Raw genomic sequence first — 72,089 nt, 5'->3', positions numbered from 1 at the left:
CAGATTCTTCAAAAAGGGTGGTTCCAAACTACTCTATGAAAAGAAAGGTTGAACTCTGTTAGATGAGGACACACATCACAAAGAAGTTTCTGAGAATGCTTCTGTCTATATTTTATATGAAGATGTTCCCGTTTCCAACGAAATCTTCACATTAAACAAAATATCCACTTGCAGTTTCTACAAAAAGAGTGTTTCCAAACTGCTGTATCAATAGAAAGGATCAGCTCTGGTAGTTGAGGACACACATCCTAAATAAGTTTCTGAAAATCCCTCTGTCTCTTTTTTTATGGGAAGATATTTCAGTTTTCACCGTAGGCCTTAATGTGCTCGAAATGTCCACTTCCAGATACTACAGAAAGAGTGTTTCAAACCTGCTCTATGAAAGGGAATGTTCCGCTCTGTGACTTGAATGCAGATATCAGAAAGTAGTTTCTGACAGTGCTTCTGTCTAGAATTTAGATGAAGATATTCCCGTTTCCAACGAAATCGATAGAGCTATCCAAATATCCACTTGCAGATTCTACAAAAAGTGTGTTTCCAAACTACTGTATCAAAAGAATGGTTCAACTCTGTTAGTTGAGGACACACATCACAAAGAAGTTTCTGAGAATGCTTCTGTCTAGATTTTATATGAAGATATTCCCGTTTCCAACGAAATCTTCACAGTTATCCAAATATCCACTTGCAGAATCTACAAAAAGTGTGTTTGCAAACTGCTGTATCAAAAGAAAGGATGAACTGTGTTAGCTGAGGACACTCATCAAGAAGAAGTTTCTGAGAATGCTTCGGTCTAGATTTCATATGAAGATATTCCCGTTTCCAACGAAATCATTAGGTCTATCAAAATATCCACTCACAGATTCTACAAAAAGAGTGTTTCCAAACTCCTCTATCAAAAGAAAGGTTCAACTCCTTTAGTTGAGGACACACATCACAAAGAAGTTTCTGAGAATGCTTCTGTCTAGATTTTATATGAAGATATTCCCTTTTCCAATGAAATCTTCAGAGTCATCCAAATATCCACTTGCAGCTTCTACAAAAAGAGTTTTTCTAAACTGCTGTATCCATAGAAAGTTTCATCTCTGTTAGTTGAGGACACACATCCCAAATAAATTTCTGAGAATGCTTCTGTCTCGTTTTTATGGGAAGATATTTCCCTTTTCACCTTAGGCCTGAAAGCGCTCGAAGTCTCCACTTGCAGATACTACAGAAAGAGTGTTCGAAACCTGCTCTAAGAAAGGGAATGTTCAGCTCTGTGAGTTCAATGCAGATATCACAAAGTAGTTTCTGAGAGAGCTTCTGTCTAGATTTTAGATGAAGATATTCCCGTTTCCAATGAAATCGATAGAGCTATCCAAATATCCACTTGCAGATTCTACAAAAAGTGTGTTTCCAAACTGCTGTAACAAAGGAAAGGTTGAAATCTGTTAGTTGAGAACACACACCACAAAAAAGTTTCTGAGAATGCTTCTGTCTAGATTTTATATGACGATATTCCCGTTTCCAATGAAATCTTCACAGTTATTCAAATATCCACTTGCAGATTCTACAAAAAGTGTGTTTCCAAACGGCTCTATCAAAAGAAAGGTTCAACTCCGTTAGTTGAGGACACACATCACAAAGAAGTTTCTGAGAATGCTTCTGTCTCGTTTTTATGGGAAGATATTTCCCTTTTCACCTAAGGCCCGAATGCGCTCGAAATGTCCACTTGCAGATACTATAGAAAGAGTGTTCCAAACCTTCTCTAAGAAAGGGAATCTTCAGCATTGTGAGTTGAATGCAGATATCACAAAGTAGTTTCTGAGAGTGCTTCTGTCTAGATTTTAGATGAAAATATTCCCGTTTCCAACGATATCGTTAGAGCTATCCAAATATCAACTTGCAGATTCTACAAAAAGAGTGGTTCCAAACTACTCTATGAAAAGAAAGGTTGAACTCTGTTAGATGAGGACACACATCACAAAGAAGTTTCTGAGAATGCTTCTGTCTAGATTTTATATGAAGATGTTCCCGTTTCCAATGAAATCTTCACATTAAACAAAATATCCATTTGTAGGTTCTACAAAAAGAGTGTTTCCAAACTGCTATATCAAAGGAAAGGTTGAACTCTGTTAGTTGAGGACACACATCACAAAAAAGTTTCTGAGAATGCTTCTGTCTAGATTTTATATGAAGATATTCCCGTTTCCAACGAAATGTTCACAGTTTTTCAAATATCCACTTGCAGATTCTACAAAAAGAGTGTTTCCAAACTGCTGTATCAATAGAAAGGATCAGCTCTGGTAGTTGAGGACACACATCCTAAATAAGTTTCTGAAAATCCCTCTGTCTCTTTTTTATGGGAAGATATTTTAGTTTTCACCGTAGGCCTTAATGCGCTCGAAATGTCCACTTCCAGATACTACAGAAAGAGTGTTTCAAACCTGCTCTATGAAATTGAATGTTCCGCTCTGTGACTTGAATGCAGATATCAGAAAGTAGTTTCTGACAGTGCTTCTGTCTAGAATTTAGATGAAGATATTCCCGTTTCCAACGAAATCGATAGAGCTATCCAAATATCCACTTGCAGATTCCACAAAAAGTGTGTTTCCAAACTACTGTATCTAAAGAATGGTTCAACTCTGTTAGTTGAGGACACACATCACAAAGAAGTTTCTGAGAATGCTTCTGTCTAGATGTTATATGAAGATATTCCTGTTTCCAACGAAATCTTCACAGTTATCCAAATATCCACTTGCAGATTCTACAAAAAGAGTGGTTCCAAACTACTCTATGAAAAGAAAGGTTGAACTCTGTTAGATGAGGACACACATCACAAAGAAGTTTCTGAGAATGCTTCTGTCTAGATTTTATATAAAGATGTTCCCGTTTCCAAAGAAATCTTCACATTAAACAAAATATCCACTTGCAGGTTCTACAAAAAGAGTGTTTCCAAACTGCTATATCAAAGGAAAGGTTGAACTCTGTTAGTTGAGGACACACATCACAAAAAAGTTTCTGAGAATGCTTCTGTCTAGATTTTATATGAAGATATTCCCGTTTCCAACGAAATCTTCACAGTTATTCAAATATCCACTTGCAGATTCTACAAAAAGAGTGTTTCCAAACTGCTGTATCAATAGAAAGGATCAGCTCTGGTAGTTGAGGACACACATCCTAAATAAGTTTCTGAAAATCCCTCTGTCTCTTTTTTATGGGAAGATATTTCAGTTTTCACCGTAGGGCTTAATGCGCTCAAAATGTCCACTTCCAGATACTACAGAAAGAGTGTTTCAAACCTGCTCTATGAAATTGAATGTTCCGCTCTGTGACTTGAATGCAGATATCAGAAAGTAGTTTCTGACAGTGCTTCTGTCTAGAATTTAGATGAAGATATTCCCGTTTCCAACGAAATCGATAGAGCTATCCAAATATCCACTTGCAGATTCTACAAAAAGTGTGTTTCCAAACTACTGTATCTAAAGAATGGTTCAACTCTGTTAGTTGAGGACACACATCACAAAGAAGTTTCTGAGAATGCTTCTGTCTAGATGTTATATGAAGATATTCCTGTTTCCAACGAAATCTTCACAGTTATCCAAATATCCACTTGCAGATTCTACAAAAAGAGTGGTTCCAAACTACTCTATGAAAAGAAAGGTTGAACTCTGTTAGATGAGGACACACATCACAAAGAAGTTTCTGAGAATGCTTCTGTCTAGATTTTATATAAAGATGTTCCCGTTTCCAAAGAAATCTTCACATTAAACAAAATATCCACTTGCAGGTTCTACAAAAAGAGTGTTTCCAAACTGCTATATCAAAGGAAAGGTTGAACTCTGTTAGTTGAGGACACACATCACAAAGAAGTTTCTGAGAATGCTTCTGTCTCGTTTTTATGGGAAGATATTTCCCTTTTCACCTAAGGCCCGAATGCGCTCGAAATGTCCACTTGCAGATACTATAGAAAGAGTGTTCCAAACCTTCTATAAGAAAGGGAATCTTCAGCATTGTGAGTTGAATGCAGATATCACAAAGTAGTTTCTGAGAGTGCTTCTGTCTAGATTTTAGATGAAAATATTCCCGTTTCCAACGATATCGTTAGAGCTATCCAAATATCAACTTGCAGATTCTACAAAAAGAGTGGTTCCAAACTACTCTATGAAAAGAAAGGTTGAACTCTGCTAGATGAGGACACACATCACAAAGAAGTTTCTGAGAATGCTTCTGTCTAGATTTTATATAAAGATGTTCCCGTTTCCAAAGAAATCTTCACATTAAACAAAATATCCACTTGCAGGTTCTACAAAAAGAGTGTTTCCAAACTGCTATATCAAAGGAAAGGTTGAACTCTGTTAGTTGAGGACACACATCACAAAAAAGTTTCTGAGAATGCTTCTGTCTAGATTTTATATGAAGATATTCCCGTTTCCAACGAAATGTTCACAGTTATTCTAATATCCACTTGCAGATTCTACAAAAAGAGTGTTTCCAAACTGCTGTATCAATAGAAAGGATCAGCTCTGGTAGTTGAGGACACACATCCTAAATAAGTTTCTGAAAATCCCTCTGTCTCTTTTTTATGGGAAGATATTTCAGTTTTCACCGTAGGCCTTAATGCGCTCGAAATGTCCACTTCCAGATACTACAGAAAGAGTGTTTCAAACCTGCTCTATGAAATTGAATGTTCCGCTCTGTGACTTGAATGCAGATATCAGAAAGTAGTTTCTGACAGTGCTTCTGTCTAGAATTTAGATGAAGATATTCCCGTTTCCAATGAAATCGATAGAGCTATCCAAATATCCACTTGCAGATTCTACAAAAAGTGTGTTTCCAAACTACTGTATCTAAAGAATGGTTCAACTCTGTTAGTTGAGGACACACATCACAAAGAAGTTTCTGAGAATGCTTCTGTCTAGATGTTATATGAAGATATTCCCGTTTCCAACGAAATCTTCACAGTTATCCAAATATCCACTTGCAGATTCTACAAAAAGAGTGTTTGCAAACTACTGTATCAAAAGAAAGGATGAACTGTGTTAGCTGAGGACACTCATCAAGAAGAAGTTTCTGAGAATGCTTCGGTCTAGATTTCATATGAAGATATTCCCGTTTCCAACGAAATCATTAGCTCTATCAAAATATCCACTTACAGATTCTACAAAAAGAGTGTTTCCAAACTCCTCTATCAAAAGAAAGGTTCAACTCCTTTAGTTGAGGACACACATCACAAAGAAGTTTCTGAGAATGCTTCTGTCTAGATTTTATATGAAGATATTCCCTTTTCCAATGAAATCTTCAGAGTCATCCAAATATCCACTTGCAGCTTCTACAAAAAGAGTTTTTCTAAACTGCTGTATCCAAAGAAAGTTTCATCTCTGTTAGTTGAGGACACACATCCCAAATAAGTTTCTGAGAATGCTTCTGTCTCGTTTTTATGGGAAGATATTTCCCTTTTCACCTTAGGCCTGAAAGCGCTCGAAATCTCCACTTGCAGATACTACAGAAAGAGTGTTCCAAACCTGCTCTAAGAAAGGGAATGTTCAGCTCTGTGAGTTCAATGCAGATATCACAAAGTAGTTTCTGAGAGAGCTTCTGTCTAGATTTTAGATGAAGATATTCCCGTTTCCAATGAAATCGTTAGAGCTATCCAAATATCCACTTGCAGATTCTACAAAAAGTGTGATTCCAAACTGCTGTAACAAAGGAAAGGTTGAAATCTGTTAGTTGAGAACACACACCACAAAAAAGTTTCTGAGAATGCTTCTGTCTAGATTTTATATGACGATATTCCCGTTTCCAATGAAATCTTCACAGTTATTCAAATATCCACTTGCAGATTCTACAAAAAGTGTGTTTCCAAACGGCTCTATCAAAAGAAAGGTTCAACTCCGTTAGTTGAGGACACACATCACAAAGAAGTTTCTGAGAATGATTCTGTCTCGTTTTTATGGGAAGATATTTCCCTTCTCACCTAAGGCCCGAATGCGCTCGAAATGTCCACTTGCAGATACTATAGAAAGAGTGTTCCAAACCTTCTCTAAGAAAGGGAATCTTCAGCATTGTGAGTTGAACGCAGATATCACAAAGTAGTTTCTGAGAGAGCTTCTGTCTAGATTTTAGATGAAGATAATCCCGTTTCCAACGAAATCGTTAGAGCTATCCAAATATCAACTTGCAGATTCTTCAAAAAGAGTGGTTCCAAACCTCTCTATGAAAAGAAAGGTTGAACTCTGTTAGATGAGGACACACATCACAAAGAAGTTTCTGAGAATGCTTCTGTCTATATTTTATATGAAGATGTTCCCGTTTCCAACGAAATCTTCACATTAAACAAAATATCCACTTGCAGTTTCTACAAAAAGAGTGTTTCCAAACTGCTGTATCAATAGAAAGGATCAGCTCTGGTAGTTGAGGACACACATCCTAAATAAGTTTCTGAAAATCCCTCTGTCTCTTTTTTTATGGGAAGATATTTCAGTTTTCACCGTAGGCCTTAATGTGCTCGAAATGTCCACTTCCAGATACTACAGAAAGAGTGTTTCAAACCTGCTCTATGAAAGGGAATGTTCCGCTCTGTGACTTGAATGCAGATATCAGAAAGTAGTTTCTGACAGTGCTTCTGTCTAGAATTTAGATGAAGATATTCCCGTTTCCAACGAAATCGATAGAGCTATCCAAATATCCACTTGCAGATTCTACAAAAAGTGTGTTTCCAAACTACTGTATCAAAAGAATGGTTCAACTCTGTTAGTTGAGGACACACATCACAAAGAAGTTTCTGAGAATGCTTCTGTCTAGATTTTATATGAAGATATTCCCGTTTCCAACGAAATCTTCACAGTTATCCAAATATCCACTTGCAGAATCTACAAAAAGTGTGTTTGCAAACTGCTGTATCAAAAGAAAGGATGAACTGTGTTAGCTGAGGACACTCATCAAGAAGAAGTTTCTGAGAATGCTTCGGTCTAGATTTCATATGAAGATATTCCCGTTTCCAACGAAATCATTAGGTCTATCAAAATATCCACTTACAGATTCTACAAAAAGAGTGTTTCCAAACTCCTCTATCAAAAGAAAGGTTCAACTCCTTTAGTTGAGGACACACATCACAAAGAAGTTTCTGAGAATGCTTCTGTCTAGATTTTATATGAAGATATTCCCTTTTCCAATGAAATCTTCAGAGTCATCCAAATATCCACTTGCAGCTTCTACAAAAAGAGTTTTTCTAAACTGCTGTATCCATAGAAAGTTTCATCTCTGTTAGTTGAGGACACACATCCCAAATAAATTTCTGAGAATGCTTCTGTCTCGTTTTTATGGGAAGATATTTCCCTTTTCACCTTAGGCCTGAAAGCGCTCGAAGTCTCCACTTGCAGATACTACAGAAAGAGTGTTCGAAACCTGCTCTAAGAAAGGGAATGTTCAGCTCTGTGAGTTCAATGCAGATATCACAAAGTAGTTTCTGAGAGAGCTTCTGTCTAGATTTTAGATGAAGATATTCCCGTTTCCAATGAAATCGATAGAGCTATCCAAATATCCACTTGCAGATTCTACAAAAAGTGTGTTTCCAAACTGCTGTAACAAAGGAAAGGTTGAAATCTGTTAGTTGAGAACACACACCACAAAAAAGTTTCTGAGAATGCTTCTGTCTAGATTTTATATGACGATATTCCCGTTTCCAATGAAATCTTCACAGTTATTCAAATATCCACTTGCAGATTCTACAAAAAGTGTGTTTCCAAACGGCTCTATCAAAAGAAAGGTTCAACTCCGTTAGTTGAGGACACACATCACAAAGAAGTTTCTGAAAATCCTTCTGTCTCCTTTTTATGGGAAGATATTTCAGTTTTCACCGTAGGCCTTAATGCGCTCGTAATGTCCACTTCCAGATACTACAGAAAGAGTGTTTCAAACCTGCTCTATGAAACGGAATGTTCCGCTCTGTGACTTGAATGCAGATATCAGAAAGTAGTTTCTGACAATGCTTCTGTCTAGAACTTAGATGAAGATATTCCCGTTTCCAACGAAATCGATAGAGCTATACAAATATCCACTTACAGATTCTACAAAAGAAGTGATTCCAAACTGCTCTATCAACAGAAAGGTTTAAGTCTGTTAGTTGAGGACACACATCACAAAGAAGTTTCTGAGAATGCTTCTGTCTCGTTTTTATGGGAAGATATTTCAGTTTTCACCGTAGGCCCGAATGCGCTCGAAATGTCCACTTGCAGATACTACAGAAAGAGTGTTCCAAACCTTCTCTAAGAAAGGGAATCGTCAGCATTGTGAGTTGAATGCAGATATCACAAAGTAGTTTCTGAGGGTGCTTCTGTCTAGATTTTAGATGAATATATTACCGTTTCCAACGAAATCGATAGAGCTATCCAAATATCCACTTACAGATTCTACAAAAGAAGTGATTCCAAACTGCTCTATCAACAGAAAGGTTTAAGTCTGTTAGTTGAGGACACACATCACAAAGAAGTTTGTGAGAATGCTTCTGTCTAGATTTTATATGAAGATATTCCCGTTTCCAACAATATCTTCACAGTTATCCAAATATCCACTTGCAGATTCTGCAAAAAGTGTGTTTCCAAACTGCTCTATCAAAAGAAAGGTTCAACTCCGTTAGTTGAGGACACACATCACAAAGAAGTTTCTGAGAATGCTTCTGTCTCGTTTTTATGGGAAGATATTTCAGTTTTCACCGTAGGCCCGAATGCGCTCCAAATGTCCACTTGCAGATAATACAGAAAGAGTGTTCCATACCTTCTCTAAGAAAGGGAATCTTCAGCTTTGTGAGTTGAATGCAGATATCACAAAGTAGTTTCTGAGAGTGCTTCTGTCTAGATTTTAGATGAAAATATTCCCGTTTCCAACGAAATCGTTAGAGCTATCCAAATATCAACTTGCAGATTCTACAAAAAGAGTGGTTCCAAACTACTCTATGAAAAGAAAGGTTGAACTCTGTTAGATGAGGACACACATCACAAAGAAGTTTCTGAGAATGCTTCTGTCTAGATTTTATATAAAGATGTTCCCGTTTCCAATGAAATCTTCACATAAAACAAAATATCCACTTGCAGGTTCTACAAAAAGAGTGTTTCCAAACTGCTGTATCAAAGGAAAGGTTGAACTCTGTTAGTTGAGGACACACATCACAAAAAAGTTTCTGAGAATGCTTCTGTCTAGATTTTATATGAAGATATTCCCGTTTCCAACGAAATCTTCACAATTATTCAAATATCCTCTTGCAGATTCTACAAAAAGAGTGTTTCCTAACTGCTGTATCAATAGAAAGGATCAGCTCTGGTAGTTTAGGACACACATCCTAAATAAGTTTCTGAAAATCCCTCTGTCTCTTTTTTATGGGAAGATATTTCTGTTTTCACCGTAGGCCTTAATGCGCTCGAAATGTCCACTTCCAGATACTACAGAAAGAGTGTTTCAAACCTGCTCTATGAAAGGGAATGTTCCGCTCTGTGACTTGAATGCAGATATCAGAAAGTAGTTTCTGACAGTGCTTCTGTCTAGAATTTAGATGAAGATATTCCCGTTTCCAACGAAATCGATAGAGCTATCCAAATATCCACTTGCAGATTCTACAAAAAGTGTGTTTCCAAACTACTGTATCAAAAGAATGGTTCCACTCTGTTAGTTGAGGACACACATCACAAAGAAGTTTCTGAGAATGCTTCTGTCTAGATTTTATATGAAGATATTCCCGTTTCCAACGAAATCTTCACAGTTATCCAAATATCCACTTGCAGATTCTACAAAAAGAGTGTTTGCAAACTACTGTATCAAAAGAAAGGATGAACTGTGTTAGCTGAGGACACTCATCAAGAAGAAGTTTCTGAGAATGCTTCGGTCTAGATTTCATATGAAGATATTCCCGTTTCCAACGACATCATTAGCTCTATCAAAATATCCACATACAGATTCTACAAAAAGAGTGTTTCCAAACTCCTCTATCAAAAGAAAGTTTCAACTCCTTTAGTTGAGGACACACATCACAAAGAAGTTTCTGAGAATGCTTCTGTCTAGATTTTATATGAAGATATTCCCTTTTCCAATGAAATCTTCAGAGTCATCCAAATATCCACTTGCAGCTTCTACAAAAAGAGTTTTTCTAAACTGCTGTATCCATAGAAAGTTTCATCTCTGTTAGTTGAGGACACACATCCCAAATAAATTTCTGAGAATGCTTCTGTCTCGTTTTTATGGGAAGATATTTCCCTTTTCACCTTAGGCCTGAAAGCGCTCGAAATCTCCATTTGCAGATACTACAGAAAGAGTGTTCGAAACCTGCTCTAAGAAAGGGAATGTTCAGCTCTGTGAGTTCAATGCAGATATCACAAAGTAGTTTCTGAGAGTGCTTCTGTCTAGATTTTAGATGAAGATATTCCCGTTTCCAATGAAATTGATAGAGCTATCCAAATATCCACTTGCAGATTCTACAAAAAGTGTGTTTCCAAACTGCTGTAACAATGGAAAGGTTGAAATCTGTTAGTTGAGGACACACACCACAAAAAAGTTTCTGAGAATGCTTCTCTCTAGATTTTATATGACGATATTCCCGTTTCCAATGAAATCTTCACAGTTATTCAAATATCCACTTGCAGATTCTACAAAAAGAGTGTTTCCAAACTGCTGTATCAATAGAAAGGATCAGCTCTGGTAGTTGAGGACACACATCCTAAATAAGTTTCTGAAAATCCCTCTGTCTCTTTTTTATGGGAAGATATTTCAGTTTTCACCGTAGGCCTTAATGCGCTCATAATGTCCACTTCCAGATACTACAGAAAGAGTGTTTCAAACCTGCTCTATGAAAGGGAATGTTCCGCTCTGTGACTTGAATGCAGATATCAGAAAGTAGTTTCTGACAATGCTTCTGTCTAGAATTTAGATGAAGATATTCCCGTTTCCAACGAAATCGATAGAGGTATCCAAATATCCACTTACAGATTCTACAAAAGAAGTGATTCCAAACTGCTCTATCAACAGAAAGGTTTAAGTCTGTTAGTTGAGGACACACATCACAAAGAAGTTTGTGAGAATGCTTCTGTCTAGATTTTATATGAAGATATTCCCGTTTCCAACAATATCTTCACAGTTATCCAAATATCCACTTGCAGATTCTGCAAAAAGTGTGTTTCCAAACTGCTCTATCAAAAGAAAGGTTCAACTCCGTTAGTTGAGGACACACATCACAAAGAAGTTTCTGAGAATGCTTCTGTCTCGTTTTTATGGGAAGATATTTCAGTTTTCACCGTAGGCCCGAATGCGCTCCAAATGTCCACTTGCAGATAATACAGAAAGAGTGTTCCATACCTTCTCTAAGAAAGGGAATCTTCAGCTTTGTGAGTTGAATGCAGATATCACAAAGTAGTTTCTGAGAGTGCTTCTGTCTAGATTTTAGATGAAAATATTCCCGTTTCCAACGATATCGTTAGAGCTATCCAAATATCAACTTGCAGATTCTACAAAAAGAGTGGTTCCAAACTACTCTATGAAAAGAAAGGTTGAACTCTGTTAGATGAGGACACACATCACAAAGAAGTTTCTGAGAATGCTTCTGTCTAGATTTTATATAAAGATGTTCCCGTTTCCAATGAAATCTTCACATAAAACAAAATATCCACTTGCAGGTTCTACAAAAAGAGTGTTTCCAAACTACTGAATCAAAGGAAAGGTTGAACTCTGTTAGTTGAGGACACACATCACAAAAAAGTTTCTGAGAATGCTTCTGTCTAGATTTTATATGAAGATATTCCCGTTTCCAACGAAATCTTCACAGTTATTCAAATATCCACTTGCAGATTCTACAAAAAGAGTGTTTCCAAACTGCTGTATCAATAGAAAGGATCAGCTCTGGTAGTTGAGGACACACATCCTAAATAAGTTTCTGAAAATCCTTCTGTCTCTTTTTTATGGGAAGATATTTCAGATTTCACCGTAGGCCTTAATGCGCTCGAAATGTCCACTTCCAGATACTACAGAAAGAGTGTTTCAAACCTGCTCTATGAAAGGGAATGTTCCGCTCTGTGACTTGAATGCAGATATCAGAAAGTAGTTTCTGACAGTGCTTCTGTCTAGAATTTAGATGAAGATATTCCCGTTTCCAACGAAATCGATAGAGCTATCCAAATATCCACTTGCAGATTCTACAAAAAGTGTGTTTCCAAACTACTGTATCAAAAGAATGGTTCAACTCTGTTAGTTCAGGACACACATCACAAAGAAGTTTCTGAGAATGCTTCTGTCTAGATTTCATATGAAGATATTCCCGTTTCCAACGAAATCTTCACAGTTATCCAAATATCCACTTGCAGAATCTACAAAAAGTGTGTTTGCAAACTGCTGTATCAAAAGAAAGGATGAACTGTGTTAGCTGAGGACACTCATCAAGAAGAAGTTTCTGAGAATGCTTCGGTCTAGATTTCATATGAAGATATTCCCGTTTCCAACGAAATCATTAGCGCTATCAAAATATCCACTTACAGATTCTACAAAAAGAGTGTTTCCAAACTCCTCTATCAAAAGAAAGTTTCAACTCCTTTAGTTGAGGACACACATCACAAAGAAGTTTCTGAGAATGCTTCTGTCTAGATTTTATATGAAGATATTCCCTTTTCCAATGAAATCTTCAGAGTCATCCAAATATCCACTTGCAGCTTCTACAAAAAGAGTTTTTCTAAACTGCTGTATCCATAGAAAGTTTCAACTCTGTTAGTTGAGGACACACATCCCAAATAAGTTTCTGAGAATGCTTCTGTCTCGTTTTTATGGGAAGATATTTCCTTTTTCACCTTAGGCCTGAAAGTGCTCGAAGTCTCCACTTGCAGATACTACAGAAAGAGTGTTCGAAACCTGCTCTAAGAAAGGGAATGTTCAGCTCTGTGAGTTCAATGCAGATATCACAAAGTAGTTTCTGAGAGAGCTTCTGTCTAGATTTTAGATGAAGATATTCCCGTTTCCAATGAAATCGATAGAGCTATCCAAATATCCACTTGCAGATTCTACAAAAAGTGTGTTTCCAAACTGCTGTAACAAAGGAAAGGTTGAAATCTGTTAGTTGAGGACACACACCACAAAAAAGTTTCTGAGAATGCTTCTCTCTAGATTTTATATGACGATATTCCCGTTTCCAACGAAATCTTCACAGTTATTCAAATATCCACTTGCAGATTCTACAAAAAGAGTGTTTCCAAACTGCTGTATCAATAGAAAGGATCAGCTCTGGTAGTTGAGGACACACATCCTGAATAAGTTTCTGAAAATCCTTCTGTCTCTTTTTTATGGGAAGATATTTCAGTTTTCACCGTAGGCCTTAATGCGCTCGTAATGTCCACTTCCAGATACTACAGAAAGAGTGTTTCAAACCTGCTCTATGAAAGGGAATGTTCCGCTCTGTGACTTGAATGCAAATATCAGAAAGTAGTTTCTGACAATCCTTCTGTCTAGAACTTAGATGAAGATATTCCCGTTTCCAACGAAATCGATAGAGCTATCCAAATATCCACTTACAGATTCTACAAAAGAAGTGATTCCAAACTGCTCTATCAACAGAAAGGTTTAAGTCTGTTAGTTGAGGACACACATCACAAAGAAGTTTCTGAGAATGCTTCTGTCTCGTTTTTATGGGAAGATATTTCAGTTTTCACCGTAGGCCCAAATGCGCTCGAAATGTCCACTTGCAGATACTACAGAAAGAGTGTTCCAAACCTGCTCTAAGAAAGGGAATCGTCAGCATTGTGAGTTGAATGCAGATATCACAAAGCAGTTTCTGAGGGTGCTTCTGTCTAGATTTTAGATGAATATATTACCGTTTCCAACGAAATCGATAGAGCTATCCAAATATCCACTTACAGATTCTACAAAAGAAGTGATTCCAAACTGCTCTATCAACAGAAAGGTTTAAGTCTGTTAGTTGAGGACACACATCACAAAGAAGTTTGTGAGAATGCTTCTGTCTAGATTTTATATGAAGATATTCCCGTTTCCAACAATATCTTCACAGTTATCCAAATATCCACTTGCAGATTCTACAAAAAGTGTGTTTCCAAACTGCTCTATCAAAAGAAAGGTTCAACTCCGTTAGTTGAGGACACACATCACAAAGAAGTTTCTGAGAATGCTTCTGTCTCGTTTTTATGGGAAGATATTTCAGTTTTCACCGTAGGCCCGAATGCGCTCCAAATGTCCACTTGCAGATAATACAGAAAGAGTGTTCCATACCTTCTCTAAGAAAGGGAATCTTCAGCTTTGTGAGTTGAATGCAGATATCACAAAGTAGTTTCTGAGAGTGCTTCTGTCTAGATTTTAGATGAAAATATTCCCGTTTCCAACGAAATCGTTAGAGCTATCCAAATATCAACTTGCAGATTCTACAAAAAGAGTGGTTCCAAACTACTCTATGAAAAGAAAGGTTGAACTCTGTTAGATGAGGACACACATCACAAAGAAGTTTCTGAGAATGCTTCTGTCTAGATTTTATATAAAGATGTTCCCGTTTCCAATGAAATCTTCACATAAAACAAAATATCCACTTGCAGGTTCTACAAAAAGAGTGTTTCCAAACTGCTGTATCAAAGGAAAGGTTGAACTCTGTTAGTTGAGGACACACATCACAAAAAAGTTTCTGAGAATGCTTCTGTCTAGATTTTATATGAAGATATTCCCGTTTCCAACGAAATCTTCACAGTTATTCAAATATCCACTTGCAGATTCTACAAAAAGAGTGTTTCCAAACTGCTGTATCAATAGAAAGGATCAGCTCTGGTAGTTTAGGACACACATCCTAAATAAGTTTCTGAAAATCCCTCTGTCTCTTTTTTATGGGAAGATATTTCAGTTTTCACCGTAGGCCTTAATGCGCTCGAAATGTCCACTTCCAGATACTACAGAAAGAGTGTTTCAAACCTGCTCTATGAAAGGGAATGTTCCGCTCTGTGACTTGAATGCAGATATCAGAAAGTAGTTTCTGACAGTGCTTCTGTCTAGAATTTAGATGAAGATATTCCCGTTTCCAACGAAATCGATACAGCTATCCAAATATCCACTTGCAGATTCTACAAAAAGTGTGTTTCCAAACTACTGTATCAAAAGAATGGTTCAACTCTGTTAGTTGAGGACACACATCACAAAGAAGTTTCTGAGAATGCTTCTGTCTAGATTTTATATGAAGATATTCCCGTTTCCAACGAAATCTTCACAGTTATCCAAATATCCACTTGCAGATTCTACAAAAAGAGTGTTTGCAAACTACTGTATCAAAAGAAAGGATGAACTGTGTTAGCTGAGGACACTCATCAAGAAGAAGTTTCTGAGAATGCTTCGGTCTAGATTTCATATGAAGATATTCCCGTTTCCAACGAAATCATTAGCTCTATCAAAATATCCACTTACAGATTCTACAAAAAGAGTGTTTCCAAACTCCTCTATCAAAAGAAAGGTTCAACTCCTTTAGTTGAGGACACACATCACAAAGAAGTTTCTGAGAATGCTTCTGTCTAGATTTTATATGAAGATATTCCCTTTTCCAATGAAATCTTCAGAGTCATCCAAATATCCACTTGCAGCTTCTACAAAAAGAGTTTTTCTAAACTGCTGTATCCAAAGAAAGTTTCATCTCTGTTAGTTGAGGACACACATCCCAAATAAGTTTCTGAGAATGCTTCTGTCTCGTTTTTATGGGAAGATATTTCCCTTTTCACCTTAGGCCTGAAAGCGCTCGAAATCTCCACTTGCAGATACTACAGAAAGAGTGTTCCAAACCTGCTCTAAGAAAGGGAATGTTCAGCTCTGTGAGTTCAATGCAGATATCAGAAAGTAGTTTCTGAGAGAGCTTCTGTCTAGATTTTAGATGAAGATATTCCCGTTTCCAATGAAATCGTTAGAGCTATCCAAATATCCACTTGCAGATTCTACAAAAAGTGTGATTCCAAACTGCTGTAACAAAGGAAAGGTTGAAATCTGTTAGTTGAGAACACACACCACAAAAAAGTTTCTGAGAATGCTTCTGTCTAGATTTTATATGACGATATTCCCGCTTCCAATGAAATCTTCACAGTTATTCAAATATCCACTTGCAGATTCTACAAAAAGTGTGTTTCCAAGCGGCTCTATCAAAAGAAAGGTTCAACTCCGTTAGTTGAGGACACACATCACAAAGAAGTTTCTGAGAATGCTTCTGTCTCGTTTTTATGGGAAGATATTTCCCTTTTCACCTAAGGCCCGAATGCGCTCGAAATGTCCACTTGCAGATACTACAGAAAGAGTGTTCCAAACCTTCTCTAAGAAAGGGAATCTTCAGCATTGTGAGTTGAATGCAGATATCACAAAGTAGTTTCTGAGAGTGCTTCTGTCTAGATTTTAGATGAAGATAATCCCGTTTCCAACGAAATCGTTAGAGCTATCCAAATATCAACTTGCAGATTCTTCAAAAAGAGTGGTTCCAAACTACTCTATGAAAAGAAAGGTTGAACTCTGTTAGATGAGGACACACATCACAAAGAAGTTTCTGAGAATGCTTCTGTCTAGATTTTATATGAAGATGTTCCCGTTTCCTACGAAATCTTCACATTAAACAAAATATCCACTTGCAGGTTCTACAAAAAGAGTGTTTCCAAACTGCTGTATCAATAGAAAGGATCAGCTCTGGTAGTTGAGGACACACATCCTAAATAAGTTTCTGAAAATCCCTCTGTCTCTTTTTTATGGGAAGATATTTCAGTTTTCACCGTAGGCCTTAATGCGCTCGAAATGTCCACTTGCAGATAATACAGAAAGAGTGTTCCATACCTTCTCTAAGAAAGGGAATCTTCAGCATTGTGAGTTGAATGCAGATATCACAAAGTAGTTTCTGAGAGTGCTTCTGTCTAGAATTTAGATGAAGATATTCCCGTTTCCAACGAAATCGATAGAGCTATCCAAATATCCACTTACAGATTCTACAAAAGAAGTGATTCCAAACTGCTCTATCAACAGAAAGGTTTAAGTCTGTTAGTTGAGGACACACATCACAAAGAAGTTTCTGAGAATGCTTCTGTCTCGTTTTTATGGGAAGATATTTCAGTTTTCACCGTAGGCCCGAATGCGCTCGAAATGTCCACTTGCAGATACTACAGAAAGAGTGTTCCAAACCTTCTCTAAGAAAGGGAATCGTCAGCATTGTGAGTTGAATGCAGATATCACAAAGTAGTTTCTGAGGGTGCTTCTGTCTAGATTTTAGATGAATATATTACCGTTTCCACTGAAATCGATAGAGCTATCCAAATATCCACTTACAGATTCTACAAAAGAAGTGATTCCAAACTGCTCTATCAACAGAAAGGTTTAAGTCTGTTAGTTGAGGACACACATCACAAAGAAGTTTGTGAGAATGCTTCTGTCTAGATTTTATATGAAGATATTCCCGTTTCCAACAATATCTTCACAGTTATCCAAATATCCACTTGCAGATTCTGCAAAAAGTGTGTTTCCAAACTGCTCTATCAAACGAAAGGTTCAACTCCGTTAGTTGAGGACACACATCACAAAGAAGTTTCTGAGAATGCTTCTGTCTCGTTTTTATGGGAAGATATTTCAGTTTTCACCGTACGCCCGAATGCGCTCCAAATGTCCACTTGCAGATAATACAGAAAGAGTGTTCCATACCTTCTCTAAGAAAGGGAATCTTCAGCTTTGTGAGTTGAATGCAGATATCACAAAGTAGTTTCTGAGAGTGCTTCTGTCTAGATTTTAGATGAAAATATTCCCGTTTCCAACGAAATCGTTAGAGCTATCCAAATATCAACTTGCAGATTCTACAAAAAGAGTGGTTCCAAACTACTCTATGAAAAGAAAGGTTCAACTCTGTTAGTTGAGGACACACATCACAAAGAAGTTTCTGAGAATGCTTCTGTCTAGATTTTATATGAAGATATTCCCGTTTCCAACGAAATCTTCACAGTTATCCAAATATCCACTTGCAGATTCTACAAAAAGAGTGTTTGCAAACTACTGTATGAAAAGAAAGGATGAACTGTGTTAGCTGAGGACACTCATCAAGAAGAAGTTTCTGAGAATGCTTCGGTCTAGATTTCATATGAAGATATTCCCGTTTCCAAAGAAATCATTAGCTCTATCAAAATATCCACTTACAGATTCTACAAAAAGAGTATTTCCAAACTCCTCTATCAAAAGAAAGGTTCAACTCCTTTAGTTGAGGACACACATCACAAAGAAGTTTCTGAGAATGCTTCTGTCTAGATTTTATATGAAGATATTCCTTTTTCCAATGAAATCTTCAGAGTCATCCAAATATCCACTTGCAGCTTCTACAAAAAGAGTTTTTCTAAACTGCTGTATCCAAAGAAAGTTTCATCTCTGTTAGTTGAGGACACACATCCCAAATAAGTTTCTGAGAATGCTTCTGTTTCGTTTTTATGGGAAGATATTTGCCTTTTCACCTTAGGCCTGAAAGCGCTCGAAATCTCAACTTGCAGATACTACATAAAGAGTGTTCCAAACCTGCTCTAAGAAAGGGAATGTTCAGCTCTGTGAGTTCAATGCAGATATCACAAAGTAGTTTCTGAGAGAGCTTCTGTCTAGATTTTAGATGAAGATATTCCCGTTTCCAATGAAATCGTTAGAGCTATCCAAATATCCACTTGCAGATTCTACAAAAAGTGTGATTCCAAACTGCTGTAACAAAGGAAAGGTTGAAATCTGTTAGTTGAGAACACACACCACAAAAAAGTTTCTGAGAATGCTTCTGTCTAGATTTTATATGACGATATTCCCGTTTCCAATGAAATCTTCACAGTTATTCAAATATCCACTTGCAGATTCTACAAAAAGTGTGTTTCCAAACGGCTCTATCAAAAGAAAGGTTCAACTCCGTTAGTTGAGGACACACATCACAAAGAAGTTTCTGAGAATGCTTCTGTCTCGTTTTTATGGGAAGATATTTCCCTTTTCACCTAAGGCCCGAATGCGCTCGAAATGTCCACTTGCAGATACTATAGAAAGAGTGTTCCATACCTTCTCAAAGAAAGGGAATCTTCAGCTTTGTGAGTTGAATGCAGATATCACAAAGTAGTTTCTGAGAGTGCTTCTGTCTAGATTTTAGATGAAAATATTCCCGTTTCCAACGATATCGTTAGAGCTATCCAAATATCAACTTGCAGATTCTACAAAAAGAGTGGTTCCAAACTACTCTATGAAAAGAAAGGTTGAACTCTGTTAGATGAGGACACACATCACGAAGAAGTTTCTGAGAATGCTTCTGTCTAGATTTTATATAAAGATGTTCCCGATTCCAATGAAATCTTCACATTAAACAAAATATCCACTTGCAGGTTCTACAAAAAGAGTGTTTCCAAACTGCTGTATCAAAGGAAAGGTTCAACTCTGTTAGTTGAGGACACACATCACAAAAAAGTTTCTGAGAATGCTTCTGTCTAGATTTTATATGAAGATATTCCCGTTTCCAACGAAATCTTCACAGTTATTCAAATATCCACTTGCAGATTCTACAAAAAGAGTGTTTCCAAACTGCTGTATCAATAGAAAGGATCAGCTCTGGTAGTTTAGGACACACATCCTAAATAAGTTTCTGAAAATCCCTCTGTCTCTTTTTTATGGGAAGATATTTCAGTTTTCACCGTAGGCCTTAATGCGCTCGAAATGTCCACTTCCAGATACTACAGAAAGAGTGTTTCAAACCTGCTCTATGAAAGGGAATGTTCCGCTCTGTGACTTGAATGCAGATATCAGAAAGTAGTTTCTGACAGTGCTTCTGTCTAGAATTTAGATGAAGATATTCCCGTTTCCAACGAAATCGATACAGCTATCCAAATATCCACTTGCAGATTCTACAAAAAGTGTGTTTCCAAACTACTGTATCAAAAGAATGGTTCAACTCTGTTAGTTGAGGACACACATCACAAAGAAGTTTCTGAGAATGCTTCTGTCTAGATTTTATATGAAGATATTCCCGTTTCCAACGAAATCTTCACAGTTATCCAAATATCCACTTGCAGATTCTACAAAAAGAGTGTTTGCAAACTACTGTATCAAAAGAAAGGATGAACTGTGTTAGCTGAGGACACTCATCAAGAAGAAGTTTCTGAGAATGCTTCGGTCTAGATTTCATATGAAGATATTCCCGTTTCCAACGAAATCATTAGCTCTATCAAAATATCCACTTACAGATTCTACAAAAAGAGTGTTTCCAAACTCCTCTATCAAAAGAAAGGTTCAACTCCTTTAGTTGAGGACACACATCACAAAGAAGTTTCTGAGAATGCTTCTGTCTAGATTTTATATGAAGATATTCCCTTTTCCAATGAAATCTTCAGAGTCATCCAAATATCCACTTGCAGCTTCTACAAAAAGAGTTTTTCTAAACTGCTGTATCCAAAGAAAGTTTCATCTCTGTTAGTTGAGGACACACATCCCAAATAAGTTTCTGAGAATGCTTCTGTCTCGTTTTTATGGGAAGATATTTCCCTTTTCACCTTAGGCCTGAAAGCGCTCGAAATCTCCACTTGCAGATACTACAGAAAGAGTGTTCCAAACCTGCTCTAAGAAAGGGAATGTTCAGCTCTGTGAGTTCAATGCAGATATCACAAAGTAGTTTCTGAGAGAGCTTCTGTCTAGATTTTAGATGAAGATATTCCCGTTTCCAATGAAATCGTTAGAGCTATCCAAATATCCACTTGCAGATTCTACAAAAAGTGTGATTCCAAACTGCTGTAACAAAGGAAAGGTTGAAATCTGTTAGTTGAGAACACACACCACAAAAAAGTTTCTGAGAATGCTTCTGTCTAGATTTTATATGACGATATTCCCGCTTCCAATGAAATCTTCACAGTTATTCAAATATCCACTTGCAGATTCTACAAAAAGTGTGTTTCCAAGCGGCTCTATCAAAAGAAAGGTTCAACTCCGTTAGTTGAGGACACACATCACAAAGAAGTTTCTGAGAATGCTTCTGTCTCGTTTTTATGGGAAGATATTTCCCTTTTCACCTAAGGCCCGAATGCGCTCGAAATGTCCACTTGCAGATACTACAGAAAGAGTGTTCCAAACCTTCTCTAAGAAAGGGAATCTTCAGCATTGTGAGTTGAATGCAGATATCACAAAGTAGTTTCTGAGAGTGCTTCTGTCTAGATTTTAGATGAAGATAATCCCGTTTCCAACGAAATCGTTAGAGCTATCCAAATATCAACTTGCAGATTCTTCAAAAAGAGTGGTTCCAAACTACTCTATGAAAAGAAAGGTTGAACTCTGTTAGATGAGGACACACATCACAAAGAAGTTTCTGAGAATGCTTCTGTCTAGATTTTATATGAAGATGTTCCCGTTTCCTACGAAATCTTCACATTAAACAAAATATCCACTTGCAGGTTCTACAAAAAGAGTGTTTCCAAACTGCTGTATCAATAGAAAGGATCAGCTCTGGTAGTTGAGGACACACATCCTAAATAAGTTTCTGAAAATCCCTCTGTCTCTTTTTTATGGGAAGATATTTCAGTTTTCACCGTAGGCCTTAATGCGCTCGAAATGTCCACTTGCAGATAATACAGAAAGAGTGTTCCATACCTTCTCTAAGAAAGGGAATCTTCAGCATTGTGAGTTGAATGCAGATATCACAAAGTAGTTTCTGAGAGTGCTTCTGTCTAGAATTTAGATGAAGATATTCCCGTTTCCAACGAAATCGATAGAGCTATCCAAATATCCACTTACAGATTCTACAAAAGAAGTGATTCCAAACTGCTCTATCAACAGAAAGGTTTAAGTCTGTTAGTTGAGGACACACATCACAAAGAAGTTTCTGAGAATGCTTCTGTCTCGTTTTTATGGGAAGATATTTCAGTTTTCACCGTAGGCCCGAATGCGCTCGAAATGTCCACTTGCAGATACTACAGAAAGAGTGTTCCAAACCTTCTCTAAGAAAGGGAATCGTCAGCATTGTGAGTTGAATGCAGATATCACAAAGTAGTTTCTGAGGGTGCTTCTGTCTAGATTTTAGATGAATATATTACCGTTTCCACTGAAATCGATAGAGCTATCCAAATATCCACTTACAGATTCTACAAAAGAAGTGATTCCAAACTGCTCTATCAACAGAAAGGTTTAAGTCTGTTAGTTGAGGACACACATCACAAAGAAGTTTGTGAGAATGCTTCTGTCTAGATTTTATATGAAGATATTCCCGTTTCCAACAATATCTTCACAGTTATCCAAATATCCACTTGCAGATTCTGCAAAAAGTGTGTTTCCAAACTGCTCTATCAAACGAAAGGTTCAACTCCGTTAGTTGAGGACACACATCACAAAGAAGTTTCTGAGAATGCTTCTGTCTCGTTTTTATGGGAAGATATTTCAGTTTTCACCGTACGCCCGAATGCGCTCCAAATGTCCACTTGCAGATAATACAGAAAGAGTGTTCCATACCTTCTCTAAGAAAGGGAATCTTCAGCTTTGTGAGTTGAATGCAGATATCACAAAGTAGTTTCTGAGAGTGCTTCTGTCTAGATTTTAGATGAAAATATTCCCGTTTCCAACGAAATCGTTAGAGCTATCCAAATATCAACTTGCAGATTCTACAAAAAGAGTGGTTCCAAACTACTCTATGAAAAGAAAGGTTCAACTCTGTTAGTTGAGGACACACATCACAAAGAAGTTTCTGAGAATGCTTCTGTCTAGATTTTATATGAAGATATTCCCGTTTCCAACGAAATCTTCACAGTTATCCAAATATCCACTTGCAGATTCTACAAAAAGAGTGTTTGCAAACTACTGTATGAAAAGAAAGGATGAACTGTGTTAGCTGAGGACACTCATCAAGAAGAAGTTTCTGAGAATGCTTCGGTCTAGATTTCATATGAAGATATTCCCGTTTCCAAAGAAATCATTAGCTCTATCAAAATATCCACTTACAGATTCTACAAAAAGAGTATTTCCAAACTCCTCTATCAAAAGAAAGGTTCAACTCCTTTAGTTGAGGACACACATCACAAAGAAGTTTCTGAGAATGCTTCTGTCTAGATTTTATATGAAGATATTCCTTTTTCCAATGAAATCTTCAGAGTCATCCAAATATCCACTTGCAGCTTCTACAAAAAGAGTTTTTCTAAACTGCTGTATCCAAAGAAAGTTTCATCTCTGTTAGTTGAGGACACACATCCCAAATAAGTTTCTGAGAATGCTTCTGTTTCGTTTTTATGGGAAGATATTTGCCTTTTCACCTTAGGCCTGAAAGCGCTCGAAATCTCAACTTGCAGATACTACATAAAGAGTGTTCCAAACCTGCTCTAAGAAAGGGAATGTTCAGCTCTGTGAGTTCAATGCAGATATCACAAAGTAGTTTCTGAGAGAGCTTCTGTCTAGATTTTAGATGAAGATATTCCCGTTTCCAATGAAATCGTTAGAGCTATCCAAATATCCACTTGCAGATTCTACAAAAAGTGTGATTCCAAACTGCTGTAACAAAGGAAAGGTTGAAATCTGTTAGTTGAGAACACACACCACAAAAAAGTTTCTGAGAATGCTTCTGTCTAGATTTTATATGACGATATTCCCGTTTCCAATGAAATCTTCACAGTTATTCAAATATCCACTTGCAGATTCTACAAAAAGTGTGTTTCCAAACGGCTCTATCAAAAGAAAGGTTCAACTCCGTTAGTTGAGGACACACATCACAAAGAAGTTTCTGAGAATGCTTCTGTCTCGTTTTTATGGGAAGATATTTCCCTTTTCACCTAAGGCCCGAATGCGCTCGAAATGTCCACTTGCAGATACTATAGAAAGAGTGTTCCATACCTTCTCTAAGAAAGGGAATCTTCAGCTTTGTGAGTTGAATGCAGATATCACAAAGTAGTTTCTGAGAGTGCTTCTGTCTAGATTTTAGATGAAAATATTCCCGTTTCCAACGATATCGTTAGAGCTATCCAAATATCAACTTGCAGATTCTACAAAAAGAGTGGTTCCAAACTACTCTATGAAAAGAAAGGTTGAACTCTGTTAGATGAGGACACACATCACGAAGAAGTTTCTGAGAATGCTTCTGTCTAGATTTTATATAAAGATGTTCCCGATTCCAATGAAATCTTCACATTAAACAAAATATCCACTTGCAGGTTCTACAAAAAGAGTGTTTCCAAACTGCTGTATCAAAGGAAAGGTTCAACTCTGTTAGTTGAGGACACACATCACAAAAAAGTTTCTGAGAATGCTTCTGTCTAGATTTTATATGAAGATATTCCCGTTTCCAACGAAATCTTCACAGTTATTCAAATATCCACTTGCAGATTCTACAAAAAGAGTGTTTCCAAACTGCTGTATCAATAGAAAGGATCAGCTCTGGTAGTTGAGAACACACATCCTAAATAAGTTTCTGAAAATCCCTCTGTCTCTTTTTTATGGGAAGATATTTCAGTTTTCACCGTAGGCCTTAATGCGCTCGAAATGTCCACTTCCAGATACTACAGAAAGAGTGTTTCAAACCTGCTCTATGAAAGGGAATGTTCCGCTCTGTGACTTGAATGCAGATATCAGAAAGTAGTTTCTGACAGTGCTTCTGTCTAGAATTTAGATGAAGATATTCCCGTTTCCAACGAAATCGATAGAGCTATCCAAATATCCACTTGCAGATTCTACAAAAAGTGTGTTTCCAAACTACTGTATCAAAAGAATGGTTCAACTCTGTTAGTTGAGGACACACATCACAAAGAAGTTTCTGAGAATGCTTCTGTCTAGATTTTATATGAAGATATTCCCGTTTCCAAAGAAATCTTCACAGTTATCCAAATATCCTCTTGCAGATTCTACAAAAAGAGTGTTTGCAAACTACTGTATCAAAAGAAAGGATGAACTGTGTTAGCTGAGGACACTCATCAAGAAGAAGTTTCTGAGAATGCTTCGGTCTAGATTTCATATGAAGATATTCCCGTTTCCAACGAAATCATTAGCTCTATCAAAATATCCACTTACAGATTCTACAAAAAGAGTGTTTCCAAACTCCTCTATCAAAAGAAAGGTTCAACTCCTTTAGTTGAGGACACACATCACAAAGAAGTTTCTGAGAATGCTTCTGTCTAGATTTTATATGAAGATATTCCCTTTTCCAATGAAATCTTCAGAGTCATCCAAATATCCACTTGCAGCTTCTACAAAAAGAGTTTTTCTAAACTGCTGTATCCAAAGAAAGTTTCATCTCTGTTAGTTGAGGACACACATCCCAAATAAGTTTCTGAGAATGCTTCTGTTTCGTTTTTATGGGAAGATATTTGCCTTTTCACCTTAGGCCTGAAAGCGCTCGAAATCTCCACTTGCAGATACTACAGAAAGAGTGTTCCAAACCTGCTCTAAGAAAGGGAATGTTCAGCTCTGTGAGTTCAATGCAGATATCACAAAGTAGTTTCTGAGAGAGCTTCTGTCTAGATTTTAGATGAAGATATTCCCGTTTCCAATGAAATCGTTAGAGCTATCCAAATATCCACTTGCAGATTCTACAAAAAGTGTGATTCCAAACTGCTGTAACAAAGGAAAGGTTGAAATCTGTTAGTTGAGAACACACACCACAAAAAAGTTTCTGAGAATGCTTCTGTCTAGATTTTATATGACGATATTCCCGTTTCCAATGAAATCTTCACAGTTATTCAAATATCCACTTGCAGATTCTACAAAAAGTGTGTTTCCATACGGCTCTATCAAAAGAAAGGTTCAACTCCGTTAGTTGAGGACACACATCACAAAGAAGTTTCTGATAATGCTTCTGTCTCGTTTTTATGGGAAGATATTTCCCTTTTCACCTAAGGCCCGAATGCGCTCGAAATGTCCACTTGCAGATACTACAGAAAGAGTGTTCCAAACCTTCTCTAAGAAAGGGAATCTTCAGCATTGTGAGTTGAATGCAGATATCACAAAGTAGTTTCTGAGAGTGCTTCTGTCTAGATTTTAGATGAAGATAATCCCGTTTCCAACGAAATCGTTAGAGCTATCCAAATATCAACTTGCAGATTCTTCAAAAAGAGTGGTTCCAAACTACTCTATGAAAAGAAAGGTTGAACTCTGTTAGATGAGGACACACATCACAAAAAAGTTTCTGAGAATGCTTCTGTCTAGATTTTATATGAAGATGTTCCCGTTTCCAACGAAATCTTCACATTAAACAAAATATCCACTTGCAGGTTCTACAAAAAGAGTGTTTCCAAACTGCTGTATCAATAGAAAGGATCCGCTCTGGTAGTTGAGGACACACATCCTAAATAAGTTTCTGAAAATCCCTCTGTCTCTTTTTTATGGGAAGATATTTCAGTTTTCACCGTAGGCCTTAATGCGCTCGAAATGTCCACTTCCAGATACTACAGAAAGAGTGTTTCAAACCTGCTCTATGAAAGCGAATGTTCCGCTCTGTGACTTGAATGCAGATATCAGAAAGTAGTTTCTGACAGTGCTTCTGTCTAGAATTTAGATGAAGATATTCCCGTTTCCAACGAAATCGATAGAGCTATCCAAATATCCACTTGCAGATTCTACAAAAAGTGTGTTTCCAAACTACTGTATCAAAAGAATGGTTCAACTCTGTTAGTTGAGGACACACATCACAAAGAAGTTTCTGAGAATGCTTCTGTCTAGATTTTATATGAAGATATTCCCTTTTCCAATGAAATCTTCAGAGTCATCCAAATATCCACTTGCAGCTTCTACAAAAAGAGTTTTTCTAAACTGCTGTATCCATAGAAAGTTTCATCTCTGTTAGTTGAGGACACACATCCCAAATAAGTTTCTGAGAATGCTTCTGTCTCGTTTTTATGGGAAGATATTTCCCTTTTCACCTTAGGCCTGAAAGCGCTCGAAGTCTCCACTTGCAGATACTACAGAAAGAGTGTTCGAAACCTGCTCTAAGAAAGGGAATGTTCAGCTCTGTGAGTTCAATGCAGATATCACAAAGTAGTTTCTGAGAGAGCTTCTGTCTAGATTTTAGATGAAGATATTCCCGTTTCCAATGAAATTGATAGAGCTATCCAAATATCCACTTGCAGATTCTACAAAAAGTGTGTTTCCAAACTGCTGTAACAAAGGAAAGGTTGAAATCTGTTAGTTGAGGACACACACCACAAAAAAGTTTCTGAGAATGCTTCTCTCTAGATTTTATATGACGATATTCCCGTTTCCAACGAAATCTTCACAGTTATTCAAATATCCACTTGCAGATTCTACAAAAAGAGTGTTTCCAAACTGCTGTAGCAATAGAAAGGATCAGCTCTGGTAGTTGAGGACACACATCCTAAATAAGTTTCTGAAAATCCTTCTGTCTCTTTTTTATGGGAAGATATTTCAGTTTTCACCGTAGGCCTTAATGCGCTCGTAATGTCCACTTCCAGATACTACAGAAAGAGTGTTTCAAACCTGCTCTATGAAAGGGAATGTTCCGCTCTGTGACTTGAATGCAGATATCAGAAAGTAGTTTCTGACAATGCTTCTGTCTAGAATTTAGATGAAGATATTCCCGTTTCCAACGAAATCGATAGAGCTATCCAAATATCCACTTACAGATTCTACAAAAGAAGTGATTCCAAACTGCTCTATCAACAGAAAGGTTTAAGTCTGTTAGTTGAGGACACACATCACAAAGAAGTTTCTGAGAATGCTTCTGTCTCGTTTTTATGGGAAGATATTTCAGTTTTCACCGTAGGCCCGAATGCGCTCGAAATGTCCACTTGCAGATACTACAGAAAGAGTGTTCCAAACCTTCTCTAAGAAAGGGAATCGTCAGCATTGTGAGTTGAATGCAGATATCACAAAGTAGTTTCTGAGGGTGCTTCTGTCTAGATTTTAGATGAATATATTACCGTTTCCAACGAAATCGATAGAGCTATCCAAATATCCACTTACAGATTCTACAAAAGAAGTGATTCCAAACTGCTCTATCAACAGAAAGGTTTAAGTCTGTTAGTTGAGGACACACATCACAAAGAAGTTTGTGAGAATGCTTCTGTCTAGATTTTATATGAAGATATTCCCGTTTCCAACAATATCTTCACAGTTATCCAAATATCCACTTGCAGATTCTGCAAAAAGTGTGTTTCCAAACTGCTCTATCAAACGAAAGGTTCAACTCCGTTAGTTGAGGACACACATCACAAAGAAGTTTCTGAGAATGCTTCTGTCTCGTTTTTATGGGAAGATATTTCAGTTTTCACCGTAGGCCCGAATGCGCTCCAAATGTCCACTTGCAGATAATACAGAAAGAGTGTTCCATACCTTCTCTAAGAAAGGGAATCTTCAGCTTTGTGAGTTGAATGCAGATATCACAAAGTAGTTTCTGAGAGTGCTTCTGTCTAGATTTTAGATGAAAATATTCCCGTTTCCAACGAAATCGTTAGAGCTATCCAAATATCAACTTGCAGATTCTACAAAAAGAGTGGTTCCAAACTACTCTATGAAAAGAAAGGTTCAACTCTGTTAGTTGAGGACACACATCACAAAGAAGTTTCTGAGAATGCTTCTGTCTAGATTTTATATGAAGATATTCCCGTTTCCAACGAAATCTTCACAGTTATCCAAATATCCACTTGCAGATTCTACAAAAAGAGTGTTTGCAAACTACTGTATGAAAAGAAAGGATGAACTGTGTTAGCTGAGGACACTCATCAAGAAGAAGTTTCTGAGAATGCTTCGGTCTAGATTTCATATGAAGATATTCCCGTTTCCAAAGAAATCATTAGCTCTATCAAAATATCCACTTACAGATTCTACAAAAAGAGTGTTTCCAAACTCCTCTATCAAAAGAAAGGTTCAACTCCTTTAGTTGAGGACACACATCACAAAGAAGTTTCTGAGAATGCTTCTGTCTAGATTTTATATGAAGATATTCCTTTTTCCAATGAAATCTTCAGAGTCATCCAAATATCCACTTGCAGCTTCTACAAAAAGAGTTTTTCTAAACTGCTGTATCCAAAGAAAGTTTCATCTCTGTTAGTTGAGGACACACATCCCAAATAAGTTTCTGAGAATGCTTCTGTTTCGTTTTTATGGGAAGATATTTGCCTTTTCACCTTAGGCCTGAAAGCGCTCGAAATCTCCACTTGCAGATACTACAGAAAGAGTGTTCCAAACCTGCTCTAAGAAAGGGAATGTTCAGCTCTGTGAGTTCAATGCAGATATCACAAAGTAGTTTCTGAGAGAGCTTCTGTCTAGATTTTAGATGAAGATATTCCCGTTTCCAATGAAATCGTTAGAGCTATCCAAATATCCACTTGCAGATTCTACAAAAAGTGTGATTCCAAACTGCTGTAACAAAGGAAAGGTTGAAATCTGTTAGTTGAGAACACACACCACAAAAAAGTTTCTGAGAATGCTTCTGTCTAGATTTTATATGACGATATTCCCGTTTCCAATGAAATCTTCACAGTTATTCAAATATCCACTTGCAGATTCTACAAAAAGTGTGTTTCCAAACGGCTCTATCAAAAGAAAGGTTCAACTCCGTTAGTTGAGGACACACATCACAAAGAAGTTTCTGAGAATGCTTCTGTCACGTTTTTATGGGAAGATATTTCCCTTTTCACCTAAGGCCCGAATGCGCTCGAAATGTCCACTTGCAGATACTATAGAAAGAGTGTTCCATACCTTCTCTAAGAAAGGGAATCTTCAGCTTTGTGAGTTGAATGCAGATATCACAAAGTAGTTTCTGAGAGTGCTTCTGTCTAGATTTTAGATGAAAATATTCCCGTTTCCAACGATATCGTTAGAGCTATCCAAATATCAACTTGCAGATTCTACAAAAAGAGTGGTTCCAAACTACTCTATGAAAAGAAAGGTTGAACTCTGTAAGATGAGGACACACATCACGAAGAAGTTTCTGAGAATGCTTCTGTCTAGATTTTATATAAAGATGTTCCCGTTTCCAATGAAATCTTCACATTAAACAAAATATCCACTTGCAGGTTCTACAAAAAGAGTGTTTCCAAACTGCTGTATCAAAGGAAAGGTTGAACTCTGTTAGTTGAGGACACACATCACAAAAAAGTTTCTGAGAATGCTTCTGTCTAGATTTTATATGAAGATATTCCCGTTTCCAACGAAATCTTCACAGTTATTCAAATATCCACTTGCAGATTCTACAAAAAGAGTGTTTCCAAACTGCTGTATCAATAGAAAGGATCAGCTCTGGTAGTTGAGGACACACATCCTAAATAAGTTTCTGAAAATCCCTCTGTCTCTTTTTTATGGGAAGATATTTCAGTTTTCACCGTAGGCCTTAATGCGCTCGAAATGTCCACTTCCAGATACTACAGAAAGAGTGTTTCAAACCTGCTCTATGAAAGGGAATGTTCCGCTCTGTGACTTGAATGCAGATATCAGAAAGTAGTTTCTGACAGTGCTTCTGTCTAGAATTTAGATGAAGATATTCCCGTTTCCAACGAAATCGATAGAGCTATCCAAATATCCACTTGCAGATTCTACAAAAAGTGTGTTTCCAAACTACTGTATCAAAAGAATGGTTCAACTCTGTTAGTTGAGGACACACATCACAAAGAAGTTTCTGAGAATGCTTCTGTCTAGATTTCATATGAAGATATTCCCGTTTCCAACGAAATCTTCACAGTTATCCAAATATCCACTTGCAGAATCTACAAAAAGTGTGTTTGCAAACTGCTGTATCAAAAGAAAGGATGAACTGTGTTAGCTGAGGACACTCATCAAGAAGAAGTTTCTGAGAATGCTTCGGTCTAGATTTCATATGAAGATATTCCCGTTTCCAAAGAAATCATTAGCTCTATCAAAATATCCACTTACAGATTCTACAAAAAGAGTGTTTCCAAACTCCTCTATCAAAAGAAAGGTTCAACTCCTTTAGTTGAGGACACACATCACAAAGAAGTTTCTGAGAATGCTTCTGTCTAGATTTTATATGAAGATATTCCCTTTTCCAATGAAATCTTCAGAGTCATCCAAATATCCACTTGCAGCTTCTACAAAAAGAGTTTTTCTAAACTGCTGTATCCATAGAAAGTTTCATCTCTTTTAGTTGAGGACACACATCCCAAATAAGTTTCTGAGAATGCTTCTGTCTCGTTTTTATGGGAAGATATTTCCCTTTTCACCTTAGGCCTGAAAGCGCTCGAAGTCTCCACTTGCAGATACTACAGAAAGAGTGTTCGAAACCCGCTCTAAGAAAGGGAATGTTCAGCTCTGTGAGTTCAATGCAGATATCACAAAGTAGTTTCTGAGAGAGCTTCTGTCTAGATTTTAGATGAAGATATTCCCGTTTCCAATGAAATTGATAGAGCTATCCAAATATCCACTTGCAGATTCTACAAAAAGTGTGTTTCCAAACTGCTGTAACAAAGGAAAGGTTGAAATCTGTTAGTTGAGGACACACACCACAAAAAAGTTTCTGAGAATGCTTCTCTCTAGATTTTATATGACGATATTCCCGTTTCCAACGAAATCTTCACAGTTATTCAAATATCCACTTGCAGATTCTACAAAAAGAGTGTTTCCAAACTGCTGTAGCAATAGAAAGGATCAGCTCTGGTAGTTGAGGACACACATCCTAAATAAGTTTCTGAAAATCCTTCTGTCTCTTTTTTATGGGAAGATATTTCAGTTTTCACCGTAGGCCTTAATGCGCTCGTAATGTCCACTTCCAGATACTACAGAAAGAGTGTTTCAAACCTGCTCTATGAAACGGAATGTTCCGCTCTGTGACTTGAATGCAGATATCAGAAAGTAGTTTCTGACAATGCTTCTGTCTAGAATTTAGATGAAGATATTCCCGTTTCCAACGAAATCGATAGAGCTATCCAAATATCCACTTGCAGATTCTACAAAAAGTGTGTTTCCAAACTACTGTATCAAAAGAATGGTTCAACTCTGTTAGTTGAGGACACACATCACAAAGAAGTTTCTGAGAATGCTTCTGTCTAGATTTCATATGAAGATATTCCCGTTTCCAACGAAATCTTCACAGTTATCCAAATATCCACTTGCAGAATCTACAAAAAGTGTGTTTGCAAACTGCTGTATCAAAAGAAAGGATGAACTGTGTTAGCTGAGGACACTCATCAAGAAGAAGTTTCTGAGAATGCTTCGGTCTAGATTTCATATGAAGATATTCCCGTTTCCAACGAAATCATTAGCTCTATCAAAATATCCACTTACAGATTCTACAAAAAGAGTGTTTCCAAACTCCTCTATCAAAAGAAAGGTTCAACTCCTTTAGTTGAGGACACACATCACAAAGAAGTTTCTGAGAATGCTTCTGTCTAGATTTTATATGAAGATATTCCCTTTTCCAATGAAATCTTCAGAGTCATCCAAATATCCACTTGCAGCTTCTACAAAAAGAGTTTTTCTAAACTGCTGTATCCATAGAAAGTTTCATCTCTGTTAGTTGAGGACACACATCCCAAATAAGTTTCTGAGAATGCTTCTGTCTCGTTTTTATGGGAAGATATTTCCCTTTTCACCTTAGGCCTGAAAGCGCTCGAAGTCTCCACTTGCAGATACTACAGAAAGAGTGTTCGAAACCCGCTCTAAGAAAGGGAATGTTCAGCTCTGTGAGTTCAATGCAGATATCACAAAGTAGTTTCTGAGAGAGCTTCTGTCTAGATTTTAGATGAAGATATTCCCGTTTCCAATGAAATTGATAGAGCTATCCAAATATCCACTTGCAGATTCTACAAAAAGTGTGTTTCCAAACTGCTGTAACAAAGGAAAGGTTGAAATCTGTTAGTTGAGGACACACACCACAAAAAAGTTTCTGAGAATGCTTCTCTCTAGATTTTATATGACGATATTCCCGTTTCCAACGAAATCTTCACAGTTATTCAAATATCCACTTGCAGATTCTACAAAAAGAGTGTTTCCAAACTGCTGTAGCAATAGAAAGGATCAGCTCTGGTAGTTGAGGACACACATCCTAAATAAGTTTCTGAAAATCCTTCTGTCTCTTTTTTATGGGAAGATATTTCAGTTTTCACCGTAGGCCTTAATGCGCTCGTAATGTCCACTTCCAGATACTACAGAAAGAGTGTTTCAAACCTGCTCTATGAAACGGAATGTTCCGCTCTGTGACTTGAATGCAGATATCAGAAAGTAGTTTCTGACAATGCTTCTGTCTAGAATTTAGATGAAGATATTCCCGTTTCCAACGAAATCGATAGAGCTATCCAAATATCCACTTGCAGATTCTACAAAAAGTGTGTTTCCAAACTACTGTATCAAAAGAATGGTTCAACTCTGTTAGTTGAGGACACACATCACAAAGAAGTTTCTGAGAATGCTTCTGTCTAGATTTCATATGAAGATATTCCCGTTTCCAACGAAATCTTCACAGTTATCCAAATATCCACTTGCAGAATCTACAAAAAGTGTGTTTGCAAACTGCTGTATCAAAAGAAAGGATGAACTGTGTTAGCTGAGGACACTCATCAAGAAGAAGTTTCTGAGAATGCTTCGGTCTAGATTTCATATGAAGATATTCCCGTTTCCAACGAAATCATTAGCTCTATCAAAATATCCACTTACAGATTCTACAAAAAGAGTGTTTCCAAACTCCTCTATCAAAAGAAAGGTTCAACTCCTTTAGTTGAGGACACACATCACAAAGAAGTTTCTGAGAATGCTTCTGTCTAGATTTTATATGAAGATATTCCCTTTTCCAATGAAATCTTCAGAGTCATCCAAATATCCACTTGCAGCTTCTACAAAAAGAGTTTTTCTAAACTGCTGTATCCATAGAAAGTTTCATCTCTGTTAGTTGAGGACACACATCCCAAATAAGTTTCTGAGAATGCTTCTGTCTCGTTTTTATGGGAAGATATTTCCCTTTTCACCTTAGGCCTGAAAGCGCTCGAAGTCTCCACTTGCAGATACTACAGAAAGAGTGTTCGAAACCCGCTCTAAGAAAGGGAATGTTCAGCTCTGTGAGTTCAATGCAGATATCACAAAGTAGTTTCTGAGAGAGCTTCTGTCTAGATTTTAGATGAAGATATTCCCGTTTCCAATGAAATTGATAGAGCTATCCAAATATCCACTTGCAGATTCTACAAAAAGTGTGTTTCCAAACTGCTGTAACAAAGGAAAGGTTGAAATCTGTTAGTTGAGGACACACACCACAAAAAAGTTTCTGAGAATGCTTCTCTCTAGATTTTATATGACGATATTCCCGTTTCCAACGAAATCTTCACAGTTATTCAAATATCCACTTGCAGATTCTACAAAAAGAGTGTTTCCAAACTGCTGTAGCAATAGAAAGGATCAGCTCTGGTAGTTGAGGACACACATCCTAAATAAGTTTCTGAAAATCCTTCTGTCTCTTTTTTATGGGAAGATATTTCAGTTTTCACCGTAGGCCTTAATGCGCTCGTAATGTCCACTTCCAGATACTACAGAAAGAGTGTTTCAAACCTGCTCTATGAAACGGAATGTTCCGCTCTGTGACTTGAATGCAGATATCAGAAAGTAGTTTCTGACAATGCTTCTGTCTAGAATTTAGATGAAGATATTCCCGTTTCCAACGAAATCGATAGAGCTATCCAAATATCCACTTACAGATTCTACAAAAGAAGTGATTCCAAACTGCTCTATCAACAGAAAGGTTTAAGTCTGTTAGTTGAGGACACACATCACAAAGAAGTTTCTGAGAATGCTTCTGTCTCGTTTTTATGGGAAGATATTTCAGTTTTCACCGTAGGCCCGAATGCGCTCGAAATGTCCACTTGCAGATACTACAGAAAGAGTGTTCCAAACCTTCTCTAAGAAAGGGAATCGTCAGCATTGTGAGTTGAATGCAGATATCACAAAGTAGTTTCTGAGGGTGCTTCTGTCTAGATTTTAGATGAATATATTACCGTTTCCAACGAAATCGATAGAGCTATCCAAATATCCACTTACAGATTCTACAAAAGAAGTGATTCCAAACTGCTCTATCAACAGAAAGGTTTAAGTCTGTTAGTTGAGGACACACATCACAAAGAAGTTTGTGAGAATGCTTCTGTCTAGATTTTATATGAAGATATTCCCGTTTCCAACAATATCTTCACAGTTATCCAAATATCCACTTGCAGATTCTGCAAAAAGTGTGTTTCCAAACTGCTCTATCAAACGAAAGGTTCAACTCCGTTAGTTGAGGACACACATCACAAAGAAGTTTCTGAGAATGCTTCTGTCTCGTTTTTATGGGAAGATATTTCAGTTTTCACCGTAGGCCCGAATGCGCTCCAAATGTCCACTTGCAGATAATACAGAAAGAGTGTTCCATACCTTCTCTAAGAAAGGGAATCTTCAGCTTTGTGAGTTGAATGCAGATATCACAAAGTAGTTTCTGAGAGTGCTTCTGTCTAGATTTTAGATGAAAATATTCCCGTTTCCAACGAAATCGTTAGAGCTATCCAAATATCAACTTGCAGATTCTACAAAAAGAGTGGTTCCAAACTACTCTATGAAAAGAAAGGTTCAACGCTGTTAGTTGAGGACACACATCACAAAGAAGTTTCTGAGAATGCTTCTGTCTAGATTTTATATGAAGATATTCCCGTTTCCAACGAAATCTTCAATTATCCAAATATCCACTTGCAGATTCTACAAAAAGAGTGTTTGCAAACTACTGTATGAAAAGAAAGGATGAACTGTGTTAGCTGAGGACACTCATCAAGAAGAAGTTTCTGAGAATGCTTCGGTCTAGATTTCATATGAAGATATTACCGTTTCCAGAGAAATCATTAGCTCTATCAAAATATCCACTTACAGATTCTACAAAAAGAGTGTTTCCAAACTCCTCTATCAAAAGAAAGGTTCAACTCCTTTAGTTGAGGACACACATCACAAAGAAGTTTCTGAGAATGCTTCTGTCTAGATTTTATATGAAGATATTCCTTTTTCCAATGAAATCTTCAGAGTCATCCAAATATCCACTTGCAGCTTCTACAAAAAGAGTTTTTCTAAACTGCTGTATCCAAAGAAAGTTTCATCTCTGTTAGTTGAGGACACACATCCCAAATAAGTTTCTGAGAATGCTTCTGTTTCGTTTTTATGGGAAGATATTTGCTTTTTCACCTTAGGCCTGAAAGCGCTCGAAATCTCCACTTGCAGATACTACAGAAAGAGTGTTCCAAACCTGCTCTAAGAAAGGGAATGTTCAGCTCTGTGAGTTCAATGCAGATATCACAAAGCAGTTTCTGAGAGAGCTTCTGTCTAGATTTTAGATGAAGATATTCCCGTTTCCAATGAAATCGTTAGAGCTATCCAAATATCCACTTGCAGATTCTACAAAAAGTGTGATTCCAAACTGCTGTAACAAAGGAAAGGTTGAAATCTGTTAGTTGAGAACACACACCACAAAAAAGTTTCTGAGAATGCTTCTGTCTAGATTTTATATGACGATATTCCCGTTTCCAATGAAATCTTCACAGTTATTCAAATATCCACTTGCAGATTCTACAAAAAGTGTGTTTCCAAACGGCTCTATCAAAAGAAAGGTTCAACTCCGTTAGTTGAGGACACACATCACAAAGAAGTTTCTGAGAATGCTTCTGTCTCGTTTTTATGGGAAGATATTTCCCTTTTCACCTAAGGCCCGAATGCGCTCGAAATGTCCACTTGCAGATACTATAGAAAGAGTGTTCCATACCTTCTCTAAGAAAGGGAATCTTCAGCTTTGTGAGTTGAATGCAGATATCACAAAGTAGTTTCTGAGAGTGCTTCTGTCTAGATTTTAGATGAAAATATTCCCGTTTCCAACGATATCGTTAGAGCTATCCAAATATCAACTTGCAGATTCTACAAAAAGAGTGGTTCCAAACTACTCTATGAAAAGAAAGGTTGAACTCTGTAAGATGAGGACACACATCACGAAGAAGTTTCTGAGAATGCTTCTGTCTAGATTTTATATAAAGATGTTCCCGTTTCCAATGAAATCTTCACATTAAACAAAATATCCACTTGCAGGTTCTACAAAAAGAGTGTTTCCAAACTGCTGTATCAAAGGAAAGGTTGAACTCTGTTAGTTGAGGACACACATCACAAAAAAGTTTCTGAGAATGCTTCTGTCTAGATTTTATATGAAGATATTCCCGTTTCCAACGAAATCTTCACAGTTATTCAAATATCCACTTGCAGATTCTACAAAAAGAGTGTTTCCAAACTGCTGTATCAATAGAAAGGATCAGCTCTGGTAGTTGAGGACACACATCCTAAATAAGTTTCTGAAAATCCCTCTGTCTCTTTTTTATGGGAAGATATTTCAGTTTTCACCGTAGGCCTTAATGCGCTCGAAATGTCCACTTCCAGATACTACAGAAAGAGTGTTTCAAACCTGCTCTATGAAAGGGAATGTTCCGCTCTGTGACTTGAATGCAGATATCAGAAAGTAGTTTCTGACAGTGCTTCTGTCTAGAATTTAGATGAAGATATTCCCGTTTCCAACGAAATCGATAGAGCTATCCAAATATCCACTTGCAGATTCTACAAAAAGTGTGTTTCCAAACTACTGTATCAAAAGAATGGTTCAACTCTGTTAGTTGAGGACACACATCACAAAGAAGTTTCTGAGAATGCTTCTGTCTAGATTTCATATGAAGATATTCCCGTTTCCAACGAAATCTTCACAGTTATCCAAATATCCACTTGCAGAATGTACAAAAAGTGTGTTTGCAAACTGCTGTATCAAAAGAAAGGATGAACTGTGTTAGCTGAGGACACTCATCAAGAAGAAGTTTCTGAGAATGCTTCGGTCTAGATTTCATATGAAGATATTCCCGTTTCCAACGAAATCATTAGCTCTATCAAAATATCCACTTACAGATTCTACAAAAAGAGTGTTTCCAAACTCCTCTATCAAAAGAAAGGTTCAACTCCTTTAGTTGAGGACACACATCACAAAGAAGTTTCTGAGAATGCTTCTGTCTAGATTTTATATGAAGATATTCCTTTTTCCAATGAAATCTTCAGAGTCATCCAAATATCCACTTGCAGCTTCTACAAAAAGAGTTTTTCTAAACTGCTGTATCCAAAGAAAGTTTCATCTCTGTTAGTTGAGGACACACATCCCAAATAAGTTTCTGAGAATGCTTCTGTTTCGTTTTTATGGGAAGATATTTGCTTTTTCACCTTAGGCCTGAAAGCGCTCGAAATCTCCACTTGCAGATACTACAGAAAGAGTGTTCCAAACCTGCTCTAAGAAAGGGAATGTTCAGCTCTGTGAGTTCAATGCAGATATCACAAAGTAGTTTCTGAGAGAGCTTCTGTCTAGATTTTAGATGAAGATATTCCCGTTTCCAATGAAATCGTTAGAGCTATCCAAATATCCACTTGCAGATTCTACAAAAAGTGTGATTCCAAACTGCTGTAACAAAGGAAAGGTTGAAATCTGTTAGTTGAGAACACACACCACAAAAAAGTTTCTGAGAATGCTTCTGTCTAGATTTTATATGACGATATTCCCGTTTCCAATGAAATCTTCACAGTTATTCAAATATCCACTTGCAGATTCTACAAAAAGTGTGTTTCCAAACGGCTCTATCAAAAGAAAGGTTCAACTCCGTTAGTTGAGGACACACATCACAAAGAAGTTTCTGAGAATGCTTCTGTCTCGTTTTTATGGGAAGATATTTCCCTTTTCACCTAAGGCCCGAATGCGCTCGAAATGTCCACTTGCAGATACTATAGAAAGAGTGTTCCATACCTTCTCTAAGAAAGGGAATCTTCAGCTTTGTGAGTTGAATGCAGATATCACAAAGTAGTTTCTGAGAGTGCTTCTGTCTAGATTTTAGATGAAAATATTCCCGTTTCCAACGATATCGTTAGAGCTATCCAAATATCAACTTGCAGATTCTACAAAAAGAGTGGTTCCAAACTACTCTATGAAAAGAAAGGTTGAACTCTGTAAGATGAGGACACACATCACGAAGAAGTTTCTGAGAATGCTTCTGTCTAGATTTTATATAAAGATGTTCCCGTTTCCAATGAAATCTTCACATTAAACAAAATATCCACTTGCAGGTTCTACAAAAAGAGTGTTTCCAAACTGCTGTATCAAAGGAAAGGTTGAACTCTGTTAGTTGAGGACACACATCACAAAAAAGTTTCTGAGAATGCTTCTGTCTAGATTTTATATGAAGATATTCCCGTTTCCAACGAAATCTTCACAGTTATTCAAATATCCACTTGCAGATTCTACAAAAAGAGTGTTTCCAAACTGCTGTATCAATAGAAAGGATCAGCTCTGGTAGTTGAGGACACACATCCTAAATAAGTTTCTGAAAATCCCTCTGTCTCTTTTTTATGGGAAGATATTTCAGTTTTCACCGTAGGCCTTAATGCGCTCGAAATGTCCACTTCCAGATACTACAGAAAGAGTGTTTCAAACCTGCTCTATGAAAGGGAATGTTCCGCTCTGTGACTTGAATGCAGATATCAGAAAGTAGTTTCTGACAGTGCTTCTGTCTAGAATTTAGATGAAGATATTCCCGTTTCCAACGAAATCGATAGAGCTATCCAAATATCCACTTGCAGATTCTACAAAAAGTGTGTTTCCAAACTACTGTATCAAAAGAATGGTTCAACTCTGTTAGTTGAGGACACACATCACAAAGAAGTTTCTGAGAATGCTTCTGTCTAGATTTCATATGAAGATATTCCCGTTTCCAACGAAATCTTCACAGTTATCCAAATATCCACTTGCAGAATGTACAAAAAGTGTGTTTGCAAACTGCTGTATCAAAAGAAAGGATGAACTGTGTTAGCTGAGGACACTCATCAAGAAGAAGTTTCTGAGAATGCTTCGGTCTAGATTTCATATGAAGATATTCCCGTTTCCAACGAAATCATTAGCTCTATCAAAATATCCACTTACAGATTCTACAAAAAGAGTGTTTCCAAACTCCTCTATCAAAAGAAAGGTTCAACTCCTTTAGTTGAGGACACACATCACAAAGAAGTTTCTGAGAATGCTTCTGTCTAGATTTTATATGAAGATATTCCCTTTTCCAATGAAATCTTCAGAGTCATCCAAATATCCACTTGCAGCTTCTACAAAAAGAGTTTTTCTAAACTGCTGTATCCATAGAAAGTTTCATCTCTGTTAGTTGAGGACACACATCCCAAATAAGTTTCTGAGAATGCTTCTGTCTCGTTTTTATGGGAAGATATTTCCCTTTTCACCTTAGGCCTGAAAGCGCTCGAAGTCTCCACTTGCAGATACTACAGAAAGAGTGTTCGAAACCTGCTCTAAGAAAGGGAATGTTCAGCTCTGTGAGTTCAATGCAGATATCACAAAGTAGTTTCTGAGAGAGCTTCTGTCTAGATTTTAGATGAAGATATTCCCGTTTCCAATGAAATTGATAGAGCTATCCAAATATCCACTTGCAGATTCTACAAAAAGTGTGTTTCCAAACTGCTGTAACAAAGGAAAGGTTGAAATCTGTTAGTTGAGGACACACACCACAAAAAAGTTTCTGAGAATGCTTCTCTCTAGATTTTATATGACGATATTCCCGTTTCCAACGAAATCTTCACAGTTATTCAAATATCCACTTGCAGATTCTACAAAAAGAGTGTTTCCAAACTGCTGTAGCAATAGAAAGGATCAGCTCTGGTAGTTGAGGACACACATCCTAAATAAGTTTCTGAAAATCCTTCTGTCTCTTTTTTATGGGAAGATATTTCAGTTTTCACCGTAGGCCTTAATGCGCTCGTAATGTCCACTTCCAGATACTACAGAAAGAGTGTTTCAAACCTGCTCTATGAAACGGAATGTTCCGCTCTGTGACTTGAATGCAGATATCAGAAAGTAGTTTCTGACAATGCTTCTGTCTAGAATTTAGATGAAGATATTCCCGTTTCCAACGAAATCGATAGAGCTATCCAAATATCCACTTACAGATTCTACAAAAGAAGTGATTCCAAACTGCTCTATCAACAGAAAGGTTTAAGTCTGTTAGTTGAGGACACACATCACAAAGAAGTTTCTGAGAATGCTTCTGTCTCGTTTTTATGGGAAGATATTTCAGTTTTCACCGTAGGCCCGAATGCACTCGAAATGTCCACTTGCAGATACTACAGAAAGAGTGTTCCAAACCTTCTCTAAGAAAGGGAATCGTCAGCATTGTGAGTTGAATGCAGATATCACAAAGTAGTTTCTGAGGGTGCTTCTGTCTAGATTTTAGATGAATATATTACCGTTTCCAATGAAATCGATAGAGCTATCCAAATATCCACTTACAGATTCTACAAAAGAAGTGATTCCAAACTGCTCTATCAACAGAAAGGTTTAAGTCTGTTAGTTGAGGACACACATCACAAAGAAGTTTGTGAGAATGCTTCTGTCTAGATTTTATATGAAGATATTCCCGTTTCCAACAATATCTTCACAGTTATCCAAATATCCACTTGCAGATTCTGCAAAAAGTGTGTTTCCAAACTGCTCTATCAAACGAAAGGTTCAACTCCGTTAGTTGAGGACACACATCACAAAGAAGTTTCTGAGAATGCTTCTGTCTCGTTTTTATGGGAAGATATTTCAGTTTTCACCGTAGGCCCGAATGCGCTCCAAATGTCCACTTGCAGATAATACAGAAAGAGTGTTCCATACCTTCTCTAAGAAAGGGAATCTTCAGCTTTGTGAGTTGAATGCAGATATCACAAAGTAGTTTCTGAGAGTGCTTCTGTCTAGATTTTAGATGAAAATATTCCCGTTTCCAATGAAATCGTTAGAGCTATCCAAATATCAACTTGCAGATTCTACAAAAAGAGTGGTTCCAAACTACTCTATGAAAAGAAAGGTTCAACTCTGTTAGTTGAGGACACACATCACAAAGAAGTTTTTGAGAATGCTTCTGTCTAGATTTTATATGAAGATATTCCCGTTTCCAACGAAATCTTCACAGTTATCCAAATATCCACTTGCAGATTCTACAAAAAGAGTGTTTGCAAACTACTGTATGAAAAGAAAGGATGAACTGTGTTAGCTGAGGACACTCATGAAGAAGAAGTTTCTGAGAATGCTTCGGTCTAGATTTCATATGAAGATATTCCCGTTTCCAAAGAAATCATTAGCTCTATCAAAATATCCACTTACAGATTCTACAAAAAGAGTGTTTCCAAACTCCTCTATCAAAAGAAAGGTTCAACTCCTTTAGTTGAGGACACACATCACAAAGAAGTTTCTGAGAATGCTTCTGTCTAGATTTTATATGAAGATATTCCTTTTTCCAATGAAATCTTCAGAGTCATCCAAATATCCACTTGCAGCTTCTACAAAAAGAGTTTTTCTAACCTGCTGTATCCAAAGAAAGTTTCATCTCTGTTAGTTGAGGACACACATCCCAAATAAGTTTCTGAGAATGCTTCTGTTTCGTTTTTATGGGAAGATATTTGCCTTTTCACCTTAGGCCTGAAAGCGCTCGAAATCTCCACTTGCAGATACTACAGAAAGAGTGTTCGAAACCTGCTCTAAGAAAGGGAATGTTCAGCTCTGTGAGTTCAATGCAGATATCACAAAGTAGTTTCTGAGAGAGCTTCTGTCTAGATTTTAGATGAAGATATTCCCGTTTCCAATGAAATTGATAGAGCTATCCAAATATCCACTTGCAGATTCTACAAAAAGTGTGTTTCCAAACTGCTGTAACAAAGGAAAGGTTGAAATCTGTTAGTTGAGGACACACACCACAAAAAAGTTTCTGAGAATGCTTCTCTCTAGATTTTATATGACGATATTCCCGTTTCCAACGAAATCTTCACAGTTATTCAAATATCCACTTGCAGATTCTACAAAAAGAGTGTTTCCAAACTGCTGTAGCAATAGAAAGGATCAGCTCTGGTAGTTGAGGACACACATCCTAAATAAGTTTCTGAAAATCCTTCTGTCTCTTTTTTATGGGAAGATATTTCAGTTTTCACCGTAGGCCTTAATGCGCTCGTAATGTCCACTTCCAGATACTACAGAAAGAGTGTTTCAAACCTGCTCTATGAAACGGAATGTTCCGCTCTGTGACTTGAATGCAGATATCAGAAAGTAGTTTCTGACAATGCTTCTGTCTAGAATTTAGATGAAGATATTCCCGTTTCCAACGAAATCGATAGAGCTATCCAAATATCCACTTACAGATTCTACAAAAGAAGTGATTCCAAACTGCTCTATCAACAGAAAGGTTTAAGTCTGTTAGTTGAGGACACACATCACAAAGAAGTTTCTGAGAATGCTTCTGTCTCGTTTTTATGGGAAGATATTTCAGTTTTCACCGTAGGCCCGAATGCGCTCGAAATGTCCACTTGCAGATACTACAGAAAGAGTGTTCCAAACCTTCTCTAAGAAAGGGAATCGTCAGCATTGTGAGTTGAATGCAGATATCACAAAGTAGTTTCTGAGGGTGCTTCTGTCTAGATTTTAGATGAATATATTACCGTTTCCACTGAAATCGATAGAGCTATCCAAATATCCACTTACAGATTCTACAAAAGAAGTGATTCCAAACTGCTCTATCAACAGAAAGGTTTAAGTCTGTTAGTTGAGGACACACATCACAAAGAAGTTTGTGAGAATGCTTCTGTCTAGATTTTATATGAAGATATTCCCGTTTCCAACAATATCTTCACAGTTATCCAAATATCCACTTGCAGATTCTGCAAAAAGTGTGTTTCCAAACTGCTCTATCAAACGAAAGGTTCAACTCCGTTAGTTGAGGACACACATCACAAAGAAGTTTCTGAGAATGCTTCTGTCTCGTTTTTATGGGAAGATATTTCAGTTTTCACCGTAGGCCCGAATGCGCTCCAAATGTCCACTTGCAGATAATACAGAAAGAGTGTTCCATACCTTCTCTAAGAAAGGGAATCTTCAGCTTTGTGAGTTGAATGCAGATATCACAAAGTAGTTTCTGAGAGTGCTTCTGTCTAGATTTTAGATGAAAATATTCCCGTTTCCAATGAAATCGTTAGAGCTATCCAAATATCAACTTGCAGATTCTACAAAAAGAGTGGTTCCAAACTACTCTATGAAAAGAAAGGTTCAACTCTGTTAGTTGAGGACACACATCACAAAGAAGTTTCTGAGAATGCTTCTGTCTAGATTTTATATGAAGATATTCCCGTTTCCAACGAAATCTTCACAGTTATCCAAATATCCACTTGCAGATTCTACAAAAAGAGTGTTTGCAAACTACTGTATGAAAAGAAAGGATGAACTGTGTTAGCTGAGGACACTCATCAAGAAGAAGTTTCTGAGAATGCTTCGGTCTAGATTTCATATGAAGATATTCCCGTTTCCAAAGAAATCATTAGCTCTATCAAAATATCCACTTACAGATTCTACAAAAAGAGTGTTTCCAAACTCCTCTATCAAAAGAAAGGTTCAACTCCTTTAGTTGAGGACACACATCACAAAGAAGTTTCTGAGAATGCTTCTGTCTAGATTTTATATGAAGATATTCCTTTTTCCAATGAAATCTTCAGAGTCATCCAAATATCCACTTGCAGCTTCTACAAAAAGAGTTTTTCTAAACTGCTGTATCCAAAGAAAGTTTCATCTCTGTTAGTTGAGGACACACATCCCAAATAAGTTTCTGAGAATGCTTCTGTTTCGTTTTTATGGGAAGATATTTGCCTTTTCACCTTAGGCCTGAAAGCGCTCGAAATCTCCACTTGCAGATACTACAGAAAGAGTGTTCCAAACCTGCTCTAAGAAAGGGAATGTTCAGCTCTGTGAGTTCAATGCAGATATCACAAAGTAGTTTCTGAGAGAGCTTCTGTCTAGATTTTAGATGAAGATATTCCCGTTTCCAATGAAATCGTTAGAGCTATCCAAATATCCACTTGCAGATTCTACAAAAAGTGTGATTCCAAACTGCTGTAACAAAGGAAAGGTTGAAATCTGTTAGTTGAGAACACACACCACAAAAAAGTTTCTGAGAATGCTTCTGTCTAGATTTTATATGACGATATTCCCGTTTCCAATGAAATCTTCACAGTTATTCAAATATCCACTTGCAGATTCTACAAAAAGTGTGTTTCCAAACGGCTCTATCAAAAGAAAGGTTCAACTCCGTTAGTTGAGGACACACATCACAAAGAAGTTTCTGAGAATGCTTCTGTCTCGTTTTTATGGGAAGATATTTCCCTTTTCACCTAAGGCCCGAATGCGCTCGAAATGTCCACTTGCAGATACTATAGAAAGAGTGTTCCATACCTTCTCTAAGAAAGGGAATCTTCAGCTTTGTGAGTTGAATGCAGATATCACAAAGTAGTTTCTGAGAGTGCTTCTGTCTAGATTTTAGATGAAAATATTCCCGTTTCCAACGATATCGTTAGAGCTATCCAAATATCAACTTGCAGATTCTACAAAAAGAGTGGTTCCAAACTACTCTATGAAAAGAAAGGTTGAACTCTGTAAGATGAGGACACACATCACGAAGAAGTTTCTGAGAATGCTTCTGTCTAGATTTTATATAAAGATGTTCCCGTTTCCAATGAAATCTTCACATTAAACAAAATATCCACTTGCAGGTTCTACAAAAAGAGTGTTTCCAAACTGCTGTATCAAAGGAAAGGTTGAACTCTGTTAGTTGAGGACACACATCACAAAAAAGTTTCTGAGAATGCTTCTGTCTAGATTTTATATGAAGATATTCCCGTTTCCAACGAAATCTTCACAGTTATTCAAATATCCACTTGCAGATTCTACAAAAAGAGTGTTTCCAAACTGCTGTATCAATAGAAAGGATCAGCTCTGGTAGTTGAGGACACACATCCTAAATAAGTTTCTGAAAATCCCTCTGTCTCTTTTTTATGGGAAGATATTTCAGTTTTCACCGTAGGCCTTAATGCGCTCGAAATGTCCACTTCCAGATACTACAGAAAGAGTGTTTCAAACCTGCTCTATGAAAGGGAATGTTCCGCTCTGTGACTTGAATGCAGATATCAGAAAGTAGTTTCTGACAGTGCTTCTGTCTAGAATTTAGATGAAGATATTCCCGTTTCCAACGAAATCGATAGAGCTATCCAAATATCCACTTGCAGATTCTACAAAAAGTGTGTTTCCAAACTACTGTATCAAAAGAATGGTTCAACTCTGTTAGTTGAGGACACACATCACAAAGAAGTTTCTGAGAATGCTTCTGTCTAGATTTCATATGAAGATATTCCCGTTTCCAACGAAATCTTCACAGTTATCCAAATATCCACTTGCAGAATGTACAAAAAGTGTGTTTGCAAACTGCTGTATCAAAAGAAAGGATGAACTGTGTTAGCTGAGGACACTCATCAAGAAGAAGTTTCTGAGAATGCTTCGGTCTAGATTTCATATGAAGATATTCCCGTTTCCAACGAAATCATTAGCTCTATCAAAATATCCACTTACAGATTCTACAAAAAGAGTGTTTCCAAACTCCTCTATCAAAAGAAAGGTTCAACTCCTTTAGTTGAGGACACACATCACAAAGAAGTTTCTGAGAATGCTTCTGTCTAGATTTTATATGAAGATATTCCCTTTTCCAATGAAATCTTCAGAGTCATCCAAATATCCACTTGCAGCTTCTACAAAAAGAGTTTTTCTAAACTGCTGTATCCATAGAAAGTTTCATCTCTGTTAGTTGAGGACACACATCCCAAATAAGTTTCTGAGAATGCTTCTGTCTCGTTTTTATGGGAAGATATTTCCCTTTTCACCTTAGGCCTGAAAGCGCTCGAAGTCTCCACTTGCAGATACTACAGAAAGAGTGTTCGAAACCTGCTCTAAGAAAGGGAATGTTCAGCTCTGTGAGTTCAATGCAGATATCACAAAGTAGTTTCTGAGAGAGCTTCTGTCTAGATTTTAGATGAAGATATTCCCGTTTCCAATGAAATTGATAGAGCTATCCAAATATCCACTTGCAGATTCTACAAAAAGTGTGTTTCCAAACTGCTGTAACAAAGGAAAGGTTGAAATCTGTTAGTTGAGGACACACACCACAAAAAAGTTTCTGAGAATGCTTCTCTCTAGATTTTATATGACGATATTCCCGTTTCCAACGAAATCTTCACAGTTATTCAAATATCCACTTGCAGATTCTACAAAAAGAGTGTTTCCAAACTGCTGTAGCAATAGAAAGGATCAGCTCTGGTAGTTGAGGACACACATCCTAAATAAGTTTCTGAAAATCCTTCTGTCTCTTTTTTATGGGAAGATATTTCAGTTTTCACCGTAGGCCTTAATGCGCTCGTAATGTCCACTTCCAGATACTACAGAAAGAGTGTTTCAAACCTGCTCTATGAAACGGAATGTTCCGCTCTGTGACTTGAATGCAGATATCAGAAAGTAGTTTCTGACAATGCTTCTGTCTAGAATTTAGATGAAGATATTCCCGTTTCCAACGAAATCGATAGAGCTATCCAAATATCCACTTACAGATTCTACAAAAGAAGTGATTCCAAACTGCTCTATCAACAGAAAGGTTTAAGTCTGTTAGTTGAGGACACACATCACAAAGAAGTTTCTGAGAATGCTTCTGTCTCGTTTTTATGGGAAGATATTTCAGTTTTCACCGTAGGCCCGAATGCACTCGAAATGTCCACTTGCAGATACTACAGAAAGAGTGTTCCAAACCTTCTCTAAGAAAGGGAATCGTCAGCATTGTGAGTTGAATGCAGATATCACAAAGTAGTTTCTGAGGGTGCTTCTGTCTAGATTTTAGATGAATATATTACCGTTTCCAATGAAATCGATAGAGCTATCCAAATATCCACTTACAGATTCTACAAAAGAAGTGATTCCAAACTGCTCTATCAACAGAAAGGTTTAAGTCTGTTAGTTGAGGACACACATCACAAAGAAGTTTGTGAGAATGCTTCTGTCTAGATTTTATATGAAGATATTCCCGTTTCCAACAATATCTTCACAGTTATCCAAATATCCACTTGCAGATTCTGCAAAAAGTGTGTTTCCAAACTGCTCTATCAAACGAAAGGTTCAACTCCGTTAGTTGAGGACACACATCACAAAGAAGTTTCTGAGAATGCTTCTGTCTCGTTTTTATGGGAAGATATTTCAGTTTTCACCGTAGGCCCGAATGCGCTCCAAATGTCCACTTGCAGATAATACAGAAAGAGTGTTCCATACCTTCTCTAAGAAAGGGAATCTTCAGCTTTGTGAGTTGAATGCAGATATCACAAAGTAGTTTCTGAGAGTGCTTCTGTCTAGATTTTAGATGAAAATATTCCCGTTTCCAATGAAATCGTTAGAGCTATCCAAATATCAACTTGCAGATTCTACAAAAAGAGTGGTTCCAAACTACTCTATGAAAAGAAAGGTTCAACTCTGTTAGTTGAGGACACACATCACAAAGAAGTTTCTGAGAATGCTTCTGTCTAGATTTTATATGAAGATATTCCCGTTTCCAACGAAATCTTCACAGTTATCCAAATATCCACTTGCAGATTCTACAAAAAGAGTGTTTGCAAACTACTGTATGAAAAGAAAGGATGAACTGTGTTAGCTGAGGACACTCATGAAGAAGAAGTTTCTGAGAATGCTTCGGTCTAGATTTCATATGAAGATATTCCCGTTTCCAAAGAAATCATTAGCTCTATCAAAATATCCACTTACAGATTCTACAAAAAGAGTGTTTCCAAACTCCTCTATCAAAAGAAAGGTTCAACTCCTTTAGTTGAGGACACACATCACAAAGAAGTTTCTGAGAATGCTTCTGTCTAGATTTTATATGAAGATATTCCTTTTTCCAATGAAATCTTCAGAGTCATCCAAATATCCACTTGCAGCTTCTACAAAAAGAGTTTTTCTAACCTGCTGTATCCAAAGAAAGTTTCATCTCTGTTAGTTGAGGACACACATCCCAAATAAGTTTCTGAGAATGCTTCTGTTTCGTTTTTATGGGAAGATATTTGCCTTTTCACCTTAGGCCTGAAAGCGCTCGAAATCTCCACTTGCAGATACTACAGAAAGAGTGTTCGAAACCTGCTCTAAGAAAGGGAATGTTCAGCTCTGTGAGTTCAATGCAGATATCACAAAGTAGTTTCTGAGAGAGCTTCTGTCTAGATTTTAGATGAAGATATTCCCGTTTCCAATGAAATTGATAGAGCTATCCAAATATCCACTTGCAGATTCTACAAAAAGTGTGTTTCCAAACTGCTGTAACAAAGGAAAGGTTGAAATCTGTTAGTTGAGGACACACACCACAAAAAAGTTTCTGAGAATGCTTCTCTCTAGATTTTATATGACGATATTCCCGTTTCCAACGAAATCTTCACAGTTATTCAAATATCCACTTGCAGATTCTACAAAAAGAGTGTTTCCAAACTGCTGTAGCAATAGAAAGGATCAGCTCTGGTAGTTGAGGACACACATCCTAAATAAGTTTCTGAAAATCCTTCTGTCTCTTTTTTATGGGAAGATATTTCAGTTTTCACCGTAGGCCTTAATGCGCTCGTAATGTCCACTTCCAGATACTACAGAAAGAGTGTTTCAAACCTGCTCTATGAAACGGAATGTTCCGCTCTGTGACTTGAATGCAGATATCAGAAAGTAGTTTCTGACAATGCTTCTGTCTAGAATTTAGATGAAGATATTCCCGTTTCCAACGAAATCGATAGAGCTATCCAAATATCCACTTACAGATTCTACAAAAGAAGTGATTCCAAACTGCTCTATCAACAGAAAGGTTTAAGTCTGTTAGTTGAGGACACACATCACAAAGAAGTTTCTGAGAATGCTTCTGTCTCGTTTTTATGGGAAGATATTTCAGTTTTCACCGTAGGCCCGAATGCGCTCGAAATGTCCACTTGCAGATACTACAGAAAGAGTGTTCCAAACCTTCTCTAAGAAAGGGAATCGTCAGCATTGTGAGTTGAATGCAGATATCACAAAGTAGTTTCTGAGGGTGCTTCTGTCTAGATTTTAGATGAATATATTACCGTTTCCACTGAAATCGATAGAGCTATCCAAATATCCACTTACAGATTCTACAAAAGAAGTGATTCCAAACTGCTCTATCAACAGAAAGGTTTAAGTCTGTTAGTTGAGGACACACATCACAAAGAAGTTTGTGAGAATGCTTCTGTCTAGATTTTATATGAAGATATTCCCGTTTCCAACAATATCTTCACAGTTATCCAAATATCCACTTGCAGATTCTGCAAAAAGTGTGTTTCCAAACTGCTCTATCAAACGAAAGGTTCAACTCCGTTAGTTGAGGACACACATCACAAAGAAGTTTCTGAGAATGCTTCTGTCTCGTTTTTATGGGAAGATATTTCAGTTTTCACCGTAGGCCCGAATGCGCTCCAAATGTCCACTTGCAGATAATACAGAAAGAGTGTTCCATACCTTCTCTAAGAAAGGGAATCTTCAGCTTTGTGAGTTGAATGCAGATATCACAAAGTAGTTTCTGAGAGTGCTTCTGTCTAGATTTTAGATGAAAATATTCCCGTTTCCAATGAAATCGTTAGAGCTATCCAAATATCAACTTGCAGATTCTACAAAAAGAGTGGTTCCAAACTACTCTATGAAAAGAAAGGTTCAACTCTGTTAGTTGAGGACACACATCACAAAGAAGTTTCTGAGAATGCTTCTGTCTAGATTTTATATGAAGATATTCCCGTTTCCAACGAAATCTTCACAGTTATCCAAATATCCACTTGCAGATTCTACAAAAAGAGTGTTTGCAAACTACTGTATGAAAAGAAAGGATGAACTGTGTTAGCTGAGGACACTCATCAAGAAGAAGTTTCTGAGAATGCTTCGGTCTAGATTTCATATGAAGATATTCCCGTTTCCAAAGAAATCATTAGCTCTATCAAAATATCCACTTACAGATTCTACAAAAAGAGTGTTTCCAAACTCCTCTATCAAAAGAAAGGTTCAACTCCTTTAGTTGAGGACACACATCACAAAGAAGTTTCTGAGAATGCTTCTGTCTAGATTTTATATGAAGATATTCCTTTTTCCAATGAAATCTTCAGAGTCATCCAAATATCCACTTGCAGCTTCTACAAAAAGAGTTTTTCTAAACTGCTGTATCCAAAGAAAGTTTCATCTCTGTTAGTTGAGGACACACATCCCAAATAAGTTTCTGAGAATGCTTCTGTTTCGTTTTTATGGGAAGATATTTGCCTTTTCACCTTAGGCCTGAAAGCGCTCGAAATCTCCACTTGCAGATACTACAGAAAGAGTGTTCCAAACCTGCTCTAAGAAAGGGAATGTTCAGCTCTGTGAGTTCAATGCAGATATCACAAAGTAGTTTCTGAGAGAGCTTCTGTCTAGATTTTAGATGAAGATATTCCCGTTTCCAATGAAATCGTTAGAGCTATCCAAATATCCACTTGCAGATTCTACAAAAAGTGTGATTCCAAACTGCTGTAACAAAGGAAAGGTTGAAATCTGTTAGTTGAGAACACGCACCACAAAAAAGTTTCTGAGAATGCTTATGTCTAGATTTTATATGACGATATTCCCGTTTCCAATGAAATCTTCACAGTTATTCAAATATCCACTTGCAGATTCTACAAAAAGTGTGTTTCCAAACGGCTCTATCAAAAGAAAGGTTCAACTCCGTTAGTTGAGGACACACATCACAAAGAAGTTTCTGAGAATGCTTCTGTCTCGTTTTTATGGGAAGATATTTCCCTTTTCACCTAAGGCCCGAATGCGCTCGAAATGTCCACTTGCAGATACTATAGAAAGAGTGTTCCATACCTTCTCTAAGAAAGGGAATCTTCAGCTTTCTGAGTTGAATGCAGATATCACAAAGTAGTTTCTGAGAGTGCTTCTGTCTAGATTTTAGATGAAAATATTCCCGTTTCCAACGATATCATTAGAGCTATCCAAATATCAACTTGCAGATTCTACAAAAAGAGTGGTTCCAAACTACTCTATGAAAAGAAAGGTTGAACTCTGTTAGATGAGGACACACATCACGAAGAAGTTTCTGAGAATGCTTCTGTCTAGATTTTATATAAAGATGTTCCCGTTTCCAATGAAATCTTCACATTAAACAAAATATCCACTTGCAGGTTCTACAAAAAGAGTGTTTCCAAACTGCTGTATCAAAGGAAAGGTTGAACTCTGTTAGTTGAGGACACACATCACAAAAAAGTTTCTGAGAATGCTTCTGTCTAGATTTTATATGAAGATATTCCCGTTTCCAACGAAATCTTCACAGTTATTCAAATATCCACTTGCAGATTCTACAAAAAGAGTGTTTCCAAACTGCTGTATCAATAGAAAGGATCAGCTCTGGTAGTTGAGGACACACATCCTAAATAAGTTTCTGAAAATCCCTCTGTCTCTTTTTTATGGGAAGATATTTCAGTTTTCACCGTAGGCCTTAATGCGCTCGAAATGTCCACTTCCAGATACTACAGAAAGAGTGTTTCAAACCTGCTCTATGAAAGGGAATGTTCCGCTCTGTGACTTGAATGCAGATATCACAAAGTAGTTTCTGAGAGTGCTTCTGTCTAGATTTTAGATGAAAATATTCCCGTTTCCAATGAAATCGTTAGAGCTATCCAAATATCAACTTGCAGATTCTACAAAAAGAGTGGTTCCAAACTACTCTATGAAAAGAAAGGTTCAACTCTGTTAGTTGAGGACACACATCACAAAGAAGTTTCTGAGAATGCTTCTGTCTAGATTTTATATGAAGATATTCCCGTTTCCAACGAAATCTTCACAGTTATCCAAATATCCACTTGCAGATTCTACAAAAAGAGTGTTTGCAAACTACTGTATGAAAAGAAAGGATGAACTGTGTTAGCTGAGGACACTCATGAAGAAGAAGTTTCTGAGAATGCTTCGGTCTAGATTTCATATGAAGATATTCCCGTTTCCAAAGAAATCATTAGCTCTATCAAAATATCCACTTACAGATTCTACAAAAAGAGTGTTTCCAAACTCCTCTATCAAAAGAAAGGTTCAACTCCTTTAGTTGAGGACACACATCACAAAGAAGTTTCTGAGAATGCTTCTGTCTAGATTTTATATGAAGATATTCCTTTTTCCAATGAAATCTTCAGAGTCATCCAAATATCCACTTGCAGCTTCTACAAAAAGAGTTTTTCTAAACTGCTGTATCCAAAGAAAGTTTCATCTCTGTTAGTTGAGGACACACATCCCAAATAAGTTTCTGAGAATGCTTCTGTTTCGTTTTTATGGGAAGATATTTGCCTTTTCACCTTAGGCCTGAAAGCGCTCGAAATCTCCACTTGCAGATACTACAGAAAGAGTGTTCCAAACCTGCTCTAAGAAAGGGAATGTTCAGCTCTGTGAGTTCAATGCAGATATCACAAAGTAGTTTCTGAGAGAGCTTCTGTCTAGATTTTAGATGAAGATATTCCCGTTTCCAATGAAATCGTTAGAGCTATCCAAATATCCACTTGCAGATTCTACAAAAAGTGTGATTCCAAACTGCTGTAACAAAGGAAAGGTTGAAATCTGTTAGTTGAGAACTCGCACCACAAAAAAGTTTCTGAGAATGCTTCTGTCTAGATTTTATATGACGATATTCCCGTTTCCAATGAAATCTTCACAGTTATTCAAATATCCACTTGCAGATTCTACAAAAAGTGTGTTTCCAAACGGCTCTATCAAAAGAAAGGTTCAACTCCGTTAGTTGAGGACACACATCACAAAGAAGTTTCTGAGAATGCTTCTGTCTCGTTTTTATGGGAAGATATTTCCCTTTTCACCTAAGGCCCGAATGCGCTCGAAATGTCCACTTGCAGATACTATAGAAAGAGTGTTCCATACCTTCTCTAAGAAAGGGAATCTTCAGCTTTGTGAGTTGAATGCAGATATCACAAAGTAGTTTCTGAGAGTGCTTCTGTCTAGATTTTAGATGAAAATATTCCCGTTTCCAACGATATCATTAGAGCTATCCAAATATCAACTTGCAGATTCTACAAAAAGAGTGGTTCCAAACTACTCTATGAAAAGAAAGGTTGAACTCTGTTAGATGAGGACACACATCACGAAGAAGTTTCTGAGAATGCTTCTGTCTAGATTTTATATAAAGATGTTCCCGTTTCCAATGAAATCTTCACATTAAATAAAATATCCACTTGCAGGTTCTACAAAAAGAGTGTTTCCAAACTGCTGTATCAAAGGAAAGGTTGAACTCTGTTAGTTGAGGACACACATCACAAAAAAGTTTCTGAGAATGCTTCTGTCTAGATTTTATATGAAGATATTCCCGTTTCCAACGAAATCTTCACAGTTATTCAAATATCCACTTGCAGATTCTACAAAAAGAGTGTTTCCAAACTGCTGTATCAATAGAAAGGATCAGCTCTGGTAGTTGAGGACACACATCCTAAATAAGTTTCTGAAAATCCCTCTGTCTCTTTTTTATGGGAAGATATTTCAGTTTTCACCGTAGGCCTTAATGCGCTCGAAATGTCCACTTCCAGATACTACAGAAAGAGTGTTTCAAACCTGCTCTATGAAAGGGAATGTTCCGCTCTGTGACTTGAATGCAGATATCACAAAGTAGTTTCTGACAGTGCTTCTGTCTAGAATTTAGATGAAGATATTCCCGTTTCCAACGAAATCGATAGAGCTATCCAAATATCCACTTGCAGATTCTACAAAAAGTGTGTTTCCAAACTACTGTATCAAAAGAATGGTTCAACTCTGTTAGTTGAGGACACACATCACAAAGAAGTTTCTGAGAATGCTTCTGTCTAGATTTTATATGAAGATATTCCCGTTTCCAACGAAATCTTCACAGTTATCCAAATATCCACTTGCAGATTCTACAAAAAGAGTGTTTGCAAACTGCTGTATCAAAAGAAAGGATGAACTGTGTTAGCTGAGGACACTCATCAAGAAGAAGTTTCTGAGAATGCTTCGGTCTAGATTTCATATGAAGATATTCCCGTTTCCAACGAAATCATTAGCTCTATCAAAATATCCACCTACAGATTCTACAAAAAGAGTGTTTCCAAACTCCTCTATCAAAAGAAAGTTTCAACTCCTTTAGTTGAGGACACACATCACAAAGAAGTTTCTGAGAATGCTTCTGTCTAGATTTTATATGAAGATATTCCCTTTTCCAATGAAATCTTCAGAGTCATCCAAATATCCACTTGCAGCTACTACAAAAAGAGTTTTTCTAAACTGCTGTATCCAAAGAAAGTTTCATCTCTGTTAGTTGAGGACACACATCCCAAATAAGTTTCTGAGAATGCTTCTGTCTCGTTTTTATGGGAAGATATTTCCCTTTTCACCTTAGGCCTGAAAGCGCTCGAAATCTCCACTTGCAGATACTACAGAAAGAGTGTTCCAAACCTGCTCTAAGAAAGGGAATGTTCAGCTCTGTGAGTTCAATGCAGATATCAGAAAGTAGTTTCTGAGAGAGCTTCTGTCTAGATTTTAGATGAAGATACTCCCGTTTCCAATGAAATCGTTAGAGCTATCCAAATATCCACTTGCAGATTCTACAAAAAGTGTGATTCCAAACTGCTGTAACAAAGGAAAGGTTGAAATCTGTTAGTTGAGAACACACACCACAAAAAAGTTTCTGAGAATGCTTCTGTCTAGATTTTATATGACGATATTCCCGTTTCCAATGAAATCTTCACAGTTATTCAAATATCCACTTGCAGATTCTACAAAAAGTGTGTTTCCAAACGGCTCTATCAAAAGAAAGGTTCAACTCCGTTAGTTGAGGACACACATCACAAAGAAGTTTCTGAGAATGCTTCTGTCTCGTTTTTATGGGAAGATATTTCCCTTCTCACCTAAGGCCCGAATGCGCTCGAAATGTCCACTTGCAGATACTATAGAAAGAGTGTTCCAAACCTTCTCTAAGAAAGGGAATCTTCAGCATTGTGAGTTGAATGCAGATATCACAAAGTAGTTTCTGAGAGTGCTTCTGTCTAGATTTTAGATGAAGATAACCCCGTTTGCAACGAAATCGTTAGAGCTATCCAAATATCAACTTGCAGATTCTTCAAAAAGAGTGGTTCCAAACTACTCTATGAAAAGAAAGGTTGAACTCTGTTAGATGAGGACACACATCACAAAGAAGTTTCTGAGAATGCTTCTGTCTTGATTTTATATGAAGATGTTCCCGTTTCCAACGAAATCTTCACATTAAACAAAATATCCACTTGCAGTTCCTACAAAAAGAGTGTCTCCAAACTGCTGTATCAATAGAAAGGATCAGCTCTGGTAGTTGAGGACACACATCCTAAATAAGTTTCTGAAAATCCCTCTGTCTCTTTTTTATGGGAAGATATTTCAGTTTTCACCGTAGGCCTTAATGCGCTCGAAATGTCCACTTCCAGATACTACAGAAAGTGTGTTTCAAACCTGCTCTATGAAAGGGAATGTTCCGCTCTGTGACTTGAATGCAGATATCAGAAAGTAGTTTCTGACAGTGCTTCTGTCTAGAATTTAGATGAAGATATTCCTGTTTCCAACGAAATCGATAGAGCTATCCAAATATCCACTTGCAGATTCTACAAAAAGTGTGTTTCCAAACTACTGTATCAAAGGAATGGTTCAACTCTGTTAGTTGAGGACACACATCACAAAGAAGTTTCTGAGAATGCTTCTGTCTAGATTTTATATGAAGATACTCCCGTTTCCAACGAAATCTTCACAGTTATCCAAATATCCACTTGCAGATTCTACAAAAAGAGTGTTTGCAAACTACTGTATCAAAAGAAAGGATGAACTGTGTTAGCTGAGGACACTCATCAAGAAGAAGTTTCTGAGAATGCTTCGGTCTAGATTTCATATGAAGATATTCCCGTTTCCAATGAAATCATTAGCTCTATCAAAATATCCACTTACAGATTCTACAAAAAGAGTGTTTCCAAACTCCTCTATCAAAAGAAAGGTTCAACTCCTTTAGTTGAGGACACACATCACAAAGAAGTTTCTGAGAATGCTTCTGTCTAGATTTTATATGAAGATATTCCCTTTTCCAATGAAATCTTCAGAGTCATCCAAATATCCACTTGCAGCTTCTACAAAAAGAGTTTTTCTAAACTGCTGTATCCAAAGAAAGTTTCATCTCTGTTAGTTGAGGACACACATCCCAAATAAGTTTCTGAGAATGCTTCTGTCTCGTTTTTATGGGAAGATATTTCCCTTTTCACCTTAGGCCTGAAAGCGCTCGAAATCTCCACTTGCAGATACTACAGAAAGAGTGTTCCAAACCCGCTCTAGGAAAGGGAATGTTCAGCTCTGTGAGTTCAATGCAGATAACACAAAGTAATTTCTGAGAGAGCTTCTGTCTAGATTTTAGATGAAGATATTCCCGTTTCCAATGAAATCGTTAGAGCTATCCAAATATCCACTTGCAGATTCTACAAAAAGTGTGATTCCAAACTGCTGTAACAAAGGAAAGGTTGAAATCTGTTAGTTGAGAACACACACCACAAAAAAGTTTCTGAGAATACTTCTGTCTAGATTTTATATGACGATATTCCCGTTTCCAATGAAATCTTCACAGTTATTCAAATATCCACTTGCAGATTCTACAAAAAGTGTGTTTCCAAACGGCTCTATCAAAAGAAAGGTTCAACTCCGTTAGTTGAGGACACACATCACAAAGAAGTTTCTGAGAATGCTTCTGTCTCGTTTTTATGGGAAGATATTTCCCTTCTCACCTAAGGCCCGAATGCGCTCGAAATGTCCACTTGCAGATACTATAGAAAGAGTGTTCCAAACCTTCTCTAAGAAAGGGAATCTTCAGCATTGTGAGTTGAATGCAGATATCACAGAGTAGTTTCTGAGAGTGCTTCTGTCTAGATTTTAGATGAAGATAGTCCCGTTTCCAACGAAATCGTTAGAGCTATCCAAATATCAACTTGCAGATTCTTCCAAAAGAGTGGTTCCAAACTACTCTATGAAAAGAAAGGTTGAACTCTGTTAGATGAGGACACACATCACAAAGAAGTTTCTGAGAATGCTTCTGTCTAGATTTTATATGAAGATGTTCCCGTTTCCAACGAAATCTTCACATTAAACAAAACATCAACTTGCAGTTCCTACAAAAAGAGTGTTTCCAAACTGCTGTATCAATAGAAAGGATCCGCTCTGGTAGTTGAGGACACACATCCTAAATAAGTTTCTGAAAATCCCTCTGTCTCTTTCTATGGGAAGATATTTCAGTTTTCACCATAGGCCTTAATGCGCTCGAAATGTCCACTTCCAGATACTACAGAAAGAGTGTTTCAAACCTGCTCTATGAAAGGGAATGTTCCGCTCTGTGACTTGAATGCAGATATCAGAAAGTAGTTTCTGACAGTGCTTCTGTCTAGAATTTAGATGAAGATATTCCCGTTTCCAACGAAATCGATAGAGCTATCCAAATATCCACTTGCAGATTCTACAAAAAGTGTGTTTCCAAACTACTGTATCAAAAGAATGGTTCAACTCTGTTAGTTGAGGACACACATCACAAAGAAGTTTCTGAGAATGCTTCTGTCTAGATTTTATATGAAGATATTCCCGTTTCCAACGAAATCTTCACAGTTATCCAAATATCAACTTGCAGAATCTACAAAAAGTGTGTTTGCAAACTGCTGTATCAAAAGAAAGGATGAACTGTGTTAGCTGAGGACACTCATCAAGAAGAAGTTTCTGAGAATGCTTCGGTCTAGATTTCATATGAAGATATTCCCGTTTCCAACGAAATCATTAGCTCTATCAAAATATCCACTTACAGATTCTACAAAAAGAGTGTTTCCAAACTCCTCTATCAAAAGAAAGTTTCAACTCCTTTAGTTGAGGACACACATCACAAAGAAGTTTCTGAGAATGCTTCTGTCTAGATTTTATATGAAGATATTCCCTTTTCCAATGAAATCTTCAGAGTCTTCCAAATATCCACTTGCAGCTTCCACAAAAAGAGTTTTTCTAAACTGCTGTATCCATAGAAAGTATCATCTCTGTTAGTTGAGGACACACATCCCAAATAAGTTTCTGAGAATGCTTCTGTCTCGTTTTTATGGGAAGATATTTCCCTTTTCACCTTAGGCCTGAAAGCGCTCGAAGTCTCCACTTGCAGATACTACAGAAAGAGTGTTCGAAACCTGCTCTAAGAAAGGGAATGTTCAGCTCTGTGAGTTCAATGCAGATATCACAAAGTAGTTTCTGAGAGAGCTTCTGTCTAGATTTTAGATGAAGATATTCCCGTTTCCAATGAAATTGATAGAGCTATCCAAATATCCACTTGCAGATTCTACAAAAAGTGTGTTTCCAAACTGCTGTAACAATGGAAAGGTTGAAATCTGTTAGTGGAGGACACACACCACAAAAAAGTTTCTGAGAATTCTTCTGTCTAGATTTTATATGACGATATTCCCGTTTCCAACGAAATCTTCACAGTTATTCAAATATCCACTTGCAGATTCTACAACAAGAGTGTTTCCAAACTGCTGTATCAATAGAAAGGATCAGCTCTGGTAGTTGAGGACACACATCCTAAATAAGTTTCTGAATATCCTTCTGTCTCTTTTTTATGGGAAGATATTTCAGTTTTCACCGTAGGCCTTAATGCGCTCGAAATGTCCACTTCCAGATACTACAGAAAGAGTGTTTCAAACCTGCTCTATGAAAGGGAATGTTCCGCTCTGTGACTTGAATGCAGATATCAGAAAGTAGTTTCTGACAATGCTTCTGTCTAGAATTTAGATGAAGATATTCCCGTTTCCAACGAAATCGATAGAGCTATCCAAATATCCACTTACAGATTCTACAAAAGAAGTGATTCCAAACTGCTCTATCAACAGAAAGGTTTAAGTCTGTTAGTTGAGGACACACATCACAAAGAAGTTTGTGAGAATGCTTCTGTCTAGATTTTATATGAAGATATTCCCGTTTCCAACAATATCTTCACAGTTATCCAAATATCCACTTGCAGAATCTACAAAAAGTGTGTTTCCACACTGCTCTATCAAAAGAAAGGTTCAACTCCGTTAGTTGAGGACACACATCACAAAGAAGTTTCTGAGAATGCTTCTGTCTCGTTTTTATGGGAAGATATTTCAGTTTTCACCGTAGGCCCGAATGCGCTCCAAATGTCCACTTGCAGATAATACAGAAAGAGTGTTCCATACCTTCTCTAAGAAAGGGAATCTTCAGCTTTGTGAGTTGAATGCAGATATCACAAAGTAGTTTCTGAGAGTGCTTCTGTCTAGATTTTAGATGAAAATATTCCCGTTTCCAACGATATCGTTAGAGCTATCCAAATATCAACTTGCAGATTCTACAAAAAGAGTGGTTCCAAACTACTCTATGAAAAGAAAGGTTGAACTCTGTTAGATGAGGACACACATCACAAAGAAGTTTCTGAGAATGCTTCTGTCTAGATTTTATATAAAGATGTTCCCGTTTCCAATGAAATCTTCACATTAAACAAAATATCCACTTGCAGGTTCTACAAAAAGAGTGTTTCCAAACTGCTGTATCAAAGGAAAGGTTGAACTCTGTTAGTTGAGGACACACATCACAAAAAAGTTTCTGAGAATGCTTCTGTCTAGATTTTATATGAAGATATTCCCGTTTCCAACGAAATCTTCACAGTTATTCAAATATCCACTTGCAGATTCTACAAAAAGAGTGTTTCCAAACTGCTGTATCAATAGAAAGGATCAGCTCTGGTAGTTGAGGACACACATCCTAAATAAGTTTCTGAAAATCCCTCTGTCTCTTTTTTATGGGAAGATATTTCAGTTTTCACCGTAGGCCTTAATGCGCTCGAAATGTCCACTTCCAGATACTACAGAAAGAGTGTTTCAAACCTGCTCTATGAAAGGGAATGTTCCGCTCTGTGACTTGAATGCAGATATCAGAAAGTAGTTTCTGACAGTGCTTCTGTCTAGAATTTAGATGAAGATATTCCCGTTTCCAACGAAATCGATAGAGCTATCCAAATATCCACTTGCAGATTCTACAAAAAGTGTGTTTCCAAACTACTGTATCAAAAGAATGGTTCAACTCTGTTAGTTGAGGACACACATCACAAAGAAGTTTCTGAGAATGCTTCTCTCTAGATTTTATATGAAGATATTCCCGTTTCCAACGAAATCTTCACAGTTATCCAAATATCCACTTGCAGAATCTACAAAAAGTGTGTTTGCAAACTGCTGTATCAAAAGAAAGGATGAACTGTGTTAGCTGAGGACACTCATCAAGAAGAAGTTTCTGAGAATGCTTCGGTCTAGATTTCATATGAAGATATTCCCGTTTCCAACGAAATCATTAGCGCTATCAAAATATCCACTTACAGATTCTACAAAAAGAGTGTTTCCAAACTCCTCTATCAAAAGAAAGTTTCAACTCCTTTAGTTGAGGACACACATCACAAAGAAGTTTCTGAGAATGCTTCTGTCTAGATTTTATATGAAGATATTCCCTTTTCCAATGAAATCTTCAGAGTCATCCAAATATCCACTTGCAGCTTCTACAAAAAGAGTTTTTCTAAACTGCTGTATCCATAGAAAGTTTCATCTCTGTTAGTTGAGGACACACATCCCAAATAAGTTTCTGAGAATGCTTCTGTCTCGTTTTTATGGGAAGATATTTCCCTTTTCACCTTAGGCCTGAAAGCGCTCGAAGTCTCCACTTGCAGATACTACAGAAAGAGTGTTCGAAACCTGCTCTAAGAAAGGGAATGTTCAGCTCTGTGAGTTCAATGCAGATATCACAAAGTAGTTTCTGAGAGAGCTTCTGTCTAGATTTTAGATGAAGATATTCCCGTTTCCAATGAAATTGATAGAGCTATCCAAATATCCACTTGCAGATTCTACAGAAAGTGTGTTTCCAAACTGCTGTAACAAAGGAAAGGTTGAAATCTGTTAGTTGAGGACACACACCACAAAAAAGTTTCTGAGAATGCTTCTGTCTAGATTTTATATGACGATATTCCCGTTTCCAACGAAATCTTCACAGTTATTCAAATATCCACTTGCAGATTCTACAACAAGAGTGTTTCCAAACTGCTGTATCAATAGAAAGGATCAGCTCTGGTAGTTGAGGACACACATCCTAAATAAGTTTCTGAATATCCTTCTGTCTCTTTTTTATGGGAAGATATTTCAGTTTTCACCGTAGGCCTTAATGCGCTCGTAATGTCCACTTCCAGATACTACAGAAAGAGTGTTTCAAACCTGCTCTATGAAAGGGAATGTTCCGCTCTGTGACTTGAATGCAGATATCAGAAAGTAGTTTCTGACAATGCTTCTGTCTAGAATTTAGATGAAGATATTCCCGTTTCCAACGAAATCGATAGAGCTATCCAAATATCCACTTACAGATTCTACAAAAGAAGTGATTCCAAACTGCTCTATCAACAGAAAGGTTTAAGTCTGTTAGTTGAGGACACACATCACAAAGAAGTTTCTGAGAATGCTTCTGTCTCGTTTTTATGGGAAGATATTTCAGTTTTCAACGTAGGCCCGAATGCGCTCGAAATGTCCACTTGCAGATACTACAGAAAGAGTGTTCCAAACCTTCTCTAAGAAAGGGAATCGTCAGCATTGTGAGTTGAATGCAGATATCACAAAGTAGTTTCTGAGGGTGCTTCTGTCTAGATTTTAGATGAATATATTCCCGTTTCCAACGAAATCGATAGAGCTATCCAAATATCCACTTACAGATTCTACAAAAGAAGTGATTCCAAACTGCTCTATCAACAGAAAGGTTTAAGTCTGTTAGTTGAGGACACACATCACAAAGAAGTTTGTGAGAATGCTTCTGTCTAGATTTTATATGAAGATATTCCCTTTTCCAACAATATCTTCACTGTTATCCAAATATCCACTTGCAGATTCTACAAAAAGTGTGTTTCCAAACTGCTCTATCAAAAGAAAGGTTCAACTCCGTTAGTTGAGGACACACATCACAAAGAAGTTTCTGAGAATGCTTCTGTCTCGTTTTTATGGGAAGATATTTCAGTTTTCACTGTAGGCCCGAATGCGCTCCAAATGTCCACTTGCAGATAATACAGAAAGAGTGTTCCATACCTTCTCTAAGAAAGGGAATCTTCAGCTTTGTGAGTTGAATGCAGATATCACAAAGTAGTTTCTGAGAGTGCTTCTGTCTAGATTTTAGATGAAAATATTCCCGTTTCCAACGATATCGTTAGAGCTATCCAAATATCAACTTGCAGATTCTACAAAAAGAGTGGTTCCAAACTACTCTATGAAAAGAAAGGTTGAACTCTGTTAGATGAGGACACACATCACAAAGAAGTTTCTGAGAATGCTTCTGTCTAGATTTTATATAAAGATGTTCCCGTTTCCAATGAAATCTTCACATTAAACAAAATATCCACTTGCAGGTTCTACAAAAAGAGTGTTTCCAAACTGCTGTATCAAAGGAAAGGTTGAACTCTGTTAGTTGAGGACACACATCACAAAAAAGTTTCTGAGAATGCTTCTGTCTAGATTTTATATGAAGATATTCCCGTTTCCAACGAAATCTTCACAGTTATTCAAATATCCACTTGCAGATTCTACAAAAAGAGTGTTTCCAAACTGCTGTATCAATAGAAAGGATCAGCTCTGGTAGTTGAGGACACACATCCTAAATAAGTTTCTGAAAATCCCTCTGTCTCTTTTTTATGGGAAGATATTTCAGTTTTCACCGTAGGCCTTAATGCGCTCGAAATGTCCACTTCCAGATACTACAGAAAGAGTGTTTCAAACCTGCTCTATGAAAGGGAATGTTCCGCTCTGTGACTTGAATGCAGATATCAGAAAGTAGTTTCTGACAGTGCTTCTGTCTAGAATTTAGATGAAGATATTCCCGTTTCCAACGAAATCGATAGAGCTATCCAAATATCCACTTGCAGATTCTACAAAAAGTGTGTTTCCAAACTACTGTATCAAAAGAATGGTTCAACTCTGTTAGTTGAGGACACACATCACAAAGAAGTTTCTGAGAATGCTTCTGTCTAGATTTTATATGAAGATATTCCCGTTTCCAACGAAATCTTCACAGTTATCCAAATATCCACTTGCAGAATCTACAAAAAGTGTGTTTGCAAACTGCTGTATCAAAAGAAAGGATGAACTGTGTTAGCTGAGGACACTCATCAAGAAGAAGTTTCTGAGAATGCTTCGGTCTAGATTTCATATGAAGATATTCCCGTTTCCAACGAAATCATTAGCTCTATCAAAATATCCCCTTACAGATTCTACAAAAACAGTGTTTCCAAACTCCTCTATCAAAAGAAAGTTTCAACCCCTTTAGTTGAGGACACACATCACAAAGAAGTTTCTGAGAATGCTTCTGTCTAGATTTTATATGAAGATATTCCCTTTTCCAATGAAATCTTCAGAGTCATCCAAATATCCACTTGCAGCTTCTACAAAAAGAGTTTTTCTAAACTGCTGTATCCATAGAAAGTTTCATCTCTGTTACTTGAGGACACACATCCCAAATAAGTTTCTGAGAATGCTTCTGTCTCGTTTTTATGGGAAGATATTTTCCTTTTCACCTTAGGCCTGAAAGCCCTCGAAGTCTCCACTTGCAGATACTACAGAAAGAGTGTTCGAAACCTGCTCTAAGAAAGGGAATGTTCAGCTCTGTGAGTTCAATGCAGATATCACAAAGTAGTTTCTGAGAGAGCTTCTGTCTAGATTTTAGATGAAGATATTCCCGTTTCCAAGGAAATTGATAGAGCTATCCAAATATCCACTTGCAGATTCTACAAAAAGTGTGTTTCCAAACTGCTGTAACAATGGAAAGGTTGAAATCTGTTAGTTGAGGACACACACCACAAAAAAGTTTCTGAGAATGCTTCTCTCTAGATTTTATATGAAGATATTCCCGTTTCCAACGAAATCTTCACAGTTATTCAAATATCCACTTGCAGATTCTACAACAAGAGTGTTTCCAAACTGCTGTATCAATAGAAAGGATCAGCTCTGGTAGTTGAGGACACACATCCTAAATAAGTTTCTGAAAATCCTTCTGTCTCTTTTTTATGGGAAGATATTTCAGTTTTCACCGTAGGCCTTAATGCGCTCGTAATGTCCACTTCCAGATACTACAGAAAGAGTGTTTCAAACCTGCTCTATGAAAGGGAATGTTCCGCTCTGTGACTTGAATGCAGATATCAGAAAGTAGTTTCTGACAATGCTTCTGTCTAGAATTTAGATGAAGATATTCCCGTTTCCAACGAAATCGATAGAGCTATCCAAATATCCACTTACAGATTCTACAAAAGAAGTGATTCCAAACTGCTCTATCAACAGAAAGGTTTAAGTCTGTTAGTTGAGGACACACATCACAAAGAAGTTTGTGAGAATGCTTCTGTCTAGATTTTATATGAAGATATTCCCGTTTCAAACAATATCTTCACAGTTATCCAAATATCCACTTGCAGATTCTGCAAAAAGTGTGTTTCCAAACTGCTCTATCAAACGAAAGGTTCAACTCCGTTAGTTGAGGACACACATCACAAAGAAGTTTCTGAGAATGCTTCTGTCTCGTTTTTATGGGAAGATATTTCAGTTTTCACCGTAGGCCCGAATGCGCTCCAAATGTCCACTTGCAGATAATACAGAAAGAGTGTTCCATACCTTCTCTAAGAAAGGGAATCTTCAGCTTTGTGAGTTGAATGCAGATATCACAAAGTAGTTTCTGAGAGTGCTTCTGTCTAGATTTTAGATGAAAATATTCCCGTTTCCAACGAAATCGTTAGAGCTATCCAAATATCAACTTGCAGATTCTACAAAAAGAGTGGTTCCAAACTACTCTATGAAAAGAAAGGTTGAACTCTGTTAGATGAGGACACACATCACAAAGAAGTTTCTGAGAATGCTTCTGTCTAGATTTTATATAAAGATGTTCCCGTTTCCAATGAAATCTTCACATAAAACAAAATATCCACTTGCAGGTTCTACAAAAAGAGTGTTTCCAAACTGCTGTATCAAAGGAAAGGTTGAACTCTGTTAGTTGAGGACACACATCACAAAAAAGTTTCTGAGAATGCTTCTGTCTAGATTTTATATGAAGATATTCCCGTTTCCAACGAAATCTTCACAGTTATTCAAATATCCTCTTGCAGATTCTACAAAAAGAGTGTTTCCAAACTGCTGTATCAATAGAAAGGATCAGCTCTGGTAGTTTAGGACACACATCCTAAATAAGTTTCTGAAAATCCCTCTGTCTCTTTTTTATGGGAAGATATTTCTGTTTTCACCGTAGGCCTTAATGCGCTCGAAATGTCCACTTCCAGATACTACAGAAAGAGTGTTTCAAACCTGCTCTATGAAAGGGAATGTTCCGCTCTGTGACTTGAATGCAGATATCAGAAAGTAGTTTCTGACAGTGCTTCTGTCTAGAATTTAGATGAAGATATTCCCGTTTCCAACGAAATCGATAGAGCTATCCAAATATCCACTTGCAGATTCTACAAAAAGTGTGTTTCCAAACTACTGTATCAAAAGAATGGTTCAACTCTGTTAGTTGAGGACACACATCACAAAGAAGTTTCTGAGAATGCTTCTGTCTAGATTTTATATGAAGATATTCCCGTTTCCAACGAAATCTTCACAGTTATCCAAATATCCACTTGCAGATTCTACAAAAAGAGTGTTTGCAAACTACTGTATCAAAAGAAAGGATGAACTGTGTTAGCTGAGGACACTCATCAAGAAGAAGTTTCTGAGAATGCTTCGGTCTAGATTTCATATGAAGATATTCCCGTTTCCAACGAAATCATTAGCTCTATCAAAATATCCACTTACAGATTCTACAAAAAGAGTGTTTCCAAACTCCTCTATCAAAAGAAAGGTTCAACTCCTTTAGTTGAGGACACACATCACAAAGAAGTTTCTGAGAATGCTTCTGTCTAGATTTTATATGAAGATATTCCCTTTTCCAATGAAATCTTCAGAGTCATCCAAATATCCACTTGCAGCTACTACAAAAAGAGTTTTTCTAAACTGCTGTATCCAAAGAAAGTTTCATCTCTGTTAGTTGAGGACACACATCCCAAATAAGTTTCTGAGAATGCTTCTGTTTCGTTTTTATGGGAAGATATTTCCCTTTTCACCTTAGGCCTGAAAGCGCTCGAAATCTCCACTTGCAGATACTACAGAAAGAGTGTTCCAAACCTGCTCTAAGAAAGGGAATGTTCAGCTCTGTGAGGTCAATGCAGATATCACAAAGTAGTTTCTGAGAGAGCTTCTGTCTAGATTTTAGATGAAGATATTCCCGTTTCCAATGAAATCGTTAGAGCTATCCAAATATCCACTTGCAGATTCTACAAAAAGTGTGATTCCAAACTGCTGTAACAAAGGAAAGGTTGAAATCTGTTAGTTGAGAACACACACCACAAAAAAGTTTCTGAGAATGCTTCTGTCTAGATTTTATATGACGATATTCCCGTTTCCAATGAAATCTTCACAGTTATTCAAATATCCACTTGCAGATTCTACAAAAAGTGTGTTTCCAAACGGCTCTATCAAAAGAAAGGTTCAACTCCGTTAGTTGAGGACACACATCACAAAGAAGTTTCTGAGAATGCTTCTGTCTCGTTTTTATGGGAAGATATTTCCCTTCTCACCTAAGGCCCGAATGCGCTCGAAATGTCCACTTGCAGATACTATAGAAAGAGTGTTCCAAACCTTCTCTAAGAAAGAGAATCTTCAGCATTGTGAGTTGAATGCAGATATCACAAAGTAGTTTCTGAGAGTGCTTCTGTCTAGATTTTAGATGAAGATAATCCCGTTTCCAACGAAATCGTTAGAGCTATCCAAATATCAACTTGCAGATTCTTCAAAAAGAGTGGTTCCAAACTACTCTATGAAAAGAAAGGTTGAACTCTGTTAGATGAGGACACACATCACAAAGAAGTTTCTGAGAATGCTTCTGTCTAGATTTTATATGAAGATGTTCCCGTTTCCAACGAAATCTTCACATTAAACAAAATATCCCCTTGCAGGTTCTACAAAAAGAGTGTTTCCAAACTGCTGTATCAATAGAAAGGATCAGCTCTGGTAGTTGAGGACACACATCCTAAATAAGTTTCTGAAAATCCCTCTGTCTCTTTTTTATGGGAAGATATTTCAGTTTTCACCGTAGGCCTTAATGCGCTCGAAATGTCCACTTCCAGATACTACAGAAAGAGTGTTTCAAACCTGCTCTATGAAAGCGAATGTTCCGCTCTGTGACTTGAATGCAGATATCAGAAAGTAGTTTCTGACAGTGCTTCTGTCTAGAATTTAGATGAAGGTATTCCCGTTTCCAACGAAATCGATAGAGCTATCCAAATATCCACTTGCAGATTCTACAAAAAGTGTGTTTCCAAACTACTGTATCAAAAGAATGGTTCAACTCTGTTAGTTGAGGACACACATCACAAAGAAGTTTCTGAGAATGCTTCTGTCTAGATTTTATATGAAGATATTCCCGTTTCCAACGAAATCTTCACAGTTATCCAAATATCCACTTGCAGATTCTACAAAAAGAGTGTTTGCAAACTACTGTATGAAAAGAAAGGATGAACTGTGTTAGCTGAGGACACTCATCAAGAAGAAGTTTCTGAGAATGCTTCGGTCTAGTTTTCATATGAAGATATTCCCGTTTCCATCGAAATCATTAGCTCTATCAAAATATCCACTTACAGATTCTACAAAAAGAGTGTTTCCAAACTCCTCTATCAAAAGAAAGGTTCAACTCCTTTAGTTGAGGACACACATCACAAAGAAGTTTCTGAGAATGCTTCTGTCTAGATTTTATATGAAGATATTCCCTTTTCCAATGAAATCTTCAGAGTCATCCAAATATCCACTTGCAGCTTCTACAAAAAGAGTTTTTCTAAACTGCTGTATCCAAAGAAAGTTTCATCTCTGTTAGTTGAGGACACACATCCCAAATAAGTTTCTGAGAATGCTTCTGTTTCGTTTTTATGGGAAGATATTTCCCTTTTCACCTTAGGCCTGAAAGCGCTCGAAATCTCCACTTGCAGATACTACAGAAAGAATGTTCCAAACCTGCTCTAAGAAAGGGAATGTTCAGCTCTGTGAGTTCAATGCATATATCACAAAGTAGTTTCTGAGAGAGCTTCTGTCTAGATTTTAGATGAAGATATTCCCGTTTCCAATGAAATCGTTAGAGCTATCCAAATATCCACTTGCAGATTCTACAAAAAGTGTGATTCCAAACTGCTGTAACAAAGGAAAGGTTGAAATCTGTTAGTTGAGAACACACACCACAAAAAAGTTTCTGAGAATGCTTCTGTCTAGATTTTATATGAAGATATTCCCGTTTCCAACAATATCTTCACAGTTATCCAAATATCCACTTGCAGATTCTACAAAAAGTGTGTTTCCAAACTGCTCTATCAAAAGAAAGGTTCAACTCCGTTAGTTGAGGACACACATCACAAAGAAGTTTCTGAGAATGCTTCTGTCTCGTTTTTATGGGAAGATATTTCAGTTTTCACCGTAGGCCCGAATGCGCTCCAAATGTCCACTTGCAGATAATACAGAAATAGTGTTCCATACCTTCTCTAAGAAAGGGAATCTTCAGCTTTGTGAGTTGAATGCAGATATCACAAAGTAGTTTCTGAGAGTGCTTCTGTCTAGATTTTAGATGAAAATATTCCCGTTTCCAACGAAATCGTTAGAGCTATCCAAATTTCAACTTGCAGATTCTACAAAAAGAGTGGTTCCAAAGTACTCTATGAAAAGAAAGGTTCAACTCTGTTAGTTGAGGACACACATCACAAAGAAGTTTCTGAGAATGCTTCTGTCTAGATTTTATATGAAGATATTCCCGTTTCCAACGAAATCTTCACAGTTATCCAAATATCCACTTGCAGATTCTACAAAAAGAGTGTTTGCAAACTACTGTATGAAAAGAAAGGATGAACTGTGTTAGCTGAGGACACTCATCAAGAAGAAGTTTCTGAGAATGCTTCGGTCTAGATTTCATATGAAGATATTCCCGTTTCCAAAGAAATCATTAGCTCTATCAAAATATCCACTTACAGATTCTACAAAAAGAGTGTTTCCAAACTCCTCTATCAAAAGAAAGGTTCAACTCCTTTAGTTGAGGACACACATCACAAAGAAGTTTCTGAGAATGCTTCTGTCTAGATTTTATATGAAGATATTCCCTTTTCCAATGAAGTCTTCAGAGTCATCCAAATATCCACTTGCAGCTTCTACAAAAAGAGTTTTTCTAAACTGCTGTATCCAAAGAAAGTTTCATCTCTGTTAGTTGAGGACACACATCCCAAATAAGTTTCTGAGAATGCTTCTGTTTCGTTTTTATGGGAAGATATTTGCCTTTTCACCTTAGGCCTGAAAGCGCTCGAAATCTCCACTTGCAGATACTACAGAAAGAGTGTTCCAAACCTGCTCTAAGAAAGGGAATGTTCAGCTCTGTGAGTTCAATGCAGATATCACAAAGTAGTTTCTGAGAGAGCTTCTGTCTAGATTTTAGATGAAGATATTCCCGTTTCCAATGAAATCGTTAGAGCTATCCAAATATCCACTTGCAGATTCTACAAAAAGTGTGATTCCAAACTGCTGTAACAAAGGAAAGGTTGAAATCTGTTAGTTGAGAACACACACCACAAAAAAGTTTCTGAGAATGCTTCTGTCTAGATTTTATATGACGATATTCCCATTTCCAATGAAATCTTCACAGTTATTCAAATATCCACTTGAAGATTCTACAAAAAGTGTGTTTCCAAACGGCTCTATCAAAAGAAAGGTTCAACTCCGTTAGTTGAGGACACACATCACAAAGAAGTTTCTGAGAATGCTTCTGTCTCGTTTTTATGGGAAGATATTTCCCTTTTCACCTAAGGCCCGAATGCGCTCGAAATGTCCACTTGCAGATACTACAGAAAGAGTGTTCCAAACCTTCTCTAAGAAAGGGAATCTTCAGCATTGTGAGTTGAATGCAGATATCACAAAGTAGTTTCAGAGAGTGCTTCTGTCTAGATTTTAGATGAAGATAATCCCGTTTCCAACGAAATCGTTAGAGCTATCCAAATATCAACTTGCAGATTCTTCAAAAAGAGTGGTTCCAAACTACTCTATGAAAAGAAAGGTTGAACTCTGTTAGATGAGGACACACATCACAAAGAAGTTTCTGAGAATGCTTCTGTCTAGATTTTATATGAAGATGTTCCCGTTTCCAACGAAATCTTCACATTAAACAAAATATCCACTTGCAGGTTCTACAAAAAGAGTGTTTCCAAACTGCTGTATCAATAGAAAGGATCCGCTCTGGTAGTTGAGGACACACATCCTAAATAAGTTTCTGAAAATCCCTCTGTCTCTTTTTTATGGGAAGATATTTCAGTTTTCACCGTAGGCCTTAATGCGCTCGAAATGTCCACTTCCAGATACTACAGAAAGAGTGTTTCAAACCTGCTCTATGAAAGGGAATGTTCCGCTCTGTGACTTGAATGCAGATATCAGAAAGTAGTTTCTGACAGTGCTTCTGTCTAGAATTTAGATGAAGATATTCCCGTTTCCAACGAAATCGATAGAGCTATCCAAATATCCACTTGCAGATTCTACAAAAAGTGTGTTTCCAAACTACTGTATCAAAAGAATGGTTCAACTCTGTTAGTTGAGGACACACATCACAAAGAAGTTTCTGAGAATGCTTCTGTCTAGATTTTATATGAAGATATTCCCTTTTCCAATGAAATCTTCAGAGTCATCCAAATATCCACTTGCAGCTTCTACAAAAAGAGTTTTTCTAAACTGCTGTATCCATAGAAAGTTTCATCTCTGTTAGTTGAGGACACACATCCCAAATAAGTTTCTGAGAATGCTTCTGTCTCGTTTTTATGGGAAGATATTTCCCTTTTCACCTTAGGCCTGAAAGCGCTCGAAGTCTCCACTTGCAGATACTACAGAAAGAGTGTTCGAAACCTGCTCTAAGAAAGGGAATGTTCAGCTCTGTGAGTTCAATGCAGATATCACAAAGTAGTTTCTGAGAGAGCTTCTGTCTAGATTTTAGATGAAGATATTCCCGTTTCCAATGAAATTGATAGAGCTATCCAAATATCCACTTGCAGATTCTACAAAAAGTGTGTTTCCAAACTGCTGTAACAAAGGAAAGGTTGAAATCTGTTAGTTGAGGACACACACCACAAAAAAGTTTCTGAGAATGC

The sequence above is a fragment of the Gorilla gorilla genome, chromosome 23 (genome assembly GCF_029281585.2).
Source record: "Gorilla gorilla gorilla isolate KB3781 chromosome 23, NHGRI_mGorGor1-v2.1_pri, whole genome shotgun sequence".
NCBI lineage: Eukaryota > Metazoa > Chordata > Mammalia > Primates > Hominidae > Gorilla > Gorilla gorilla.
Note: the sequence above shows the minus strand (reverse complement) of the source record.